Below are 72,089 nucleotides of genomic sequence, written 5' to 3'. Positions count from 1 at the left end.
AGGAACCGCTACTTCAACTGTGTTTGTACTATTGTTGTCACCACTAGCACTAGTTTCACATGTTGAATCCTTACCACTTCCCATGGATAATGTCAAAGATTGCAAGTTACTGTTACCACCCTTTTCTTGATACTCATTAGTGCAAGTTGTTATCATTTGGTTTTGCATTGGCATGAGACTATTGCTATTTGTGAACAGATAGTTATCTGAATCATTTGACTGAATTTCATTATGTGCAGCAAGATCTGAGTGATTTTCAGACTTGCATACACCGAGAAAATCCGCAACCTTTGGTACTTCATTGTTGCCATGTGTGTTCATCAGATTCCAATCTGTTCATTCAATCCAAATACCACCACACAAACATAGTTTATTTTATTATTAAAAAAGACATGAAACACAAACATAGGTTTAACTTTAAGTGTGAGGAATAAGAATACTATACCATGATTTTGAAAAGGGTTTTCCATGTTTTCATTGACTAATCCAAGAGGAAAGTGATGATATTGAGTTGCTTGAAGATCATTTGCAGGTAAGGAAGAATTAGAAGGTGAGAGAGGGAAAGAAAGCCAATTGTTGTTCATTGAATTTTTTTTTCTTAAATTACTTTACTATAAAAATCAAAGAGTACCTGCATAAAAATGAAAAATGAGATGAAGGTATAGTGTAAGAAATTTGTTTAGATGAATGAATGAATATAATGGACATAGAGAGAAACAGTATATAGGTTTACCAAAGTTACAGATGAAGTTTGAAGGTTGTAATGAGTCAAGAGAGACAAAGAGAAGAAGGTACTATAAGTATCTTAATACTATGACTCATTGAAACAATTTTCAACACTAATTGAAAATAAATATATAAATAAAATATCTAGTACTTATTTATAATAGAATATTATTTGGGACACGAGTGTGTTATTAAACAATTAGTATTGACTGAAATTCAAATCCTTCTTCTGTGTTGGGACAGACATAGTGCAAATATACAATCCCATGCTAGCTTTTTTGTTTGTCTCTCTCTACCACTTGGTTTATTTATTGGAACTCTCTACCTCGTTTTGGGAAAAATATGACACCTGAAAGCCCGGCATTCTCACACACTACAATCTACGTAAAGTTACAATCCCTTCTTCTCTCTCTATTCAACTTTAAATAATAGTAAATGAAAATGTTCAAGAAATAATGAAACAAGATAAAGAAAAATGAACTGAAATGGAATTGAGATGAAGTGTAAGAAAGATGATAAATTTAACAAACACAAGACACAATATGTTGAATAACGAGTCATGCATGTGTTAACGATGCATGAATACCGTCACGAAATAAAATCCGACATATTTAAAATTAAAAGGACTGAAAGAAAGAGTGAAAATTACTTCTGTTTTAATATTATATTGAATAAAATAAATTTTACTAACGTGATTCAATCGAACAGTAATTAAAAAATAATATTAAAAATTTCATAGGGTTAAGTTTGTTGACCATATACTTGGTTTCCTCACCATCAAAGACTCAAAAGACTACACTTGCGAACTTGAATATTATAATAAAATAATTAGTTTGATTGAAATAGAATGAATAAGGATTAAGTGAATAAAAAGGTAAATATTCCAACTTATGAGAGCTACATAGAATGGAGAAATTGAAAATTATATTTTTTTAATACGGAAATAAGTAAAGAAAAAGTTACAAAAATAGTATCTTGTAAGCATCTCAGTTGCAAAATAGGGATAGGGAACAAAATAGGTTAATAGCTAGCCAAAGCTTGGATCTCGTAACACCACGAAAGTGCATCTTCCCTCGCACGCCCACACCTATCGTGAACAAGTTTTTTTTCATATTAAAAAAAACTAACTTATAGATTGAATGGGAGATTTGTTGAGTTATGTCATAAAATATTTAATAATGTATCTATGATTCTTCAAATCTATAATATTAAAATCACACCTGAAACCAAATTTAATATGAAACTGAAATAGATTATTATCATTTGAAAAAGGCATTTAAGTGTAATTTAAAAATAACAAGCGCGCCAATGAGTGGTTTACATTTAGAAGCATTGAACTAATCCAGTATGAATAATGCAGCAGACTAAACTACTGCGTAACAACTTTATAACCAACTTGTAACAAACTATTTGAAAATACCTGTGATGAGTTGGCGCCAAGTTCCACGTCTGTTTCTGTTTCCGATTTCAACTTCGAAATTTTCTACCTCAAAATCCAGCTAGAACGAACGATACTACCAACATCCAAATCCAGAAACAAGAAGAGTAATTGGAAAGAAAATCAAAATGTGAAGAAGAAGAAGTAGTAAAGTGAATGAAGAATCTATTTTTTTTTTGGGAAAATGTGAAGAATAATAATTAAATATAGTGTGGCGAATGGAAGAAGAAGAATTAAGGCACCGGCCATATACAGTCAACAGAAATTAAATCTGGCTGTCACGCCGTTTCAGGTTCTGAGGCTAAATTCATTGTCAGGGGAATGTGACTGACACGTGTCAGTTTCTACTCGTTCTCTTTGTCTTCTGCCTTTTACTTTCAAATATTTTCCACCCAAACGGACCAATTCTCTTCTTTGCATGCCTCTGCTATAAAATCAACCAATGGATAAACATACACCTCTTTGACCACTATCACCTCACCACTCCATCCAATATTATCCATCCACATCAAAGTTTTCCTTCATGTCATTAATTTCGTTTTCACTCAAATAAACAAGGGAATATTAGTAGAACCATGGACTACGTACGATCCAGTTTCAGGTAATTATTTATATATAAAAATATATATTCATTTATTCAATTTCGTAGGATACATAAAAAAATTAATATAAAAAAAGAAATTCTTTATGTCTTCGATAGAGAGTAAATTAATAAATTTGAGACCTACCTTCGACCGAATTATGTCAAATTGTCACTCAATGAATATGTACTAGAGAGGCATTGAAATTTTAATTTTGTAGCATCGAAGTAGATTGTACCGCCGCATCAAGAACTTACATCAATAATTTTATTCTACTTGTAAGAGTCGATTTTTGATTCTTACGAATTTCTACAATCAGATCTCCTCTGATTCAAACCTCGATCGCTTTCACATATACGCTAAAAGGGAAGTAGTTTTGAATTTTATTATTGAAGATTCTTCAAATTCCTCCAAGTCAATATAATCTCCAGTCTTTGTCATAGATACAATCAATAGATATCCATTCAAGTAGGAATAATCTTCAACGCAAGGATCTTTTAAATCAATGTTTATAAGTGAGAAGCAACGATAGACCAATTATAAGGTTCCAAAATCAGGAGAAGGCATATAAGACTCTAAATGCGAAACTTTCGTTGATCATTACCATTATCATTGCTAATTACTATGTATAATGGATTCTCGTAGATGGCAGAAGTTCCTACAACCTGATATACCATCTTCACAAAGTTGGGCTTAAGAAAGCAAGATTTGAGACCGTGTGAAGGACAGAGCCTCTTAGCATTCAATGATTCCTCCACTCGTCTATGGGGATAGATATACTTACAATTTTCATTGGGAAAAGGAAGCAGCAAGAGACCCGTGAGTGTTTATTTCCTTGTAATCCCATGTGAAAGCGTCTACAATGACATTCTCGATCGATCGTTCCTAGTGACTCTTGATGTTGTGGTCTCCGTTATACCCCTAAAGGTGAAGTACCACAATGATTCTTATAGACCAGTTGTAGTCAAAGCTGACCTGTGTGGAGCATGACAAATACATGAAGTAAAAATGAGGAATCCCCTACCAATGACCATCATCCCTAAAGAAAAAAGTAGGGAAGCTTGTTGGGTGCCAGATGGAGTTGATCTCGATGTTTACAAAGACGATTCCTTATAGAGAAAAGAACTAGGTCCCTCTGTTGGAACTAAGGTGAAAGCCTTAAGGCCAGTCCTGAAGTGAGAGTTAGATGTCATCTAACTGGACCATAATCCAATAAGATCGATGAAGATAGGAGTCAACCTACGTGACAAAATCAAGATGGGACTAATTGAGTGTTTAAGGGCCAATGTTGATCTCTTTGTCGTCTCTCTCCTATTGTGGTGTGTCACCATTTGAAATTTGATTTTGGTTGTAACACCCGAGGCCGAAGAAGGCGAGGGGTGGTTGCACCACATGTAATACTCGAGGCCGAATATGACAAGGAGTGGTCGCCACATCAGAATGAGAGGGATCCTGAGGCCGTACAGGTATGGGACTGCATGGTTGAAGGAAAACATATAAGGATTTATGGGTACTACCTATACCAACAAGATGCATCTTCTTTTCGGTAGCCCGTTCCATAAGAACTCCACAGTTAAGCGTGTTTGACTTGGAGCAATTCTAGGATGAGTGACCTTTTGGGAAGTTTCTCAAAAACCGTGTGAGTGAGGACAAATCATGCTGAAAAAACCCATGTTAGTTTGTGGGGTCAGTCGATCATCCCGAAAGCAGTTTGGGGCATTACATTGGCACCCAATATGTGTCCTAGAGAAGAAGGTGGAAGTCTCTTAAAAAGGTCAAAACAACCACAAAGATTATCCATCTACTAGTATAATTTGATTCCATTTAGCTTGAAGAATGTGGGGTAACGTATCAGAGGATGATTGTAAGTTCTCTGTTTTTAGGATTGGCTTAATTTTTGTAAAACAAATAATAGTACCGATAATGTAATGTTTAAAAAGAACATGTACAACAAGAAGTCTCATTGGTATGCTAGAACATGTTATGTTGAAGTAATTCAACATCTGGAATAACATGTCACAAGGGATGTTACGACATCATGCCTGAGCTGAAGCGAAGAGTTTTAGTTAAATCTGTATGATTTAATTACTATAAAAGAATGCAGAATATTTAGGGATATTATGCAAATCAAATAAAGGCATATACGCATAATAGGTCTGAAGAATCAATAAGAAGATTTGAGGAATCAATCAGAAGAATCAAGTCAGATTATTTGAAGATTATATAGTTTCTAAATATGGAGATATATTCGGAAACTAAATATTGAAGACCTTGCTTGTAGCAGAAGATACTGCTTATTTGTAATAGCACATATGTTGTGATTGAAGGCCCAAATCTAGTTGGGTATAGGTTATAAATAGAAGTGTTTGTAACCTAGAAAATAAGACAACCGAGAATAGAAAAGATGTAATCATTAGGGTTTGTCGAAGTTGAAGGATAGAAAAACACTTAGAAAGAGGGGGGTTTTAATAAGTGTAGTCTAAAAACTTGAACGATAAAAACAATATGCACAATTATTTTTATCCTGGTTCGTTGTTAACTAAACTACTCCAGTCCACCCCCACGGAGTGATTTACCTCACCTGAGGATTTAATCCACTAATTGCAATAGATTACAATGGTTTTCCACTTAGTCCGCGACTAAGTCTTCTAGAGTATCCTGATCACAACCTGATCACTCCAGGAACAAATGCTTAGACACAAGCTAAGACTTTCTTAGAGTATCCTGACCACCACGTGATCACTCTAATTACAACTGCTTAGACACAAGCTAAGACTTCCTAGAGTATCCTGATCAACACTTGATCACTCTAGTTACTTACAAATTAATGTAATCAATTCTAAGAGTATTACAAATGCTTCTGAAAAGCTATAATCACAACAGTGATATTTCTTTTAACGTTTAAGCTTAATCTCACTAATATATTACAACAGCAATGTAGTGAGCTTTGATGAAGATGAAGTTTCTGAGCTTTGAATTTGAACAACGTTTCAGCAAGTTAATTGTTAGCAAATCGTCAACCTTGCTTCACATCAGAACTTCATATTTATAGGCGTTTGAGAAGATGACCGTTGGGCGCATTTAATGCTTTGCGTATTCCGTACAGCATTGCATTTAATGTTTCACGCTTTTGTCAACTACCTCGAGCCTTGTTCACGCTGTGTCTACTGACGTTGCCTTTAATAGCTTCCAATGTTCCTTTTGTCAGTCAGCGTAGCCTGCCACCTGTACTTTCTTCTGATCTGATGTTTGTGAATATAATATTTGAATATCATCAGAGTCAAACAGCTTGGTGCAAAGCATCTTCTTGTCTTCTGACCTTGAAGTGCTTCTGAGCGTGATACCATGAGAACTTCAGTGCTTCTGCTTCTGATCTCAAGTTCTTCTGATGCTTTCATAGACCCATGTTCTGATTCTGCCTTGACCATCTGCTGATGTCTTGCCAGACCATGTTCTGATGTTGCATGCTGAACCTTCTGAGACAAAGCTTCTGAGCGCTGATTTGTGCATACTCTTTATATATTTCCTGAAAGGGAAATTGCAATGTATTAGAGTACCACATTATCTCACACAAAATTCATATCCTTGTTATCATCAAAACTAGGAATATTGATCAGAACAAATCTTGTTCTAACAATCTCCCCCTTTTTGATGATGACAAAAACATATATAAATGATATGAATTTGCGATCAGAAAGAGCAGACGGCTAAAGACAAATTACACAGCTATAGCATAAGCATGTGAATATGTCTCCCCCTGATATTAACAATCTCCCCCTGAGATGAATAATCTCCCCCTGAAATAAATACTCGAAGAACTTTAATAATAAAAGACTTCCCTGATTATTTCGGTAGAGACGATCACATAAGCTTCTGTCTTCTGATAATTCATAGCTTCTGACTTCTGCTTCTATTGGACAGCTTCAGAACTTGAATTTCTTTAGATCCCTAGAACACTCACAGCTTCTGATTCCTGCTTCCATTTAGGACAGCTTCAGAACTTGAATTTCTTTGATCTTCAGAACATTCACAGCTTCTGATTCCTGCTTCCATTTAGGACAGCTTCAGAACTTGAATTTCTTTGATCTTCAGAACATTCACAGCTTCTGATTCCTGCTTCCATTTAGGACAGCTTCAAAACTTGAATTTCTTTGATCTTCAAAACATTCACAGCTTCTGATTCATGCTTCCATTTAGGACAGCTTCAGAACTTGAGTTTTCTGGATCTTTAGAACATTCACAGCTTTTGATTTCTGCTTCCCTCGGATAGCTTCAGAGCTTTGAATTTCTTCTTACATCACTTCATGCTAGATTGTATCAGAACATTGTTGAATGTACCAGAGCATCTCTACATCCTGAAATGTTACAGAACAAAACTAAACGACAAAAGTCAGCATGAATGAGTTAGAACATAAAATGTGTATCAGAACACAAAATATGTATCAGAGTCATATAAGCCATATAGAATATATCAGATCCAATAGACAATGTATCAGAGCAAATAGACAATGATTTGGATCATATTCTATTATCAGAATTTCTGATCATTCTTCCTTCTTGCTTCTGATTCTGAAGCTTCCTAGCACTCAGCTTGCTTCAAGAATCCAAGAGCTATTTCTGATCATTCTTCCTTCTTGCTTCTTATTCTGAAGCTTCCTAGCACTCAGCTTGCTTCAAGAATCCAAGAGCTATTTCTGATCATTCTTCCTTCTTGCTTCTTATGTTGATCTTGAATCTTTGATTCCTGCAACAACACAACTTAAAAACATAGAACTTTGCAAGTTCTGTTAGTAAATGTGGAGCCTTTTTACTCGGTAACTGATAATATTAATCAGATCATTTATCATATATTTTCTCCCCTTTTTTGTCATAACATCAAAAAGCATAAAAGATTCAGATGTAAAGCAAGAGACAAAAGGAAAGAAACATAAATAACTATTCATTGATTTCAACAAGAAGGATTACAAAAGAGGAATGCAGGAAAACAGATGCAACAAGGAAAGAAAACTACAAAGACCAAAGGACTAAGACCCTAGCCTACGCAAAATCCGCGCCAGAACATCATGAATCCGTCAGTGCTTGTAGCTTGCCTTGCCATGAAAGAGCGAAACTCAGCATTGGCTGCTTCTTGCGCGTCCAAACGAGAAGCCAGCATAGCTTGATTCTGATGAAGAGCTTCCAAGGTCTCCATCAGAGCTAAGGTTTCACCAGAAGAAGAGGCACCAGAATTTCTGCCAAAAGGGACAGCAATCTCAGCAGGGCGATCTTCTGGAAGGTCTTCAGCTTGTGCATCTTCCATCTCCACATCTGAGTCTGACTCAGAAGTAGCCTCAGCATATTCTTGTTCAGGCAGCGCAGAAGTTCCAACTTCCAACGCTTGAAGAATAGCTGCTAGGTTTGTTGGAGGAGTAGGACCAGCAACTTCAGCAGGATAAACCACTACTGGAAAGACCATGTGAGGTGCTTTTTCAGAAGGGTTCATTCTGAACCAGTTAAACAGCCACTGAAAATCTCCAATCAGCACAGGATACCATGGTCTCCACACCACGATGTCTCTGCAGGGATTTTCTTCTTCCAACTCATCTGCAGGTATCCTCTCTTCAAGAACTCTTCTGTTCCTGATGAGATGGTGATAGCTGCTTTCACCAACTTCCAACCGAAGACCACGAACACCAGGTGCTTCAGACATGATCCTTCTCTGAATGTCTGTAGCCCTAACCAGAAAATCCTGACGAAAGGTATCCCAAAGGTTGCATGTAGCATACTCATCCAGATGGTTAAGGTGAGCAGCACCCAGAATCTCCAACCAGCTATTTACATCAGAATGTAAAAGCTCCAGAAATGATTGAGTGGTAGGGGTTGGAGGGTTGACAGTGAACCTGAAGTCGGGAAAAACAACACTATAGGGGTTAGGTGTTCTGGTGGGAAAAGGGTGTGAGAAAGATAAAGAAATATCTGAGGGATGGGTTGAAGGAGAGGAGATGTCAGCTGGTGAAGAAGGTGGTTCCGAAAGGATGAATGAGGAGGAAGAGGTGGTGGAAGAATGTGAAGAGGGTGGTGATTCAGGGATACTATCAAGGGGTTGATACAGACGTCTAGAATAGTTACCAGACATCATGGCTTCAAAGGGATTCACCTTGAGAGGGTCATAGTAGATTTTAACTCTTTTTGGTTTGATTTCTGGTTCATCAGTTGCCTTTCTCTTTTGTTTTCGATCAGTTTCTTGATTTCCAGAGCTTGACGATGGATTCATGATGAAGTTGTAGATATTGAAAACTGCTAGGGTTTATGATATGAATGCAAAGAGAGAGAACGAAAAAGAAATTGAATGCAAAGTGAGAGAAATATAAGAGGGAAAAGAAACGTTTGAAGAGTATAAAAAGAAAACTGAAAAAGAGTAAATGATGGATATCATTTAATGTTACTGAAGGATAGAAAAACACTTAGAAAGGGGGGGTTTGAATAAGTGTAGCTTTAAAAAACTTGACAGATAAAAATAAATTGCACAGTTATTTTTATCCTGGTTCGTTGTTAACTAAACTACTCCAGTCCACCCCCGCAGAGATGATTTACCTCAACTGAGGATTTAATCCACTAATCGCACGGATTACAATGGTTTTCCACTTAGTCAGCAACTAAGTCTTCTAGAGTCTTCTGATCACACACTGATCACTCCAGGAACAACTGCTTAGATACCCTCTAAGACTTTTCTAGAGTATACTGATCCACACGATCACTCTAGTTACAACCTGCTTAGATAACCTCTAAGACTTCCTAGAGTATTCTGATCCACACGATCACTCTAGTTCCTTACAACTTAATGTAATCAATTCTAAGAGTATTACAATTGCTTCTTAAAAGCTATAATCACAAACTGTGATATTTCTCTTAACGTTTAAGCTTAATCTCACTAATATATTACAACAGCAATGTAGTGAGTTTTGATGAAGATGAAGATTCTGAGCTTTGAGTTTGAACAGAGTTTCAGCAAGTTAATAGGCGTTGTTTTGTTCAGGATTGTTAACCTTGCTTCTCATCAGAACTTCATATTTATAGGCGTTGGAGAAGATGACCGTTGAGTGCATTTAATGCTTTGCGTGTTCCGTACAGCATTGCATTTAATGTTATACGCTTTTGTCAACTACCTCGAGCCTTGTTCACGCTGTGTCTACTGACGTAGCCTTTAGTAGCTTTTAACGTTCCTTTTGTCAGTCAGCGTAGCTTGCCACTTGTACTTCCTTCTGATCTGATGTTTGTGAATACAACGTTTGAATATCATCAGAGTCAAACAGCTTGGTGCAAAGCATCTTCTGATCTTCTGACCTTGAAGTGCTTCTGAGCGTGATACCATCAGAACTTCAGTGCTTCTGTTCTCTTGTTCTTCTGATGCTTCCATAGACCCATGTTCTGATTCTGCTTCGACCATCTTCTGATGTCTTGCCAGACCATGTTCTGATGTTGCATGTTGAACCCTTTGAGACAAAGCTTCTGAGCGCTGAATTATGCGTACTCTTTATATATTTCCTGAAAAGGAAATTGCATTGGATTAGAGTACCATATTATCTTAAGCAAAATTCATATTATTGTTATCATCAAAACTAAGATAATTGATCAGAACAAATCTTTTTCTAACAATCTCCCCCTTTTTGATGATGACAAAAACATATATAAATGATATGAATTTGCGATCAGAAAGAACAGACGGCAAAAGACAAATTACACAGCTATAGCATAAGCATATGAATATGTCTCCCCCTGAGATTAACAATCTCCCCCTGAGATAAATAATCTCCCCCTGAAATAAATACTCGAAGAACTTTAATAAAAGACTTCCCTGATTATTTCGGTAGAGACGATCATATAAGCTTCTGTCTTTAGAGAATTCATAGCTTCTGACTTCTGCTTCCATAGGACAGCTTCAGAACTAGAATTTCTTTAGATCCCTAGAACACTCACAGCTTCTGATTCCTGCTTCCATCTAGGACAGCTTCAGAACTTGAATTTCTTTGATCTTCTGAACATTCACAGCTTCTGATTTCTGCTTCCATCTAGGACAGCTTCAGAACTTGAATTTCTTTGATCTTCTGAACATTCACAGCTTCTGATTTCTGCTTCCATTTAGGACAGCTTCAGAACTTGAGTTTTCTGGATCTTTAGAACATTCACAGCTTCTGATTTCTGCTTCCCTCGGATAGCTTCAGAGCTTGAATTTCTACCAACCTCACTTCATGCTAGATTTGTATCAGAACATTGTTGAATGTACCAGAGCATCATCAGAGCATCTCTACATCCTAAAATGTTACAGAACAAAAACTAAACGACAAAAGTCAGCATGAACGAGTCAGAACATAAAATGTATATTAGAACACATGATATGTATCAGAGCCATATAGGCTAAAATAATGTATCAGAGCAAATAGAATTTTGTCAGATCAAATAGACAAATATGGATCAAATTCTATTATCAGTGCTTCTGATTTATTCTTCTTTCTTGCTTCTGATTTCTGAAGCTTGACAGCACTAAGCTTGCTTCAGTTTCCATGAGTTTATTCTTTTTACAGAATAACACTCCTTATGGTTTTGCTTCTGTGTTTGCTTTGAAGATTCTCTTCACTTCTTTATACCTGCAAAACATTTAAACCATATAGAACTTGCAGTTCTTGTTAGTAAATGTGTGGGAGCTTTACCCAGCAACTGATAGATTAATCAAATCATTTATCATTTATCTTCTCCCCCTTTTTGTCATATCATCAAAAAGAATATTTCAAAAGATTCAGATGAATAAAACGACAAATAAAATCACTGGAATGTAAAACAAAGAAACTTTTTATTGATAATCAAACAGAAAGATTACAAGAGAGGATGTTTAACAGGCAGATGTAACAAGGAAAGAAAACTACTAAGACCAAAGTCTAAGACCCTAGCTAAGACAGAATCTGTGCCAGCATGCCATGAAGGAGCAAAAAATATAAGAGGGAAGGAGAAGCGTTTGAAGAATATAAAAAAAAACTGAAAGAGAGTAAATGATGAAAAGCATTTAATGTTACGTGACGTGAGGAGAGATAATAAAAACAAATGAGGTGACTAGCACAGTTACCTATGGTCGGCGTCCCTTCAACTGCACGCGCGCTTATCCATGAACAGTAACGACAGGTTTACCATCCCGAGATAAAACGTTACAGCTGTTTTGCTTTAACAGAGGTTCTGAATCAACTTAGACAATGAAACGTTAGTAATAACCGAATCATAATTTCTAAAAGATTTCAATCAGAACTTCTGATTTAAAAAGAAATCCACATTCATTTCAGAAGATACTCATACGTAAGAACTTCTCATCTTCTCATTCTGGGCATAAATCCATACTGATGTTCTTCAGAATGAACTTAAACCTATCTTCAGCCAGGGGTTTTGTAAAGATATCAGCCCATTGATGGTCTGTATCCACAAAGTTTAAAGATATAACACCCTTCTGAACATAGTCCCTTATGAAATGATGTTTAATCTCAATATGTTTAGCTTTTGAATGAAGAATAGGATTCTTAGATAAACATATAGCAGAAGTATTATCACAGAATATAGGAATGTTACTCTCATATATCTGATAATCTTCTAACTGACTCTTCATCCAGAGCATCTGTGTACTGCAACCAGCAGCAGCGACATATTCTGCTTCTGTTGTTGATAGAGCAATAGTTGCTTGCTTCTTGCTATACCAGGAGATCAAATGACTTCCAAGAAATTGACAACTTCCTGAAGTACTCTTTCTTTCAATTCTGTCTCCAGCATAGTCAGCATCGCAGAATCCTACTAAGTTGTATTCTTTAGATTTTCTGTAAACTAAGCCAACATTAGTAGTACCTTTCAGATACCTTAGAATTCTCTTAACAGCAGTTAAATGAGATTCTCTAGGATCTGATTGGAATCTAGCACACAAACAAACACTGAACAGAATGTCAGGTCTAGAAGCAGTCAAATATAGAAGAGATCCAATCATACCTCTGTATAACTTCTGATCTACCTTCTTACTTACCTCATCCTTACCTAGGATGCATGTTGGATGCATAGGAGTTTTGGCTTCTTTGCAATCTAGAAGATTAAACTTCTTCAGAAGTTCCTTCACATACTTGGTTTGGTGAACATACGTTCCTTCTGATGTTTGATTTATTTGTATTCCAAGGAAATACTTGAGTTCTCCCATCATGCTCATTTCAAACTCAGCCTGCATAGACTTAGCAAACTCCTTTCCAAGTGTAGCATTAGATGTTCCAAAAATAATATCATCTACATATATTTGACAAATTAAAATATCCCTTTTAAAGGTTTTACAAAAGAGAGTAGTGTCCACTTTTCCTCTAGTGAAACCATTATCCAGAAGGAAAGAACTTAAGCGTTCATACCAAGCTCTGGGAGCTTGTTTCAATCCATACAACGATTTCTTTAGTTTAAAAACATGATTAGGAGACATAGAGTCTTCAAAACCAGGAGGTTGATGGACATAAACTTCTTCATCTATATAACCATTTAAGAAGGCACTCTTAACATCCATCTGATAGAGAGTGATGTTATGTTGAGTGGCAAATGAAATTAATAGACGAATAGATTCTAACCTGGCCACTGGTGCAAAGGTTTCTGTATAGTCAATCCCTTCTTGCTGACTATAACCCTGAGCCACCAGTCTGGCTTTGTTCCTTACCACTTCACCTTTCTCACTGAGCTTGTTTCTGAAGACCCATTTTGTACCGATTATATTGAATCCATCTGGTCTAGGAACAAGATCCCAAACATCATTCCTTGTAAACTGATTCAGTTCTTCTTGCATAGCAATTATCCAGTCTGGATCTTCTAGAGCATGATCAACAGAAGTTGGCTCGATCAAAGATACAAGACCTAATTGACAATCTGCATTGTTCTTAAGGAATGCTCTTGTTCTGATTGGATCATCCTTCTTTCCAAGAATGACATCTTCTGAATGACCAGAGATGAGTCTGGATGATCTTCTGACAGATGGTTCTTCAGATATGCTTAGATTCTCCAGAGAAGCTGATACTTGATCTTCAGATTCTTTGCTTCTGAGAAGCTCTGCTTCTGATGCGTTGCTTCTTGGCTCAAGAACTTCTGATATATCAATATCACAATCTGCAAAATTATCAAACTGCTTTGGTTTTTCAGAACCAAGCTTATCATCAAACCTGATATTGATTGATTCTTCTACAATCAATGTTTCAGTATTGTATACTCTGTAGCCTTTTGAGCGTTCAGAATATCCAAGAAGGAAACATTTTTGAGCTTTGGAATCAAACTTACCAAGATGATCTTTAGTGTTCAGAATAAAGCATACACATCCAAAAGGATGGAAATATGAAATGTTGGGCTTTCTATTCTTCCACAATTCATAAGGAGTCTTATTTAGAATAGGTCTGATAGAGATTCTATTCTGAATATAGCATGCAGTGTTTATTGCTTCTGCCCAGAAATGCTTAGCCATATTGGTTTCATTGATCATGGTTCTGGCCATTTCTTGCAGAGTCCTATTCTTTCGTTCTACAACTCCATTTTGCTGTGGAGTTCTAGGACAAGAGAAATCATGGGCAATACCATTTTCTTTGAAGAATTCTTCAAAGGATCTGTTCTCAAATTCACCACCATGATCACTTCTGACCTTTATGATTTTACACTCTTTTTCAGATTGAATCTGAATGCAGAAATCAAAGAACACTGAATGAGACTCATCCTTGTGTTTCAAGAATTTTACCCATGTCCAGCGGCTATAATCATCTACGATGACTAATCCATATTTCTTCCCTCTGACAGATGCTGTTTTGACTGGGCCAAACAGATCAATGTGCAAGAGTTCTAATGGCCTTGAGGTAGAAACAACATTCTTGGACTTGAATGCAGGTTTGGAGAACTTGCCCTTCTAACATGCTTCACAAAGAGCATCTGATTTGAATTTCAGATTAGGGAGTCCTCTGACAAGATCCAGTTTGTTAATCTGAGAAATCTTTCTCAAACTAGCATGACCTAATCTTCTGTGCCAGACCCACTGCTCTTCAGAAACAGACATAAGACAAGTCACCTTCTGACTCATAAGATCTTGCAGATCTGTCTTATAAATGTTGTTCTTCCTCTTGCCTGTAAATAGGATTGAGCCATCCTTCTGATTTACAGCCTTGCAAGACTCTTGATTAAAGATTATATCATAACCATTGTCACTCAATTGACTGATAGATAAGAGGTTATGTGTTAATCCTTCTACAAGAAGTACATTAGAAATGGAAGGAGAGTTACCAGACTTTATAGTTCCAAAGCAAATTATCTTGCCCTTCTGATCTCCTCCAAACTTGACTTCTCCTCCAGACTTAAGCACCAGGTCTTGGAACATAGACCTTCTTCCTGTCATGTGTCGTGAGCATCCAGAGTCCAGGTACCATGACATGTTGTGCTTTGTCCTTTTTGCAGTCAAGGATATCTGCAATAGGAATAATCTTATCCTTAGGTACCCACATCTTTTTGGGTCCTTTCTTGTTAGATTTTCTCAAGTTCTGATTGAACTTGGGTTTAACATTGTAAGCAATAGGAGGAACAGCATGATAATTTTTAATGTGAGTTTCATGATATTTCCTAGGTTGTGTCACATGCTTTTTGGTGTGTGTTATGTGAAAACTTTGAGCATGTGAAGTGTGCCTAATATCATGGGAGTGGCCATACTTGAACTGATCATACAATGGCTTGTATGTGAATTTCATTTCATCAACAGGTTCAAGTTTGTATGGGGTTTCACCCTCAAAACCAATGCCGACTCTTTTGTTTCCAGACACAGCATATATCATAGAAGCTAGCTGACTTCTGCCAATACTTCTAGATAAGAACTTCCTGAAACTTAAATCATATTCTTTCAGAATATGGTTTAGACTAGGAGTGGATTTTTCTGAATCAGAAGGAGATCCAACATTATTGGATAATTTTAAAAGTTTTTCTTTTAATTCAGAATTCTCCAACTCAAGCTTCTTTGTTTCAAATTCAAATAGCTTTTTCAGCTTTTTGTATTTGAGACTGATCTGAGACTTGAGTTCCAGAAGTTCAGTTAGACCGGAAACTAACTCATCTCTAGTAAGTTCAGAAAATACCTCTTCAGAATCTGATTCTGATGTAGATTCTGATTCGTCATCTTCTGTCGCCATCAGCGCACAGTTAGCCTGCTCATCTTCAGAGTCTGAATCATCTTCTGACTCATCCCAGGTTGCCATAAGACCTTTCTTCTTATGAAACTTCTTCTTGGGATTTTCCTTCTGAAGATTTGGACATTCATTCTTGAAGTGTCCAGGCTCATTGCATTCATAGCACATGACCTTCTTCTTGTCAAATCTTCTGTCATCAGAAGATTCTCCACGTTCAAATTTCTTTGAACTTCTGAAGCCTCTGAACTTCCTTTGCTTGGTCTTCCAGAGTTGATTTAGCCTTCTGGAGATCAAAGACAGTTCATCTTCTTCTTCAGATTCTGATTCTTCAGGATCTTCTTCTCTAGCCTGAAAAACGTTAGTGCATTTCTTGATATTGGATTTTAATTCAATAGACTTACCTTTCTTTTGAGGCTCATTTGCGTCCAGCTCTATTTCATGGCTTCTCAAGGCACTGATAAGCTCTTCCAGAGAAACTTCATTCAGATTCTTTGCAATCTTGAATGCAGTCACCATAGGACCCCATCTTCTGGGTAAGCTTCTGATGATCTTCTTTACGTGATCAGCCTTGGTGTATCCCTTGTCAAGAACTCTCAATCCAGCAGTAAGAGTTTGAAATCTTGAAAACATCTTTTCAATGTCTTCATCATCCTCCATCTTGAAGGCTTCATACTTCTGGATTAAAGCTAGAGCTTTAGTCTCCTTGACTTGAGTATTTCCTTCATGAGTCATTTTCAAGGACTCATATATGTCATAGGCCGTTTCCCTGTTAGATATCTTCTCATACTCAGCATGAGAGATAGCATTCAGCAAAACAGTTCTGCATTTATGATGATTCCTGAAAAGCTTTTTCTGATCATCATTCATTTCTTGCCTTGTCAGCTTTACGCCACTGGCATTTACTGGATGTTTGTAACCATCCATCAGAAGATCCCATAGATCACCATCTAGACCAAGAAAGTAACTTTCCAGTTTATCTTTCCAGTATTCAAAGTTTTCACCATCAAATACCGGCGGTCTAGTATAACCATTGTTACCGTTGTATTGCTCAGCAGAGCCAGATGTAGATGCAGGTGTAGACTTTTCACTTTCATCAACCATCTTTTACTGAAGCGTTTTTCTCTTCCTGAATCTTTTCTAAACACGGTTAAGTGCTTGCACCTTAGAACCGGCGCTCTGATGCCAATTGAAGGATAGAAAAACACTTAGAAAGGGGGGGGGTTTGAATAAGTGTAGCTTTAAAAAACTTGACAGATAAAAATAAATTGCACAGTTATTTTTATCCTGGTTCGTTGTTAACTAAACTACTCCAGTCCACCCCCGCAGAGATGATTTACCTCAACTGAGGATTTAATCCACTAATCGCACGGATTACAATGGTTTTCCACTTAGTCAGCAACTAAGTCTTCCAGAGTCTTCTGATCACACACTGATCACTCCAGGAACAACTGCTTAGATACCCTCTAAGACTTTTCTAGAGTATACTGATCCACACGATCACTCTAGTTACAACCTGCTTAGATAACCTCTAAGACTTCCTAGAGTATTCTGATCCACACGATCACTCTAGTTCCTTACAACTTAATGTAATCAATTCTAAGAGTATTACAATTGCTTCTTAAAAGCGATAATCACACACTGTGATATTTCTCTTAACGTTTAAGCTTAATCTCACTAATATATTACAACAGCAATGTAGTGAGCTTTGATGAAGATGAAGATTCTGAGCTTTGAATTTGAACAGAGTTTCAGCAAGTTAATAGGCGTTGTTTTGTTCAGGATCGTTAACCTTGCTTCTCATCAGAACTTCATATTTATAGGCGTTGGAGAAGATGACCGTTGAGTGCATTTAATGCTTTGCGTGTTCCGTACAGCATCGCATTTAATGTTATACGCTTTTGTCAACTACCTCGAGCCTTGTTCACGCTGTGTCTACTGGCGTAGCCTTTAATAGCTTTTAACGTTCCTTTTGTAAGTCAGCGTAGCTTGCCACTTGTACTTCCTTCTGATCTGATGTTTGTGAATACAATGTTTGAATATCATCAGAGTCAAACAGCTTGGTGCAAAGCATCTTCTGATCTTCTGACCTTGAAGTGCTTCTGAGCGTGATACCATCAGAACTTCAGTGCTTCTGTTCTCTTGTTCTTCTGATGCTTCCATAGACCCATGTTCTGATTCTGCTTCGACCATCTTCTGATGTCTTGCCAGACCATGTTCTGATGTTGCATGCTGAACCCTTTGAGACAAAGCTTCTGAGCGCTGAATTATGCGTACTCTTTATATATTTCCTGAAAAGGAAATTGCATTGGATTAGAGTACCATATTATCTTAAGCAAAATTCATATTATTGTTATCATCAAAACTAAGATAATTGATCAGAACAAATCTTGTTCTAACAATCTCCCCCTTTTTGATGATGACAAAAAACATATATAAATGATATGAATTTGCGATCAGAAAGAACAGACGGCAAAAGACAAATTACACAGCTATAGCATAAGCATATGAATATGTCTCCCCCTGAGATTAACAATCTCCCCCTGAGATAAATAATCTCCCCCTGAAATAAATACTCGAAGAACTTTAATAAAAGACTTCCTTGATTATTTCGGTAGAGACGATCACATAAGCTTCTGTCTTTAGAGAATTCATAGCTTCTGACTTCTGCTTCAATTGGACAGCTTCAGAACTAGAATTTCTTTAGATCCCTAGAACACTCACAGCTTCTGATTCCTGCTTCCATCTAGGACAGCTTCAGAACTTGAATTTCTTTGATCTTCTGAACATTCACAGCTTCTGATTTCTGCTTCCATCTAGGACAGCTTCAGAACTTGAATTTCTTTGATCTTCTGAACATTCACAGCTTCTGATTTCTGCTTCCATTTAGGACAGCTTCAGAACTTGAGTTTTCTGGATCTTTAGAACCTTCACAGCTTCTGATTTCTGCTTCCCTCGGATAGCTTCAGAGCTTTGAATTTCTACCAACATCACTTCATGCTAGATTTGTATCAGAACATTGTTGAATGTACCAGAGCATCATCTGAGCATCTCTACATCCTGAAATGTTACAGAACAAAAACTAAACGACAAAAGTCAGCATGAACGAGTCAGAACATAAAATGTATATTAGAACACATGATATGTATCAGAGCCATATAGGCTAAAATAATGTATCAGAGCAAATAGAATTTTGTCAGATCAAATAGACAAATATGGATCAAATTCTATTATCAGTGCTTCTGATTTATTCTTCTTTCTTGCTTCTGATTTCTGAAGCTTGACAGCACTCAGCTTGCTTCAGTTTCCATGGTTTTGCTTCTTGTGTTTGCTTTGAAGATTCTCTTCACTTCTTTATACCTGCAAAACACTTAAACCATATAGAACTTGCAGTTCTTGTTAGTAAATGTGTGGGAGCTTTACCCAGCAACTGATAGATTAATCAAATCATTTATCATTTATCTTCTCCCCCTTTTTGTCATAACATCAAAAAGAATATTTCAAAAGATTCAGATGAATAAAACGACAAATAACATCATTGGAATGTAAAACAAAGAAACTTTTTATTGATAATCAAACAGAAAGATTACAAGAGAGGATGTTTAACAGGCAGATGTAACAAGGAAAGAAAACTACTAAAACCAAAGCCTAAGACCCTAGCTAAGACAGAATCTGTGCCAGCATGCCATGAAGGAGTGAAGCGCATCATTGACTGCTTCTTGGACTTCCAGGCGAGGGGTCAGGGAGACTTGGTTCTGATGCAGATCTTCCACAATCTTTATCAGAGACAACATTCTCAACAGGTGAAGAAGAAGAGATTTCTTTGGAATGGGTTGAGGGAGAGGAGAGGTTAGATGAGGAGGAAGTTGAGTCTTGAAGGAAACAAGATGAGGAAGAAGATGGAGATGATGGAGGGCTTTCACCAGGGGGTTGAAACACACGTCTAGAATAGTTTCCAGATAACATTGCTTTGAATGGATTCACCTTGAGAGGGTCATAGGTGATCTTTATCTTTTTGGGTTTGGAAGGAGATGTTTCAACAGCTTTTCTCTTTTTGTTTTGATCATTTTCATGGTTTCCTGGGCTTGATGAAGAGTTCATGATGGATTTGCAGATAATGAACAGGTAGGGTTTGATATGAATGCAAAAGGATAGAGAAGGAAAACAAAGACAGAGGAGAGATAGCAAAAAATATAAGAGGGAAGGAGAAGCGTTTGAAGAATATTTAAAAGAAAATAAAACGAAACAAATGATGGATAGCATTTAATGTTACGTGACATGAGGAGAGATAATAAAGACAAATGAGGTGACTAGCACAGTTACCTATGGTCGGCGTCCCTTCAACTGCACGCGCGCTTATCCATGAACAGTAACGACAGGTTTACCATCCCGAGATAAAACGTTACAGCTGTTTTGCTTTAAAAGAGGTTCTGAATCAACTTAGACAATGAAACGTTAGTAATAACCGAATCATAATTTCTAAAAGATTTCAATCAGAACTTCTGATATAAAAAGAAATCCACATTCATTTCAGAAGATACTCATACGTAAGAACTTCTCATCTTCTCATTCTGGGCATAAATCCATACTGATGTTCTTCAGAATGAACTTAAACCTATCTTCAGCCAGGGGTTTTGTAAAGATATCAGCCCATTGATGGTTTGTATCCACAAAGTTTAAAGATATAACACCCTTCTGAACATAGTCCCTTATGAAATGATGTTTAATCTCAATATGTTTAGCTTTTGAATGAAGAATAGGATTCTTAGATAAACATATAGCAGAAGTATTATCACAGAATATAGGAATGTTACTCTCAAATATCTGATAATCTTCTAGCTGACTCTTCATCCAGAGCATCTGTGTACTGCAACCAGCAGCAGCGACATATTCTGCTTCTGTTGTTGATAGAGCAATAGTTGCTTGCTTCTTGCTATACCAGGAGATCAAATGACTTCCAAGAAATTGGCAACTTCCCGAAGTACTCTTTCTTTCAATTCTGTCTCCAGCATAGTCAGCATCGCAGAATCCTACTAAGTTGTATTCTTTAGATTTTCTGTAAACTAAGCCAACATTAGTAGTACCTTTCAGATACCTTAGAATTCTCTTAACAGCAGTTAAATGAGATTCTCTAGGATCTGATTGGAATCTAGCACACAAACAAACACTGAACAGAATGTCAGGTCTAGAAGCAGTCAGATATAGAAGAGATCCAATCATACCTCTGTATAACTTCTGATCTACCTTCTTACTTACCTCATCCTTACCTAGGATGCATGTTGGATGCATAGGAGTTTTGGCTTCTTTGCAGTCTAGAAGATTAAACTTCTTCAGAAGTTCCTTCACATACTTGGTTTGGTGAACATACGTTCCTTCTGATGTTTGATTTATTTGTATTCCAAGGAAATACTTGAGTTCTCCCATCATGCTCATTTCAAACTCAGCCTGCATAGACTCAGCAAACTCCTTTCCAAGTGTAGCATTAGATGTTCCAAAAATAATATCATCTACATATATTTGACAAATTAAAATATCCCTTTTAAAGGTTTTACAAAAGAGAGTAGTGTCCACTTTTCCTCTAGTGAAACCATTATCCAGAAGGAAAGAACTTAAGCGTTCATACCAAGCTCTGGGAGCTTGTTTCAATCCATATAACGATTTCTTTAATTTAAAAACATGATTAGGAGACATAGAGTCTTCAAAACCAGGAGGTTGATGGACATAAACTTCTTCATCTATATAACCATTTAAGAAGGCACTCTTAACATCCATTTGATAGAGAGTGATGTTATGTTGAGTGGCAAATGAAATTAATAGACGAATAGATTCTAACCTGGCCACTGGTGCAAAGGTTTCTGTATAGTCAATCCCTTCTTGCTGACTATAACCCTGAGCCACCAGTCTGGCTTTGTTCCTTACCACTTCACCTTTCTCACTGAGCTTGTTTCTGAAGACCCATTTTGTACCGATTATATTGAATCCATCTGGTCTAGGAACAAGATCCCAAACATCATTCCTTGTAAACTGATTCAGTTCTTCTTGCATAGCAATTATCCAGTCTGGATCTTCTAGAGCATGATCAACAGAAGTTGGCTCGATCAAAGATACAAGACCTAATTGACAATCTGCATTGTTCTTAAGGAATGCTCTTGTTCTGATTGGATCATCCTTCTTTCCAAGAATGACATCTTCTGAATGACCAGAGATGAGTCTGGATGATCTTCTGACAGATGGTTCTTCAGATATGCTTAGATTCTCCAGAGAAGCTGATACTTGATCTTCAGATTCTTTGCTTCTGAGAAGCTCTGCTTCTGATGCGTTGCTTCTTGGCTCAAGAACTTCTGATATATCAATATCACAATCTGCAAAATTATCAAACTGCTTTGGTTTTTCAGAACCAAGCTTATCATCAAACCTGATATTGATTGATTCTTCTACAATCAATGTTTCAGTATTGTATACTCTGTAGCCTTTTGAGCGTTCAGAATATCCAAGAAGGAAACATTTTTGAGCTTTGGAATCAAACTTACCAAGATGATCTTTAGTGTTCAGAATAAAGCATACACATCCAAAAGGATGGAAATATGAAATGTTGGGCTTTCTATTCTTCCACAATTCATAAGGAGTCTTATTTAGAATAGGTCTGATAGAGATTCTATTCTGAATATAGCATGCAGTGTTTATTGCTTCTGCCCAGAAATGCTTAGCCATATTGGTTTCATTGATCATGGTTCTGGCCATTTCTTGCAGAGTCCTATTCTTTCGTTCTACAACTCCATTTTGCTGTGGAGTTCTAGGACAAGAGAAATCATGGGCAATACCATTTTCTTTGAAGAATTCTTCAAAGGATCTGTTCTCAAATTCACCACCATGATCACTTCTGACCTTTATGATTTTACACTCTTTTTCAGATTGAATCTGAATGCAGAAATCAAAGAACACTGAATGAGACTCATCCTTGTGTTTCAAGAATTTTACCCATGTCCAGCGGCTATAATCATCTACGATGACTAATCCATATTTCTTCCCTCTGACAGATGCTGTTTTGACTGGGCCAAACAGATCAATGTGCAAGAGTTCTAATGGCCTTGAGGTAGAAACAACATTCTTGGACTTGAATGCAGGTTTGGAGAACTTGCCCTTCTAACATGCTTCACAAAGAGCATCTGATTTGAATTTCAGATTAGGGAGTCCTCTGACAAGATCCAGTTTGTTAATCTGAGAAATCTTTCTCAAACTAGCATGACCTAATCTTCTGTGCCAGACCCACTGCTCTTCAGAAACAGACATAAGACAAGTCACCTTCTGACTCATAAGATCTTGCAGATCTGTCTTATAAATGTTGTTCTTCCTCTTGCCTGTAAATAGGATTGAGCCATCCTTCTGATTTACAGCCTTGCAAGACTCTTGATTAAAGATTATATCATAACCATTGTCACTCAATTGACTGATAGATAAGAGGTTATGTGTTAATCCTTCTACAAGAAGTACATTAGAAATGGAAGGAGAGTTACCAGACTTTATAGTTCCAAAGCAAATTATCTTGCCCTTCTGATCTCCTCCAAACTTGACTTCTCCTCCAGACTTAAGCACCAGGTCTTGGAACATAGACCTTCTTCCTGTCATGTGTCGTGAGCATCCAGAGTCCAGGTACCATGACATGTTGTGCTTTGTCCTTTTTGCAGTCAAGGATATCTGCAATAGGAATAATCTTATCCTTAGGTACCCACATCTTTTTGGGTCCTTTCTTGTTAGATTTTCTCAAGTTCTGATTGAACTTGGGTTTAACATTGTAAGCAATAGGAGGAACAGCATGATAATTTTTAATGTGAGTTTCATGATATTTCCTAGGTTGTGTCACATGCTTTTTGGTGTGTGTTATGTGAAAACTTTGAGCATGTGAAGTGTGCCTAATATCATGGGAGTGGCCATACTTGAACTGATCATACAATGGCTTGTATGTGAATTTCATTTCATCAACAGGTTCAAGTTTGTATGGGGTTTCACCCTCAAAACCAATGCCGACTCTTTTGTTTCCAGACACAGCATATATCATAGAAGCTAGCTGACTTCTGCCAATACTTCTAGATAAGAACTTCCTGAAACTTAAATCATATTCTTTCAGAATATGGTTTAGACTAGGAGTGGATTTTTCTGAATCAGAAGGAGATCCAACATTATTGGATAATTTTAAAAGTTTTTCTTTTAATTCAGAATTCTCCAACTCAAGCTTCTTTGTTTCAAATTCAAATAGCTTTTTCAGCTTTTTGTATTTGAGACTGATCTGAGACTTGAGTTCCAGAAGTTCAGTTAGACCGGAAACTAACTCATCTCTAGTAAGTTCAGAAAATACCTCTTCAGAATCTGATTCTGATGTAGATTTTGATTCGTCATCTTCTGTCGCCATCAGCGCACAGTTAGCCTGCTCATCTTCAGAGTCTGAATCATCTTCTGACTCATCCCAGGTTGCCATAAGACCTTTCTTCTTATGAAACTTCTTCTTGGGATTTTCCTTCTGAAGATTTGGACATTCATTCTTGAAGTGTCCAGGCTCATTGCATTCATAGCACATGACCTTCTTCTTGTCAAATCTTCTGTCATCAGAAGATTTTCCACGTTCAAATTTCTTTGAACTTCTGAAGCCTCTGAACTTCCTTTGCTTGGTCTTCCAGAGTTGATTTAGCCTTCTGGAGATCAAAGACAGTTCATCTTCTTCTTCAGATTCTGATTCTTCAGGATCTTCTTCTCTAGCCTGAAAAGCGTTAGTGCATTTCTTGATATTGGATTTTAATGCAATAGACTTACCTTTCTTTTGAGGCTCATTTGCGTCCAGCTCTATTTCATGGCTTCTCAAGGCACTGATAAGCTCTTCCAGAGAAACTTCATTCAGATTCTTTGCAATCTTGAATGCAGTCACCATAGGACCCCATCTTCTGGGTAAGCTTCTGATGATCTTCTTTACGTGATCAGCCTTGGTGTATCCCTTGTCAAGAACTCTCAATCCAGCAGTAAGAGTTTGAAATCTTGAAAACATCTTTTCAATGTCTTCATCATCCTCCATCTTGAAGGCTTCATACTTCTGGATTAAAGCTAGAGCTTTAGTCTCCTTGACTTGAGTATTTCCTTCATGAGTCATTTTCAAGGACTCATATATGTCATAGGCCGTTTCCCTGTTAGATATCTTCTCATACTCAGCATGAGAGATAGCATTCAGCAAAACAGTTCTGCATTTATGATGATTCCTGAAAAGCTTTTTCTGATCATCATTCATTTCTTGCCTTGTCAGCTTTATGCCACTGGCATTTACTGGATGTTTGTAACCATCCATCAGAAGATCCCATAGATCACCATCTAGACCAAGAAAGTATCTTTCCAGTATTCAAAGTTTTCACCATCAAATACCGGCGGTCTAGTATAACCATTGTTACCGTTGTATTGCTCAGCAGAGCCAGATGTAGATGCAGGTGTAGACTTTTCACTTTCATCAACCATCTTTTACTGAAGCGTTTTTCTCTTCCTGAATCTTTTCTAAACACGGTTAAGTGCTTGCACCTTAGAACCGGCGCTCTGATGCCAATTGAAGGATAGAAAAACACTTAGAAAGGGGGGGGTTTGAATAAGTGTAGCTTTAAAAAACTTGACAGATAAAAATAAATTGCACAGTTATTTTTATCCTGGTTCGTTGTTAACTAAACTACTCCAGTCCACCCCCGCAGAGATGATTTACCTCAACTGAGGATTTAATCCACTAATCGCACGGATTACAATGGTTTTCCACTTAGTCAGCAACTAAGTCTTCCAGAGTCTTCTGATCACACACTGATCACTCCAGGAACAACTGCTTAGATACCCTCTAAGACTTTTCTAGAGTATACTGATCCACACGATCACTCTAGTTACAACCTGCTTAGATAACCTCTAAGACTTCCTAGAGTATTCTGATCCACACGATCACTCTAGTTCCTTACAACTTAATGTAATCAATTCTAAGAGTATTACAATTGCTTCTTAAAAGCGATAATCACACACTGTGATATTTCTCTTAACGTTTAAGCTTAATCTCACTAATATATTACAACAGCAATGTAGTGAGCTTTGATGAAGATGAAGATTCTGAGCTTTGAATTTGAACAGAGTTTCAGCAAGTTAATAGGCGTTGTTTTGTTCAGGATCGTTAACCTTGCTTCTCATCAGAACTTCATATTTATAGGCGTTGGAGAAGATGACCGTTGAGTGCATTTAATGCTTTGCGTGTTCCGTACAGCATCGCATTTAATGTTATACGCTTTTGTCAACTACCTCGAGCCTTGTTCACGCTGTGTCTACTGACGTAGCCTTTAATAGCTTTTAACGTTCCTTTTGTCAGTCAGCGTAGCTTGCCACTTGTACTTCCTTCTGATCTGATGTTTGTGAATACAACGTTTGAATATCATCAGAGTCAAACATCTTGGTGCAAAGCATCTTCTGATCTTCTGACCTTGAAGTGCTTCTGAGCGTGATACCATCAGAACTTCAGTGCTTCTGTTCTCTTGTTCTTCTGATGCTTCCATAGACCCATGTTCTGATTCTGCTTCGACCATCTTCTGATGTCTTGCCAGACCATGTTCTGATGTTGCATGCTGAACCCTTTGAGACAAAGCTTCTGAGCGCTGAATTATGCGTACTCTTTATATATTTCCTGAAAAGGAAATTGCATTGGATTAGAGTACCATATTATCTTAAGCAAAATTCATATTATTGTTATCATCAAAACTAAGATAATTGATCAGAACAAATCTTGTTCTAACAAAATTTAGTCAACATGTTATTAGGGGACTATCAAATGTAAAAGGGGGCAAACTTGAGGGGCCAAAATCAAGCAATTGAAACTTAGGGGGCCAAAATTAAGCAATTAGAAAACTCATGGGACCAAAATCAAGCAATTGAAACATGGGGGACCAAAATCAAGTAATTGAGAAATTTGGGAGGCCAAAACTATATTTAAGTCTTTATAATACTATTAACGATTGAGATTTGGTGTAAGTCTGACAGCTTCTACAAGATAGGTTTTCGTCTACAGAAAACCTATTCAAGGGGAAGGTCATTGTTAACTTGGAGGAGATCTCTTGTATCTTGTGTGGGGATTGACTTGAATTGACCTTTCATTTATTTGTTACATGTAGCTTAGCTTCTAGTGCTCGATATAGAATTTTTAAGTGGTTAAGGATGCAGTTGGCTCTTTCTAGAGATCTTAGGTTTATTTTTGAATTTTATCTCTCTTTAGGTTCTAAGACTAAGTTAAGGGGAGGTTTTTTTCCGATATATTGTGGTGTCGATCATATGGCCAGTGTGTAATGATAAGTTTTTTGTGGTAAGTCAACAAATGTGAAAGAGGTGAAGGATAAGATTATTTTTTGGATTGAAATTGGTTTCTTAAAAGGTCTATAATGAACTCATCATCTTTATATGTTTGACTTCAGAATCCTATCTTGTTTCTAATCTATAGTGGATCAAGAGTTTTGATCTGTTTTAGAGGTGCTTAGTGGTTTTTGGTGTTGCTTTATCTTCTGATCTGTTGATGGTGGATAGCTCTCGCCAGGCCTATATTCGGTGGTGTTTTCTTTGCTGGTGCTTTTGGGGTTTCTGGTGTTTTTTGAGAGCTCCTTGTTCTGATGCTCATATTTTTCTTTTCGATGTTTTGCTTGTTCGTTGTTCGTTGTTTGTTTATTATATTTTTTGTCACTCCTTGCGCCATTTGACTTTGTTGTTATATATTGAAGGGTTTCCCCCTCTTTTTCCTTATTTAATATATATAATATTTTTGTTTGGGTGAGAATATGGACACAAGGAGGTCTAGAAAGGGGTTCAATAGACCCTTTTCCCTTTAAGACAATTTCAAAAACTTTTTAAATTTTATATACGAAATCAGAGATTTTAAAAAGCGTGGGAGCAAAACTAAAAAACAAGAGAGATTGAAAGCATCTCAATAAATTGAACCAAATGAAATAATAGATAATGTTACTAGTACTCGATTGCTTATAATGCAAGTCAATTACAAGACAACCAAAGTCGCTTTCAACAAAACTCTTTCAAAACCCTTTACATAGATGTTCTATCAAGACATAATTAGACTCTTGACATTTCAAAAATATTGATACACGACATACCTAAACTTATACATTATAGGCAAAATCTATATTATATGGCATACAATCAATACAATAATTCACTAATGCTACAACAAAATTAATGAATACTAGAAAATTAAAAGAGATAAAGGAAAAAGAAAAGATACACAAAGATATATAGTGGTTTGACATTCATCCTCGCTTTGCTTACTCCACTCTTCAACGGTGATCAAAACCATTGGAAAATAATCACGAACTTTCACTATTTTGATAAGTTTGATTACAAGCATTTTGGTTACAACGAACTATCAAACGATAATTCCCTCTGTTAATGCAGACACTCAACTGCTAACAAAAACAAGATCTCTAAAATATCTTGATCCAATAACCTTGCTATCCACAATAACCTACTCCAAGTATTCATATGTGGCAATCCATTTGATATCACTGATCTCTTGTTTGAGTGATTGCCATTAGCTAAGCATTGATTGGATAACTCTCAACTTTGTCTGCGAGCAGTCTTTCTTCAACTCCACCAAAGATGGATAACTTTCATCTCCGCTGTACGGACAATTGATGCTTGATCTCGCCAAAATCTTTCTTGGAGTATATTGAAACTCTCTTCTTGAGGGATAACAATATATACCAAATTGCATTCAAGAAATGAAATTTGCACATGTAACAAACATCAAACCTCACACAAAAACATTAGATATCCTAATGTACTACTAATCTCCCTTAATACTCAACCTTTAGAAATGAAGGTACTCAACAATGGAAAAATACTAAGGATGAAGATGATGAACAGTGCCTGAATATCTCACAATGTGTCTAAAAGCAAAGGTGTTAGTCAAGGTTTTAGATGAATGTGGATGAAGAACACACATAAGATTCTCTCAAATTTCTGGTTAAATGGATCTTGGCTTTGAATGTTATTAAGAGCTTGATTAATCATGAACTTCTTAACAAGATTAATCTCATCCCTCTCTCTAATTCACTAAACATAGCAACAAATTGCACAAGAACAAGATGCAACAAAAAGATGATGGATATGGACACACTAAGAAGAGAAGACAAATTCACTCTTTGTCTCTATGAGTTTCACCCATATTTTTCACTCACTTGCTTCTTTCACCAAAGAAACAACTATTTAATTCAAGTTTGAAAATGGGTATTAAAGCTTTGATTGAGATCAAGTAGAAAATTTTATTCTAATCAATTTGAGCAGAACCCAAATATAACTTTATGGAAACAAGTGATTCAAATTAATTTTTACACTTGATTCGGATCACATGAGGTTGTAATTTGAATCATGTCTATTTTGTGATTTGAATCAAATGGTCCAGAGGCAACTCCCAATTTTTGCACAGTTTCTGATTCGAATCATTTTTTACACTTGATTCAAATCAAACAACTAAAAAACCAAATTTAAGAGTCTAACTTGTGATTCAAGTTACGTCTGATGAAATGACAAAGTAGCAGCTAGCTAGGCTAAAAAAATATACTATCAAGGATCAAACTCTTATTAAATTGAGTAAGGAGGGTTCTTGTGATACAATAAGATAATAGTTGAAGTGATTACAATACAAATGAAAAACGAATAGAGTCCAAGTACACAATTATTACATAGAAAATAAATTACAAATACGTAAGTACTAAAACAATTATATTGAAATTGATAAAAAAAATCAAAACAAATAAGCGATACTATACGATACCGTGACTGCACTTTCAATTTTTCCATTAAAAAAATATAACTAGTTTATAATTTGATAATTGAAATTTATGACTATTTGTGTAGGATTATATGATAGTATTATATTTGGGCGGTTTTGACGAAAAAAATCATCCGAACCGCAAGAGAAAAAATCGTGCGGTTTGGTTTGGTTCGGTTGGCTTTTAAAAAAAATCCGAACCAAACCAAACCAAACTAATGCGGTTTGGTTCGGTTCGGTTGGTTCGGTTTTTTATAAATATTTTATTGAACCACACATATACATATAGATGACAACATAACTTTGTATTTAGACATTCATACACTATCAAATAACAACAAAACTCGTCATATTTTGACGACAACTTTCTATTTAATTTGTAAAAATTAAATTAGACAAAAGTGAAATGATAAACATAAAATAATAGTATAAAACAATATAAAAATGATTAGAATGAAAAAAAAATAAAAGAGACGAGAGATTAGAGAAGGTGAAAAAGAAAAAACATAAAAGTTGAGATATTAGAGAAGAAGATGTGCCATAAAAACGAAACTGAAATAAATAATATTTGCATAAAAATGAGAAGGTGAAAAAGAAAGAATATAAGAGAGTAGAGATTATAGAAAAAGAGGGGAGATGTATGTGGCAAAAAAGGCGCGATAATGCTATTAGAGATTTGAGAAGATCGGACTAAACTCATGTGTGTAAGGATGAGAAAATTGTTCCTAATCATAAGGTTAAGGTATTATAGATTTAAGTTTGGGTTGAATGTGAGTTAAGTAAAAGTTATGTTGTAACATAATGCAGTTTGATTCGGTTTGGTTCGGTTTACAAAATACAAACCGCAAACCGAACCGAACCGTGCGGTTTTGTTAAAAGATGACCCAAACTAATCCGAACCGAATACGGTTTTTTGCGGTTTCGGTTTGGTTTGGTTTGGTTTGCAATTTTCTATTGGGTTGGTTTGGTTTTGATCACCCCTAATAATAGTAACTTCATATTCTCATAAATTTATATATTTTTTACTATTATGAATAGTATTATAATTTTGTACCATAGCATGGCTTTGAGCTTCATGGTAGACGGTCATTGATAGTTAGTTTGTGATTTCGAGTGAATTAAAGCTTTTGACACCAAATTAACTGTGCCGAAATTTTATTGTTGTTTTTATTTAATTAGTTTGTTATAAATCTTTAACATTATAAGCATTTTTTCATTATAAATCTTATTTTATTATCAATATTTTTTCTAGTCTATAATTTTTTTTTAACCACCTCCCTATGGGGGTGACCCCCAGCGAAATCCCCCAATTGCCCCTGCTTCGGAGATGCATCTCCGAAGTTATTGTTTTTTTGAATTTTTTTTGACTTCAGAAATACATCTCCGAAAACACCACTTTTTTGGTGTTTTCGGAGATGCATTTCCGAAGTAAAAAAAAATATCAAAACCGTGAATATTTTGGAAGTTCATTTCCGAAAACATTGCTGCATATACAATTTTCCCTCCTTCACTATTTCATCATTTTTTCTCCAAAACTTCTCCAAACCCTCACCAAAACTCAATCAATCTCCATCCATTTTTCGTCTCAAAATCAAGTTTCAAACTGTTGACCACGTTAAAGGGAGCATAGAAAGCTACCATTTGCGGTAAACATCTCTCATTTCATCCCCTATTTCACTACATTGATTCAACAAATTTATGCTGAAACCTGCGATGGTTCGGAAGTTCATTTCTGAAATATATTACCTAACAAATTTCGGAAATAAACTTCCGAAATATGCCCTGGCAGTTAAAAAAAACAGTTTTGGCCAATTTTGCTAATTTTTGCATATGTTAGGTATGGTGCATCCGGACAACATTGTGCAAGACGATGACGTAGTAGTTCCGGAAGTTGTCAACGTTAATAACGATCCGGTTATCGACGTTAAATCTATGATCAATGTGGTTGATGTACGACAATAATTTACAAATGATCGGAGCTTTGGTAGTCGTGAACAATTGCTTGATTGGGTTCGGAACGAAGCTAGTAAACTTGGATTTGGAATTGTTATTTTAAGGTCCGACAATGGAAATAGTAGGCAGAAAGCTTTCGTTGTTTTGAATTGCGAACGGGGTGGGAGTTATGCACAATCAAACCGGATGCTAAAACACGAAGACACGGGATCGAGAAAGTGCGGGTGTCCGTTTAAGTTGCGTGCTACTCGGAGGGTTGATGATTTGTGGCGTTTAAGCGTCATTTATGGAGTTCATAATCATGCCTTGGATGCCAAGTTACACGGGCATCCAATTGCGTGTCGTTTGTCCCGTGACGAGAAGATTATGATTTCGGATTTATCGATAGTTAAAGTGGCGCCTCGCAACATTCTTGCCAATTTGAAATGGAAAAAACCAGATAACGTTTCAAATATCAAGCAAGTTTACAATGAACGACACAATCTCAAAGTTTTGAAAATGGGGCCTCGGTCGGAAATGCAACAGCTTTTGAAACTATTAGGCGATAACAAATATGTGTCAAGCTTCCGAACGTCCGAGGACAAAGTTACGGTGCTTGATATTTTTTGGACTCATCCCGAAAGTATCAAATTATTCAACACATTTCCAAACGTTCTAGTCATGGATTCGATGTACAAGACAAACAAATATAGGCTTCCTCTTCTAGAGATAGTCGGTGTGACCTCGACGGACAAGACTTATTCGGTCGGGTTTGCTTTTTTGGAGTGTGAAAAAGAAGAAAACTTTACATGGGCTTTGGGAATATGCAAGTCTTTGTTAGTTGATCAAAAGGTTTTGCCAAACGTCATTGTCACCGACCGGGACAATGCTTTGATGAATGCGGTCGATACCGTCTTCCCGGCATCTACCGCGTTACTTTGTCGGTATTACATAACTTGCAACGTGAGAAGTAAGTTGAAACCCGCGGTTGGGACAAAAGATAGGCCGGATGAAAACGGTAAAGTTATCAAAGCCGGTGTTGTGGTTGATAGGATAATGGCGGCATGGAGGGAAATTTTAGATGCATACTCCGAAGAGGTGTATACCGAGAAATTGGTACACTTTAGGTCTTTGTGTGGTTCCATTAAGACTTTTTGTCATTACGTCGAATCCACCATTCTTGACAAAGTCCATGAAAAAGTCGTGTGCGCTTGGACAAATCAAGTTAGACATCTTGGTTGCACCACGACTAACCGAGTTGAATCCGCACATGCGGTCTTCAAGAGGTGGTTGGGTGATAGCAAGGGAGATTTGTGTCGGGGATGGGACACCGTGAACCAAATGCTTGAAAATCAACACAATGAAATTCAAACATCGTTCGGTCGGAGCAAGACGGTTATGGAACACCGGTATAAGGGCCAAATTCTATTCTCCCAATTGATTTACAACATATCCCGATCGGGTTTGAATTTTTTGTTTCATGAAGCGAAGCGGTCGGAGACCACGGGGCTGAATAGTTCTTTATGTGGGTGCACCATTAGAAAGACATACGGCCTTCCATGTGCTTGTATACTTTCAAAAAAGAAGAAGTTGAATTCGCCAATACGCATGGATGAGGTAGCCGACCATTGGAAGAAGCTTCGTTTTGATGATTTTGACCCGCCGAAAGAAAATGACTCCAAAATCACCATCTCCGACGAGTTGGAAGTGATAGTGGAGAAGTTTGCTAAAGCGGATGACACAATGAAAATGCACATAAAAGAACAATTGCGAAAAATTGCATTTCCGGAGACCACTGATTTGAAACCGCCATCTCAACCGGTTAAAACGAAAGGTGCACCGAAAAAGTCCAAAATTACACAAGAAGACACATCAACAAAACGATCTCCTTCCTACTTTGAACATGTTGATGCATCATTCCCGGATTCACCGACACCGAAGTCCAAGTGTAGTGGTAACAAAGGAGCCCGTATTTCGAAGCCACCTCGCACACCGCCGATCAAAAAATCACCCATTGTCTACATTGATGAGATGTCACTTTTTATGCACAAATATATCGATAACATCGTTGATGTTGGAGGCGACGACAATTGTGGATATCGGGCCGTTGCGGGTTTGCTCGATAAAGGGGAAAATAATCACACTTTAGTCCGACGGGAACTTATTGCGGAGTTGACTTCGTATCGGGACATCTACGGTTGACTATATAAAAATCAAGAAAAGTTTGCGAAAATTCATGATTCACTTGTTCCATCACATACCGGTATCGCTCCGGTTTCGAAGTGGATGTCATTCCCCGATATGGGTCATCTAATAGCAAGTGCATATGATATGGTGTGTGTCGATTTGACGAGGTTTGGACTAAGTGAGACTTTCTTTCCACTTCATAGTCGACCGCCATTGGACGCGTCGAGCCGCATCATATGCATCGGGTATCTACGATCGCGGCACTTTGTCCAAGTGTTTTTGAAACCGGGGTGTCCTATACCGGCTACTTCTTGTCAATGGACGGCACATCGTTCAAATGAGGCGGAGACTTGGTCGGATCCTTTCGTTTCAAGAATGGCGGAGTTTGAAGAAATGATGAGCCAAGAGCGCGAGCAAAATAGAGAGTGGTCGAAGAACATACCTATTTTGGACTTAGGATCCACCGATTGGTTCGGTGAATTTTAGTTTGTTTCGGATCGTTTTTTGTTTGTAATGACCATTTTTGTATGTATTGTTGTTTATCATGTAAAATCGGACCGATTCAATACATATATAATATAAGTATGTTTTATGTCATCATTGTCTAATTTATGTCTATTTTGAATTTCTTTTGTATTTTTTACACAAAACACTAAGCAATCAACAAAATGCAAAATTTACATCTGTTTCTGCATAATTCGGAAATGAACTTCCGAAATATACTAGTCTGCCTCCAATTTTCGGAAGTTCATTTCCGAAAAGACCACTGAGCAGGATAAAGTTTGTTGGGCCATTTTTGGAAGTACATTTTGGAGATTCACCAAAATTCGAATTAAATTTTTTTTAAAGATTAATACTTACATATTATCTATCAAAAATATCTTTAAATCGGAGAACTCACAATTTTTAAAAGATGAAAGACAACTCCTTATCAATAGAATCAACCTTCCTTAGCTTTTTCAAAATAATAATTTCTAATACATATTGAATATATTTAACTCAATCGATCGAACCAATTATTCTATAATTTAGAAGTTCTATCCGTTAGATTTTTAAAATATTGACCAACATAAGTAGTATGGCGACTTTGGTTGGCCGCCACCGTGTAATGGGCCATGGTTCTTGTCTTCTTTCCCCTTATTATTCACAACTTATTTCTATATATGGTTACATATACGTACGACATTACATGCAAACTATCTTATTAATTTCTCGTACGACATTGGCCATGCATACAGTTAACTTAATTAACCAACCAACAACCCATCTACTCGGGATATGTCTAAAAAATGTTTGGTGTAATGGATATGATCTACTAATCTACTTAAATTGGAAACAAAAACTAATTCAATTCTGACCTCAAGATCATCACTTGAATTGAATCTCTTATGAAACCACTACTACATGATGAATTGAGTGGAATGTGGATTATTAGGCCAATGACAAGGATCCAACATTAGAAACTTGATAGTGAAAATACATATATAGTTGGTATTCAAAACTCGTAAACATGTGGCAAACAACATATAGTTGAACAAGGTAAGAGCTATACAATGTAGTGGAAGGCCACATGTTTAATTAATGGGGGATACAACTTTTAGCATTTGAAATTAAGGAGACTATAACTAGGCTAGGAAGGCCTTTTGATTTTTCAACGTGTGGATGGCGTCTTCCTTAATAGCGTTAACACGTCATATATTATTGTGTGCTTTGTGTGAGGTATTATTGCTTTACATCTACACATGGATATAACAAATACAACTCCACCTTATATAATTGCCATTCATTAGAATTGTCACCCATTATCAAAGAATACAAATAGTTTTCATCCGTCATTTTCTTTTGGTGCAAAATTTGTTATGTGAATTGGATAATGTGGAATCGCCAAAATGGGGACAAATCTAAAAGTTTTTTTTTTTTAAAGTAAGATGTATAGATAAGAGAACTAAAAATTCTTAATCCCGATAACAGAATGCGAGAATAAAGCTAGCTCGACAAAAGAAAATTTACAAATCAATTGCACTTACGATAAATAAAACAAAAGATTTTTGTTAAACGTGTAAAAGGTACAATTGAAGTGAGTAATATCTCCAATGAGAGATCTTCTCCAAACCATGGTCTTAATGCTCCAAACTACATCCAAAAAGTTTCAATTTTCGTTCCGAAAAATGATACAATTCCTTAGCGTCCAAAGATTCCAACAAATCGCCAACCAAATGCAACCCTCCTTACCAACTTTTACCTTCTTATCCTTACAAAAAGAATATCAACCCAAAAAACTATCCTTGAAACTATCTACCAAATCTAAAATTTTAAAGAACATAGGTACTTACATATTATCTAATAAATATGTTTTCACATTGATAATTAGAGTTGAATCAACGACTTGTTTGTTGAATCCAATAGAATGATATTGATTTTGTGAAATATAGTCAAATTAAGTTGTGACTCATATCTTTTAAGAAATCAAACATGAGAAAATTGCCTAATTTTCAAACATAAATCATTATCAATCTTAATAAATAAAAAATGAAGTTCCTCTCTAATACCACTTGATAGAAATTAACTCAGTAGTTATTTCTATATGCATGTTAAATACAACGATTATAATAATTTTTTTGTGCGAAAGTCAAATACACATATATATGAACATGCATATGAGTTTAGGATCTACAACATGTTCATCTATCAAGGATTGAAAACTAGAATTCTGAAATACTTGGATCCGTATCGAAAAGTCTCAAGCAATAGTCCAGAAATAGCCAGAGACACAAAGACGAGTAACAAATACTCGTTGTCTTGTGGCTCTTTCTTAGCCTATACTTCTGATACCTCAGTAATCTTCAGACGAGAAAATGGTTAATTGTTTATCATACTGATGTAATTAAGACCATATCCCATATATAGGTGAAGACACATTAGGGTTCCCATTGTCCCGAAGGTGGTTTCTCATTAAACTATTTCTCCCAAACCTATAAACGTTTGGAAATGCCCGAGTCCAGAAGTTAACTTATGATACCGAAATCATCTTGTACCATGTTGTTTATACGACTTCACTCAAGAAATGACTAAAGTGGTTTGTACGGAAATCAAAATTTGGATACTATTAACTGTGAAATAAATCACAGGTATATCTGTAGGAAATGGTAGACATTGGGTATTTCTGTGCAATAAAAATACATAGAAATTCAGAAGTAAAACTCGTAGGAAATCCTGATCTTCAAAAGTTAACTTTCAGACGCATCCAGTTCCATTTTGAACATTTGATACAATTACCTTTGGAAAATACCGCTGGTTTTTCTGCAGGAAATGTGAAATACTAGAAAAACCTTGTCGTATTTGCTGCAAAACACTCCATGTGAGTCCAGAAGATAATTTTCGGATGTGGAGAAGGGGTATTTTTTGCTTTTTATAGGGTATTGGAGAAATATATGTTGACCAAGTGACTCCAAATATATGAAATAAAGTGAATTGTGATATTGAGAAATTGAAAATATTTTGAAATATTTTATTTAGAAATCAGTTTATATTAGTCCAACAAAGATAAAGTAGCAATGAAGAGAGAATGATGAATTAGAAAAGAAAGAAAATAAATGATAGAAAAATAAAGAGATGGAGTTAGAGGGATTGCATCATAGATTTATACAGTTTCAAACCACTACTTTGATCTACTCATGTCCTTAAGAGTTTCCTCTTAAGAGTTTCACTAAATTATGTATTGAGCTTTTCACAGGTTAAACCCACGAACCTTCTTACAACCAAACAAGAGATTTTGTAGTAACTAACCTCCAAACCAAACAAGAAATTTGACATAGGTTCATCTCTAAGCAAAACATGGCCTTTTAATAGGCTAAGCTCAAGAAAAAAATTAGAGATTTTAACATCGGACAAGCTCGAGAACCAACTAGAGCTTTTAAGACAAGATAAGGTCAATAACCTACAACAAAGTTTTTATCAGGTTTAACTTGTTGCATTTAACTATTTACAAATACAATACACAAGAGAATCACACTCTTGAATGAATCAAATGAAGCATAATACATATCATATAAAACTCTCATAGGGGATTTTCAGTCTTTCAGCATTATGGAAATTCATGTGAAAAAGAAATTTTATAATAAAGTGAGTAGAAGAAGAAGGAGAGAGATTTCAATTTAAAAATTTGGTGTGTTATGAGTTTAGGAGAATTCTCCTTTATATATAAAAATATTTGGCTCAAAAAGAAAATTATTCATATGCCATTTTAATGTGTTAATTGATTAACCCTAGTAAGAAATCTATGAAAACTTTTCAAAATACATCAACCCTAATCTAAAAAAGGAACCTAAATGGCTACATGATTCAATTGATTGAAATTTTTTCTAATCAATTAAGAAGTCATTTGTCTTTCTCTAGTTGATTAAACATTATCCTTAATTGACTAGGCAAGATAAATTTTTTTCCATTTGATTAGAAATATTTCTTAATCAATTTCACACAAGCCTTGATAGGTTTTCAAGAAATTTTTATAAAAAACAAGAGAGTCTTAAAAGCATTTATGTGTGAGTGTGTGTGTGATTTATATATATTTTACATCAATACATTAAACGAACTTTCACACTATCTCTATTTCAAAACTCTAGAGCTTTGTGTGCCTTTTCTTGACTCATCATGGACTTAGCATTTCCTCTAGAACTTGATATTCTATCTGACGAGGCTTGAGATATCTTCTTGATCATATGCCATCATCATAGATTACTGGACAGTTGATACAAAGGAATTCACCAAATTCCATTTGATACAAGGCGTTGTCATAATCAAAACCACTAACATAACGGTTGTAGATAGTTGTACATGCAAGCACATAAATCCACAATATATAAGGTGTATTAACTGACCCATGTCTATAAATGAGTCATCAAACATTCACTCATATTTTGGCTCATGTAAATTAACAAAATAAATAATGAATAAAAAATTATCCAAATAAAAATATAATTAGCCCTATTGATAAATAGCTAATATAATTTTAAAAATATATGTTAACATAATATTAAAGCGTCTCCAATAGCACCCCTAACTTTATGTGGAAAATTAATTGCTTTCTCCGGATGTACAAAATGTCTCTGAGATCATTCCCTCACTTTATGTGTGTCAGACGTCAATGTCTTTGGTAGTGCCTCAACATTCTCGTTGCTATGATAATTTACAAAGAAATAATGTCTTAGAAAACATCGATTTATTTTGCTAATGTATCACAATATAAGCATACAAATGGTGAATGACATAAGCAGAGCATCAGGAATGATTAAGGAACAGAAAATATCCAGGAGGGTGGCCTCCGCTTATTTATTCGTTGCTTTTGACCCTCTTAGTCACTTTTTAGGGAACGAATACCCATCATGTTGAGTTGTCTGGTGAGAGACGTGGCGTTGAGCTCCATGGTAATGTCCCATCACTAATCTTTTTAAAGTGCTTGATATATTCTCTTTGCTCATTCCATATCAGCATTGATGGTGGCCGGTTCCCTTACAGGTTATGGTATTTAAGTTTGAGATGAACTGGTAAGGCGACAACGTCTAGCATGGCCACAAAAGGTCGTCTCAAAATGCAGTTGTATACTCTCCTGCAAGGAACAACATGAAATTGAGAATTTACTACTTGAATGTATTCTCTGCTAGAGACAGAAACTATTAGTTCCTCATATCCATAGGAGTGGGTTATAGTGTTGTTGAATGCTTGGAGGTATGAGCGTTATGTATGCCAGTAATTTGTTTCGGTCCAAGTCCATCTTCTCGAATAGCTTTGAGGACAAAATTCCACAAGAGTTGTCGCCATCAATGAGGATCCAAGACACGTCAAATTTCACAATCCTGGCGATGATCACTAAGAGGATAAACTCATTCGGGATACCTCCAATTTTTTATCTTGGAACCTCATCATAGGGTAGTCGATACTTTTTTTCGAATGTGTTTCCCTCTTTACGCTAGACAGTCATCATTTCTGTAATCTTCTCTTCATGGTCCCTTTGGAAGGGAGAGTCTCTCGATGTTTTCCCCTTGTAATGGCACCAATATAAAGGTGTTTGCCTTTGATAGCCTCTTTGTTATCCTTGCTTGCTCCAAATGTAGTAGCCTTTGTGGGGGATTTACCACTAGGATATTTTTCTCTTTCTCACTTTCCACCTTTCGCGTTTTTTTCCAGTCGGTCTTTCTTTATCAATTCCTCGATGGCATCCTTAAACTAGATGCAATCATCAGTGTTGTGGTTGTGACTTTTATGGAATCGATAATGAAGGTGAACTAGTACACTATGCTTTCTATAAAAATGTTGAACCAGTCAATGCAGTTGAGGCATTGAAGGACTCAAAGTGGATGAAAACAATGAATGAGGAATTGAAGTCCATCGAAGATAAAAACACTTGGTCACTTGTCAAATTGCCTTAAGGCAAGAATGAAATTGATGTAAAGTGGTTATACAAAGTGAAGTTAAATCCCAAAGAGGAACTAACTCGACGCAAAGAAAGACTTGTGGCGAAAGGATTTCTTCATAAAGAAGGAATCGACTTTGATGAAATTTGTGCACCTGTTGCTAGGATCGAAACAATCAGGTTAGTTGTTGGTCTAGCAAACACGAACAACTGGCACATATGTCAAATGGATGTGAAATGTGTATTACTAAATGGCCCATTAGACGAAGAAGTTTATGTTCCACAACTAGTTGGGTATATGAAACATGTTGTAGAAAACAAGGTATAAAGGTTGTGTAAAGCCTTTTATGGACTCAAACAAGCTCCAAGAGCTTGGAATAAGAAGATTATCAGTTTCCTAATTGATAAGGAATTTTTGAAATGCACAACTGAGCATGGAGTATATGTGAGAAGAAGCAAAAGTTAATTGTTTATTCTATGTCTCTATGTCGATGATCTATTGATAACATGTAGCTGCAAGAAAGAGATCGAAGACTTCAAAGGCGATCTTAGTAAGGAATTTGAAATTTCTTATCTAGGCGACATTTCATACTTCCTTGGTATCGAATTTTACAAGAGTAATAGAGGTTTGATGATGCATCAAAGAAGATATGAAAATAGAATATCTCAAAATATTTGTAATGGATGAATGTAACTCGACTTCGATACTTGCTGAACCAAGACTGCAACTGTCAAAAGACTCAGATGAAGATGATTTCGACCCTACTCACTTCAAATAACTTATTTGGTCATTAAGATACCATTGTCACACAAGGTCTGACTTAGCATATAGTGTGGGTATGGTAAGTAGATTCATGCATAAGCCAAATGTATCACATCTAGTGGTGACGAAGAGGATACTAAGGTATCTCAAAGGAACTCTCGACTATGGCATTTTATTTATGTCAATTGATGAAAGAAAAGAATGCAAGTTAGTGGGTTACACCGACTCAAGTTGGTATAGTGGTGTTGATGATAGAAAATCCACAACTGGTTATGTGTTTATGTTAGGTGGTGCACCAGTTGCTTGGAGTTCGAGAAAAGAGTCAGTAGTGGAATTATTGTCGTGTGAAGCAGAGTACATATCTGCTTCTCTTTGTGCACCACAAGCACCATGGATGGTGAATCTGGTCGAAGAGATTATAGAAAAATATCATGGAGTGATTACCATGAAGACCGATAGCATGTCATCTATCAATCTGGCGAAGAATCCAATAGCACATGGACGAAGCAAACACATCGAAATGAATTTCCACTATCTTCGAGAGCAGGTAGCAAAAACAAAGGTGAATTTGGAACACTGCCGAACTGAGAATCAAATTGCAGACATCATGACAAAATGAGTGCAGACCGAAGTGTTCAAGAGAGTAAGAGCTATGATAAATGTAGATAGCTTAGATACAATGAATTAGCTGGTGTGTTGAGATTGTAATTCTTAGTGTCGAAGCAGGTTGCTCGACAGGAGGAAGGTTGTGTCGATTAGCCTAATGTGTGTGTCGATTTGTGTTTGTTGAAATGTCGAAGGAGTAGCCTCAACTGAGATTTCGACATAGGCCTATTTTTGTAGTTAACAAAATTAGGTATTTTAGGCTTTTGTATTTTGGAGCAAACAAGTTCAACTATAAATAGGGAGTAACCCTTATTTTTGTAATATAGTTAATGCAATTGTATAACATAGAATAAAATTTTATAGTTTGTAAGCAGAGAAAAGCTCTGTAGAAATTTTTCTTCTTCTCCTATTTATTTTAAAACCCTTATTCACTTTCTTTTTCAATTTTCTTTCTTCTTCAATTATATTTTCTCTTTTCATTATCATTATCATTGTGTAACGATAATAAATTGCTCAAAGTTTTGAGTTTAATTTCAACAAAATCTATATTACAAAAGTAAAATGAGAAAAAATATAAAATTTCTGAAAATTATGTTGTACGACACGAAGATAGAGGATAGTCTTAAATTTGTTTAAACTAGGTTTTGGTTTTGTCCTTCCATACTTTTCTCTCTTTTTTTCTTTTTTATAAAGTTTTGTTGGAAGTGTAAACCTCTACAAAATTTCAACCAAGCAACATCATTAATTAGCTTAAGAAGACTACCACCGATGCCTCCACTATCCAAAGGGAGACACATTTTATTTCATGCAATAGTGCAAACTTTTTTGGAGAGAATTTCTTCAAGCAAAATGAAGTTTTTGATTTGAATACGAGCCAACCATAAGTATGACAGCTATATAAGACCCAACATAAGTTTTTGATTTGAATATGAGCCCTACATAATTGATTTATTTCTAGAAAAACTGTCCTTTTAATATAAGTTTTCTTCACCCCTATTATTATTTTCTCTTTCATTTTTATATATTTTTAATAAATATAATAACTATTATTATGGGCAACTCGATTACTAAATTCCCAAACATCTTTGGCCAAACAATATATTCCGTAGAATGAGATAGTTGACTATTTATGTTTGTTTATTCTTGAGTACATTGCATGGTGGGTTAATATTATCATTATGATAGGTTTATGCAAGACGAGTCATTGTGTTTATAAGTACTTGAACAACATAATATGCAATCAATTATGACAAACGATTTGTCAGATCATGTTACCTAGCTTTGGGGAAATCCTCAAACAGTAGACAAAAACAACACCAAAAAGTCAAAACAGTGTTTATCATATGTACCTCTAAAAGTAAAATTCCTATATAAGATAGTGACATTATGATTTAGAATTAGGAAGGATGAGATGATAAATTTTAATTATGTTTTATTGATTATTTGATGGTAATTTAATTGCGGTAAGTACATTGGTTGTTTTCTATAACAAATTTAACTATACAAGTTAAGCTCATCTTAAATTCATGACACGCCAAAGAAGAAAGACATAATTACCAAATTTTGAATGTATAACATTTATATGGATTAAAATAAATATAAGTTTCAATAGCAACTAATAATAGAAAAGAGAATAGAAACATAAATCATCACAAAACACAGCCGATTTTGTTAATCCTTTTGCAATTTAAATTGCTGAAATGAGTAAAATGTTAGATATCTAATATTGAAGAGTATGGGCAGCGCGAGGTTTTGGGTGAATTATGTGGTGTTAATGTCTCTTTGATTCTATATGTTTAGCTCATTAACATTTATGGTGCTTCCTAGACACTTCAACAAGCGGTATTAGAGTCTTTGTTAGGCTCGATGGGGCAGCGGAAGTGAGATTCTAGTATGGATCAAGACCAATGATGTGGGTGACTCACGTTTGTAGGGTAGATTGTTGGGACTCAAGTGTAAAGTCTCACATCTAGTGATGTGGGTGACTCACATTTGTGTGGCAGATTGTTAGGACTCAAGTGTATTGGATAAAATCTCACATCGAATAGAAATAGAGGAATTGTTGGGTTTATAAGAGAAATGAATCATTCCCCTAATGCGTAGATATTTTGAATGGAAATGGGGTGTCCATGTCTCTTAGATACTTAATCTTTAGCCAATTGATACTTTTGGCCTTTCTGAAACTCTCCAACATATAATTCTTATTATGGATATATGGTGTGTCTCTCTTTCATGGCCTTTAAGCATTTGACTTATTATTTTTTACTTTCTCATACTTCCCCAAAAAAGTAGTATATCATAGTGCGATATAAATATGTAAAAAATTAAAATTATAAGAGAGATGACCGACCATATCTAATGTCTTAAGGTTAATATGTAGATGTAGTTTTTTTTTCCATTGTGGTCCTAGAGCATTTGACTTGTCATTATCGGCTTCCGAAAACTCAAGAACATGATTCGTTGTCAATCACAACTCAAGAACATAAACATTCTAAAATAGAAGGAAAAATTAGGATTGATGTCAAATGATAGCTAGAAAATAGTATTATGTGAAAATTATTTCTATATATAGATTATCCTCAACTACTCCATAACTCCTAATACGATCACACTCTTCAAACTAAATATTTAATTACATCTCACATCACTCTAATTTAAAACCGAAATATAAAAGAAAAAAAATAGATATGAGATAAAATCATATAAATATATTTAATTTCATAAACATATATGATTTTATTGTCTTACAATTTATCTTCTGTTCTCTTTTGTACTTATTGTTGTACTAACAAAATCATTTTAAATTTTCTTTTTTCATTATTTTAGAAAAGTTTGTCTAATATTGGCTTGCCTTCAGTTTCATATGGAAGTTTCAAGAAAAAGATTCTCAAGTTTATTCCAAATCATCATGACTACAGAACATAAGGTACCCCCGCTCAAATACAAATGATGTAATTAAGATTGTGTATACATGAAAAATCTTGACATCACAATCACAATTGTAGTCTTGATTTTTACTTGACTTAATTGAAGATACAAAACTCTATGTGATCGACAACAAGACTAGAAAAAGAATAAGTAGAATGAAGCATAATGTGTTACAACTTCCTATTCTTTTGGTTCAAGCCTTAGGTGGTCGAATATGAAACTTGAGAGGCAGCATTTTTCAACAATACACCAAACTCTATCACCTAAAACGAATCCATAAATTGAAGATAGAAAGAAAGAAAAAAAACTTTCCCCTTTAAGTGATCTTTTTATAGATATTAGCATTATTAGTACCTCTCCATGTGACAAAAAATAAACAAATTAGGGGGACATGCGGATTGCCCTAAAGATTTTTCTTACTGTGAGATGATATGGTGAGAGAATCTGTGCTTAAAGGACATAAAAACAAGGTTCTTAAAGGTAGCACATGATGTTAGGGACCAAATGATGCATGTGATGGTGTTCAAAGTTTCATTTCACTACTAGTGTCATCCAAACCATCAACACAAAAATAAGTTAATGTATGGATGCCCAAACTCCACGATTAGCCATTGTCTTCCCCTCTTCAAGAATTTTTTTTACACCCAACTTCATCTCTAAACACCTTATATTAATGTCACATCAACACAACTAGGATATCTACTCACTTTCATGATATAATAATATCTTGCATAAGAATATTTTTTCTAATCCATATTGATTTGATCCTTTAGCTCCCCCAAAACCTAAGAGCATCCTAAACTTAAATCATTTGAATTGGCCACGAGACTTTTCAAGTTCATTGCGCCAATTTAAATAGGTGTCAACTGACTCGAGTACATGTGAATCATCGCACTCAAAGCTATTTGCCCTCTCCTCTTAGTTAGATTTAAACTCTAAACCCTAATTCATATACCTTAAAATTTCGATTCAACTAGTTGGTATAACTAAGTGTTTTGTGAGAATCGATTTTTAATCGTTTCACTCTCAAATATGTTACCGAATGTGTCGCGCTTATTGAATGATGTGAGAATCCTTTAATAAAGAAAAGATAGTAGGGTCAATGGTTAAAATTTACAATGTGTTGATAACATGATGATGGACTGACTAGAGAGAAGTGGCAAATGGCATCACATGGGTGAGATACACTATACATGAGGAAGTCAGTCATGTTATACAGTTTAGGGGTCCCTCCAATTCCATGCCTCCTTTTTGATAGTTACCAAGCATTGGTACTAAAAACCGTACTACACAACTTGTTTTTAGGTTTTGTATTGAGGGAGAGAGTATACGTGCAACAATTTGTTTTCAATTCCCTTCATTGATTTATTACTACATTAAGAAGCCATGCACTTTTTATCTCATCCCTCACTCACTCTTAACCCTCAACACTTCCCATGAGCTTGCAAGATTCCATGCCCACCCATGTTGCTCTAGCTGACATACATTACATATGCTTGTAGGGAATACATCATCCTATCTCATCTCAATAATGATTGAAGTTTTTCTTTTGAGATTGGAAACTTAAAAACTAGGATTCTTAATGTTGCAATCGAAAATAGATTCTAAAAGAATATGGTGCGGTCGACGGTCTACGATCGACTTCATAATAACACGGCAACTTAGAAGATTCAACTTAAAAGACTATCTTCTTTGATATAACTTTGAAAAAAAACTTGGTAACGAATCTCAAACATTGATTTGGTTTAATAACTTAGAGGATAATTTGGTTTATTTTCCTAATGAAAACAAATAATGAGTGATATTATCAATGTGTAGTAGGTATTGGTTGTAATAGAGACTTAGAGACTCACATGAGCCTAATAGTATACTAAGATTGAAAGGGTATTCTACCTTAAGTATTGCCAACATAGCAAAATCCTATCATTAGAATGAAATGGGACTACATCACTCTTTATATAATACATTGATTTGGACATGGGAAAAGAAAAAAATATCAGACAAGGACCATAACAAAATATGATAATCAACATATATAGTTTAATTAAGGTTTTGGGTCCACCTTTGTGTTGGTATAGTATACCCCATTACTAGCTTTTTCTCCTTCCTTTTTCCTTGTACATTTTTTAAAAAGTTTGTTCTATGGATTAGAATTAGTTGTACTCCTTTACTTCACATGTTCATTTTACACTTTTTAAGAAAAAATAATAGTATTCATAAAAAGATGTTGGCAAACAACTAATCGTGTTATCAACCGTTTAAGACTATATTAGCTGACATTCTCAATATTTTTAGTTTAGATGAAAAATATTTGTATTTTTTCATTTAGATGTATTTTATCTTAACTGTTTATGTTTTGAGTCTTCAGATAAACGTAACCCTGATAATATAAAATTTAGTTAAGAAATAAATAAAGTTTTATCGAGGATTGTTCTAATAGAAAACACAAAAATACATCAAATAAAAAGAACAAAACTCAAAAGAGAGAGGGGGAGAGAGAGAAAGAGACTAGCAACATGAAGAAGTGGGCATAGATAAAAGGACAATGTCCAAATATAACTAAAAACTATAATAACTAACTTCTATTAGGACAATGAGAAATAAGCACCAATCACAAGTGGTGAAATCCTAAAAGAAAAATGAAGCATGAGTGAGAGAGATAGATAATAGTAGTAAAATACAAACAAATTATATTCAAAGACATAGAGAAATAGTAGTTGAAATCTCAAAGTAGCCATCCCCAAAAAAATCTCTATTCCCACTTTCTTTGCATCTTCTTGGCCTTCCAAACTTTGTCACACCCATTTCATCTTCAACCTTCTCAACACACTCTTCTTCATCACACACTTCATGTTCCTTTTCACTTCCACCCTCTTTTCCTTCTTGATCTTCTTGATCTTCAACTTCATCATCTTCTTCTTCTTCATAATCTTCATCATCACCATCATAATCATAAACAGTCTCAACTAGACTCAACCTAAGCCTACCATCACAACGTTCTGCATGAAAATAAGGACTAACAGAAGGAGAAGCCATAGCTTCTAATATCAACCTACCGCCTTCGCGGTGAGGCCTAACATGAACACCACCAAAATCAGTTATTGAAGTGAGTGGTGGAGGAAAATTACTAGCTCTATTCACTCTTCTAGACACACAATTGTTCATGTTACTACCTCTATTGTTGTTGTTGTTGGTAACATTGTTTCTTGTGTCACAAGAAAGCAATGAAAGATCATCACTACTTTCACCAGCATTGCTACCGGTTTCGCTACCGAGGCTTTCGGTGCACATTTCTAAGCTTTTCTCACTTAGCATTGAAGCAGAACGTTTCACAGTTGGGTGAACATAAACTTTGTTGTTACCATTTTCAGTTTTAGTGAGATTCTGAAGGAAACTCCAGCTAGAGTTTGTGTCATTTTTGTCACATTCATTGTTGATGATGATGATAGGTTTCTCTTGGTCTAAAGAAGGTGAAATGTTTGATCCTGGTGGAGCCAATTTGAGAGTAAGTACACGTGGCTCCATCACACCTTGTTCAAGACAAGATTGAAACCCTTGACACAAAGAAGAAGACATTTTGTCTTATTCAAAATCCAAAAGGAAAAATGTTTTGAAAAAAACAGAGGAAAAACAGGGGAAGTGAAAACAGAGTATTTGTTTTCTAGGTTTGGTTATTGGTTTTGTTTGGTGTTTGAGATGAGGTTGAAGATTAGGTTTGTTGGGGTGAGAGAGAAAAAGAAGAGGTTAGAGAAAAGAGGAATGGAGATGAATGAGGAGTGAAATGGGTGGGTCTAATATATAGTTGGGGAAATGGTGTGAAGCTACTAACCTTTGTAACTTTAATGTCTAGTGGGGAGAGGGTCCCTATTCCCTAACAATAGGAGGAAATTGGTGGTAAAAAATAGCATAACCTTTTTCTTATTTTCTCTATGTTTGGTACCATTTCAAACTTTGTTTTTAATTATTAATTTTAGTTTTGGTTATAGGTTACTCCAAATCATTTTTTAAATGGTTTATAAAAAATTTGTACATGGTGACAAAACGAATACGGTCTGGATATGTACATATTTTCTATAGGACGGATCAAAAATATTTTGACTTAAATCCTTTTACATGTTTTTTTTTGTTTTGTTTCATATTTTTCAGATTTTTGCAGACGCAGACATTAATAAAAATTTATGCAATTTTAATCTTTAATAACATAAAGCTCACAGACTCCATCTTTATCATTTTTAGACCAGACTCCATCTTTATCTTTTTTAGAGCAGAACAAGATTTTAGATCTTTAATTATGTCTGTCACATCCTTATTTAATGCACTCCATCTTTATTTTTTTTTAGAGTAGAACAAGATTTTAGATTCTCAATTATGTCCGTCACATTCTTACTTAATGCGGTTTAAACGAGATTTCCATGTACGTGCTCCACATCTAACTTTATACATGTAAAACTAAATTATTTATTTTTACTAAAAGTCACTTCAAATATATTAACAACACAATCTTTAAAAATATTTTTTATATGAAAATAATGTATTAATAGCTTTTTATCATTATAGCATGGTAGTAGTAAAATATTAAAAAGCTTGGGTTGTTATTAATTTATTTGGTTTATGAATATAAGAAAAGTTTATCTACTATCTACTTCTATCTACTCTACTATCTATTCATTAATAATAGATTGACCAAATTGCCTAAATTACCCTTTCACCAAAATTTATTTGCACTAATAAAAGGTCATTTTTGTAACTAACAAATTAAGTATTCACTCTTTCAACTTTATTGAATGGATGCACCAAGTGTTAGCTTTTCATTGGTCCGAATTTAAATATGACTTTCATCATTCATGACTTACATGTGATGTCATCATTCATGCAATAAAGTTGTAGGGAAAATGTTATTTAATTCGGACCAATGAAAAGCTAACACTTGGTGCATCCATTCAATAAAGTTGAAAGAGTGAATACTTAATTTGTTAGTTACAAAAATGACCTTTTATTAGTGCAAATAAATTTTGGTGAAAGGGTAATTTAGGCAATTTGGTCAATCTATTATTAATGAATAGAAGTCATGGATGATGGAAGTCATATTTAAATTTCTTTTACATTTCATTTTCCCACACTTTCTTACTTTCATTTTAATTTTTCTTAATTTATTTATTATCACAAAAAATATTAATAATCTATTTTTAAATTTTAATCTTACTAAAAATTTCAAATTTCTTTCGCATTTCATTTTTCCATACTTTCATTTTAATTTTTCAACATTTATCTATTATCGCCAAAAATATTAATAATCGATCATTTAATTATTATTCCCAAAAATATTTAATTATTTCACGGGCCACTATCAACTCAATATTTAATTTTTTTTAATCGATCATTACACATTTTCTCTATCTTAATTAAAATTTCAAATTTCTCTCACATTTTTTCACACTTTCTTACTTTCATTTTAATTTTTTTCTCTATTTATTTATTTATTATCTCACGGGTCACTATCAACATAATGTCTATTTTATTTTAATCAATCATTGTCTTTATTTGAGAGATAATATTTTTATTTTTATTTTTTTTCTCCATCTCACGATTTTTTATCATTATTTAATACAATTAATCTACTATCTATTCATTAATAATAGATTGACCAAATTGCCTAAATTACCCTTTCACCAAAATTTATTTGCACTAAATTTTCCATCTCACGATTTTTTATCATTATTTAATACAATTAAATTTCCATGATTATTGTTTATTTTATATTTGTTTTTAAATATATTTTATATCGCATCAAATTATTTTTTTATTTCACGGGTCATTATCAAAATAGTAGCTATTTTATTTTAATCAACAATTACTATTAATTGAGAGATAATTTTTATTTTTAAATGTTAATATTTCATTTTTATTATCTCCATCTTATTGTATTTTTTATATGATTATTTAATATAATTGAATTTATATGATCACTTTTCATTTATAATTAAACCATAGTGATCTATATCATTTTCTTTTAATTGTTGTTGGACCGTCAATTATTAAATTACCTGACCCAATTTTGCTATTGTGTTCTTAACCTATCTTAAACATTTTTTTGTGGATCATTGTTTTCTATATAATTATTGTTAAATTTACAATTAAGTAAATTATTTCATATTTTTCATTTATATTTAAAATTTTACATTTGCATTTGTTAAAATTTTATTTTTTTCTCCAACTCACATGTTCTTTTTTATATGGTTCTTTATTACACACAAAATTAGCACATGAATACGAAAATAATGTTTAATCTTAAGGGTCACTTTCAATACAATGCCTATTTTATTTTAAACAATAATGACTTTTATTTGAAAACTAAAGTATTTATTTTCAAATTTCAAAACGATTCCTATGGATATTCGGTTTTCAAAGAATTGGGAGTATAACAGAGCAATCAATAAAACTCAAACTCTATTCAAGTAAAACAATTCCTTTTAATTATGCATATGGCTTATAATTCCTTTTATTTATATTATTCATATCATTACAAAAATACTACACCAGAAAAAAAATCACCTGTGCGGAAGCACGGGTCTCTGACTAGTTACTAGTAGAAAGTTGAATTGGACATCTAATTCCTAGGTGGCAATGTCAGAGTAATAGAATTTGAGGGATTTCCGTACATATGCTCTGTTAAAGTTCATTGCAGCATCAGCATGGCTTAGTTTAATTCACGCGGATTGGTTAATTTAATTATTCTAAATAATCAACAATGCAAATGAAGAAGCATATAAAAAAACACACAAAGAAGTAGAAAAATAAATAAAAAAACACAGATGAATACAAAGAAATATTTTACATTTTTTACAACTATTAATTTATTTTTGTTTTTCATATTTATTAACAATGTAAATAAAGAAGAAAAAAAGCACATGAATAAATAGAAAAACAAAACAAAATATTCAAATGAATATCTATTTTATATTAATTAACAATTATCTTTATTTGTGATATAACATTCTTATTTTCAAATATCAAAATTTTTCTTTTTTCTCACGGGTCACTATAAACAAAATATCTATTTTATTATAATTAATAATTGTCTTATTTAAACCAGTTGAATTTATATTATTATTGATCTTACAATTAATCCATTTTAAATTTATATATATATATATATATATATATATATATATATATATATATATATATATATATATAATACAATCTATATGATATTAAATAAATTTGTATAGAATTTTGTATACAATCTATATTATCATTGTGTCATTACGCCGGCTATTTTGTATAGAATTTTCAAGTGGTTGTGTAGACTAGTGCCTATTTCTCAATTGATCTTAAAGTTGTTTAAGCTGGTTTAGGGATTAGGTATCGGTAAGAGGGAATTTTTAGGTCTAGTTTTGATATGACATGCAGTCGTTTGGACTATTTAAAACTTGAGTAACAAATTAGTTTTTTGTCGGAAAAGTTCATCGCTTAATCATTGGGTGAATAAAATTATTTTCCTCTATCTCTTAATCATTGGGAGAAAGCCTCGCTACAGTGCTTGGATTTATTGGGTTTTGTTCGATGACAGTTGGCCTCTTTGGTCTTGTTAGTGCTCTCTTCAATCTTCACTCAGCTTACTCTTTCGAGAGTGTCTCTATTAAGAAGATCCTAAAGTCCTACATTGGTTGGAGATAGAGCATTGAAAGAGTATATATAGAGGGACACTTCTCACCTCACCAATAGATTTTGTAAGGATGAGTTAGGTCAAACTCTAATAGTCTCTTCTTGGAGGTTGATAGGAATTTTTAGAATGTTGATTCTTTTGTTTTGACTTTATTCTTTTGTAATTGAAAAAATAGGTTTGGTTTGCCTCTTTACAAATTTAGATATTTTTGAGTGGGTTTTGGCCTTGTCCTTCACCTTTTTGTGTATCAATCTTTTTTTGAAATATATTATCTTTTATCAAAAAAAATAAATTGGTTGAGTTGTGTTGTATATTTCTTGATATTTTAGTTTCTTTATTATTACTTATGTCTCTTGAATAATCTTGATGCACTTTGTATGTAGCTTTCTTATATAGTCTATTTATCATTAAAAAAGTCAATTTAATTGATTAATTAAAATTATTTTTTATGCTATAAAAAATTTTCCGTGCATCTTGAGTCTTTATATTTTAACATGTTTAAAATTATTTTCTTGAAAAAATATCAATGTTTATGTTATAATTTATCTTTAGTAATTAATAAACTATAATTAAATATAAATTATTTAGACAATTCAAATTTAAATTCCAACTAAAATAATGTTTCACCATTTTTTATTTATTTATCAGTTAAATTCTGCTTTTTATTGAAAAAAGTTTAGAAGAGTTGGACTCTACCAAAAAAATATTTACATCCGAAGCATAAATTGAATTTTCGATCATCTTGTAAAATGAATCAATTTTTTATTAAATCTTCATTGATAATAAGATAATATAGTTTTATTTCAAAAAAAAAACTTGTTTTAAGACTTTGACAATGTTGTATAGGCATTGCTATTATAATTGAAACTACATAAGCCATAATTCTCCAGTTTTTTTATTACAGTACAAATAATGACTTATCTTGATAAATCTAAACAAATCAATTTGCTGCCACAAAAAAAAATCCAAGTTGTGAAAAAAGAAGCAGACACACTGACACAGTCTTCCTTTGTTTGTCAACTAAACTTCTTTTTATTGTATCCATAGATTTGCCATTGGCATTACAGTACATTACAATTACTATATTTCTAATTTTTTTTTATTCAATAATGAAATTTAAAACCTACTCTTGAAATTAACATGGGGCCAACTTGGTATATATTTCTGGTCAGAGAAAAAGAAAGAATCATTTTCATCATCACTTTTTATCTGACCATTCAAATGGCCAAATCTCTCCACAATCCAAAAGTGTACGAAAAATGTTCATATTATTTTTTAGTCATAAATCATAATTCAATTAGTTGAATTAGATTTTAAAAAATTACAAACCGTTAAAAAAAACCATCGGTTCGATCGGCCAATTCGATTCGGTTTTCAAACTTTTGTCATGAAATATGTAATAGATTAATAATATTGTCATGGTACATACCATACACGGTTTTTTTTTCCTCTTTAAAGTTAGCAAATGCAAGTGTATAAGAATCTGAAGATTCAGAAAAGTGGTGAAAAAAATGAGCTAAAATAATGGTGAAATGCATCATCAGCATACACACATTAGAGCATATGGGATAGTAAAAAGTTGTCAAGTTGTGCAGGCTATTGTATTGTACATGAAGTCATATGCACAAAAAGGATCAAATGTTAATTGTGTGGCAGTGACTCTTACACCATGCAATATATAGCAAACAACTTGCTCATTGCCTTATCCATAATCACTTAAAAGGATTGGAACTTATAGTGAGTGGCACTCAATCAAACATTCAAACTAACGGTTTTTTTTCGAAATAATAACTATTCATTCTAGCCAGATTTTACAATTAATTATCATTCTCTCGCTATCTTATCATTCATGTGAGTTATATCTCGATTTGATAGCACAAATACAAAAAAAAAAATATTTGTTTTTTTAATGCTACATTTTTATTTAAGTTTGCCTCCACAACAAAAAACATTATGGGTCCGTCTAGAGTGTCACGTTAACATTAATATTATAATATTAGTATTATTTTATCCAGAGTTGTTTCAAATTTTTTAGAAATCATGTGTGGATTAGTTATAATTTAATTTTGGTAAAATAAATAGAAATTTTTTATTTAGTAACGATTTAACTTAAAAAATAATTTATGAGATCATATTTAATTATATTTTAATCATAAAAAATTTAAGACCTTTTGTGCTGTAGTCTACTTGCATGCTTTAAGAGATGGCTCTGGTTTTATCAATTATAAATGGTACCCTTAACGTTTCAAAACACACATTTGTTTTAGACAATGATGACTTATATTGAACAGCAATAATACAGTACTAAACATAGTTTTGTGGCAAATTAAAATAGTCTATAAAAGAATCTCATTCCAATAAAAAGAACTTATATATATTGTATAAATGCTAAAACCATCATGAAGGCTACAAGAGAGTGTGGCTTAGAATATTTACTGATTTTGGTACACCACACTCACATTCTTTTCCTATATAGTACTAATTGCTTATGTAACAACTAATTTATTCTATAAATTAACGCTGGAAAATTAAAAGTAGAATATGAGAACGGAAATAAAGGAAGGGGACAAGAATATATTCATCTTACACACTTTTCATAAGCAAGGTCAATGTCCTAAACATATATAGATTAAAATTCTCTTTAATCTTCAATGTATTATGTATATTAATATACTCTTACTTCTTTGAGGTTGTTCTAAATTGGCCAATGAATGAAAAAACCTTATAGAAAAATGTACATAGACTCCATTTATACCTAAATGCTAGCTACCTAGTTATAGACTCATTATATATACTTAAGCATATATTTGTAACTTTTTATATATAATTGTTTAGAGGAAGAAAATTACAATGGATTCTCTTGCATGATAAGTTTATAAAATGCACTATTTCTTAATAAGTTGAGTTTTGTGTTTTGACCGTGATACCTTTTTTTTTTATTCCTATGGTTTTGCATGCTCCACGTAAAGAAATGAAAATTATTAAATTCTAAAATAGGACTAGCTCTCATTTTTTTTCTCGTAAACATGACACGTAATAATGAAATACTAATTAAAAATAATTAAGATGAATTGATTCCATTTAAGCTTTATGGACGGTGTAGAGATATAGTAATTAATTTTTTATTTTGATGTTTGACTTTAATCTTTGTCAAAGCTGTGAACTTAATTATAACTATTAGACTTTAATTAAAATAAAAAACATCATCATCAACAAAATGTGTGTTTGTGGCATCATGACATTGCACAAGCTTTGTCTTTTTAAAATCTTTGATTGATACTTTACATACGTAATTCAAGAGTTTTGTTGCCTCCACTTGTATATAACCCATACAATTGTTAGTGGGGAATTTTTAATTCAAATTTAATATCAGAGACAGAGATGGCATCAACAAAGTGACTAAGTTTTGCAAATCATATACTCCAAAAATTTAAGGTCACGAGTTAGATGTCGTAATCAGAATTTAGAAGTTGCAAACTGTGATAAGCTGTAATAAAGTAGTCTCAAAGCATTCTTTTGCAAACGTAAGACTTTTTTTTTTTTTTAAAGCAAGAGGATATATTAAATAACCAAGATCCAAGAATACATCCCACCAAAGGGCCGGAAAAGAAAATTACAAACCGATTCGAACCTAGCTTAAGTAAAACAATAGGTTATTGTTAAACTCAAAAAAGTTATAATTGGAATGAGTAATTTTCCCTATGTATGACCACCTCCAAATGAGAGCTTTACAATTCCAAACGATATCCCTCGAATTCCATGGTCCGTTGTTAAAGACAATGTCGTTCCTACTAAGCCAAAGACTCCACAATAACACTAACCAAACGGCACCAACTTTCCCCTTTTTGACTTTCTTCGTACGACAAAAGGAACTCCAATACAAAAAACTCTCTTTTAAGTCTATGCCTAACAAGAAAGGTAAACCAATCCAATCGGCAATTTCCTTCCACACAATCTCGGCGTTCCGACAAAGAAGGAAAGAGTGAAGGATAGATTCTTCGCTATTGCCGCAAAACACACAATCAAGATTCGAAGAATTAGAAAGAATACCTTTGCGGTGAAGAGGGTCCTTTGTTGGAATTTTGTTGAGGAAGCATCTTCAACCAAAAGACTTTACTTTCATGGGGACTTCGACCTTCCAAATATCTTTAAAGGCCGAGTCGAACCGATTAACAGGCCCATACGGAACACAGGAGCTGCAAAGAAAAATGTAACAAGAGGCAACAGTGAAAACTCCGTCCGAAACCACCTTCCAAACCGCAACATCCATTTTATCGAGATCCAAAACAGCCGCGGACAGAGCTACTGCAAGGCTCCGAATCTGCTGGCTCCTAAGCATGGTACCGCTGCAAACCGGCTGGGCAGTAGCAGAACCAACTTGAACAGAGGCTGCTGCACCAAACTGAGCATTGAGGGAGTATGCGGCTGTTTCTGTTTGGTTGCTGGCAGCGCTAAAAACAGTGGGAGAGTCAATTACATCATTCTGTCCATGAAGAGAATTGTTACCATGACCCGAGGGAATGCCAAAGTCTCCCCATAACCAGTCCCCATTACTCCATCCTCCCATGGCTCCAACCGAAACATCTTTCAAAAAGGAGCAATTGAAAAGATCCTCGAACCGGTCCTTTAAAAGGCCGCCCTCCAACCAATGTGATTTCCAAAAGGAAATGGAGTGCCCGTTTCCAACCTGAAAAAGAAAGTGGTTAGTAAAAAAAATTTCCGGAAGATCTTTCCCGAGAGATATTAAGTCCGCCCACCACACCGATGATTCTCTTCTCTTCTTAGTATTCGGATTGCCCCTACTCAAAGTAAGCCTCACATCCCCATACCGCGCTTTGAGCATACTATACCATAAATCTTTCGATGCTCCATACATCCTCCAATGCCACTTCAAAAGAAGAGCTTTATTGAATAACTCTAACCGTCTAAATCCAGACCTCCTTTCTCCATCGAAAGACACAAATCGTTCCAATTCACCCAATGCACCTTCCTCTTATCATCTACCCCTCCCCAAAGAAAGTTACTTTGCAATCTATTTAACTCCGCTATCACCTTCTTCGGAGCTTTGTAGAAAGAAAGAGTAAAAATTGCCAAGCTACTTAAAATAGATTTTATGAGGGTTATTCTCCCGCCGAAACTAAGCCACCGACCTTTCCATGAACTCAATTTCCTCCTCACGTTGTCCAAGAGCGGATTCCAAGTAGAAATCCTTCTTGGATTTGAACCAACAAGAATTCCTAGAAATTTAAACTCCTTCTCCTCCGTCCTACAGTTGAGGAAATTAGTGGCGACTCCCATGAAGTGGGAGTTAATATTGACTCCAATCAGTTTGCTTTTATGGTAATTGATTCTAAGACCCGAGACCAATTCGAAGCTCTTCAACACCGCCTTGATAGCCCAAATGTGATTCCAACTTCCATCTCCAATTAATAAAGTATCATCGGCAAATTGGAGAATGTCAATGAAACACTTGCCATTCACATTAAAACCCACAAAATCACCATTAACTACCGCTCTATCAACCAAGGCCTTTAACCCCTCCGCCACTATAACAAAAAGGAAAGGAGAAATAGGATCTCCTTGACGAAGACCCCTTTCCGCCATGAATTCCTTCGTAGGGCTACCGTTCACTAACACCGACATTTTGCTAGAGAAAATAAGCGCTTCCATCCATTTCATCCATAAACCTCCAAACCCCATCCTTTTCATCATATATCGAAGAAATTTCCAACTAACCTTGTCATAAACTTTTTCGAAATCGACCTTGAAAAGAAGGCACTCTTTTCCTTCCTTGCTAGCAAAATCTACCAACTCATTTGCAATTAACACTCCATCCATCATTTGTCTCCCCGGAACAAATGCACTTTGACAATTAGAAATGATGTGAGGAAGGACCTTCTTAATCCTACACGCTAAGACTTTAGAAACAATTTTGTAGATGCTTCCCACAAGGCAAATTGGCCGGTAATCGTCTAGGTCTAAAGGATTGTTTCTCCTAGGTATAAGAGCAAGGAAAGAAGATGTTATGCATTTGGACAAAACCGCTCCGGATAAAAAAATTTTAAAGCAAGCTAAGAAATCGTCTTTAACAAAAGACCAACATTTCTTGACAAAAAGAAGCGAAAAACCATCCGGTCCCATACTTTTAGATCCATCACAACTCCAAACCGCCTCCTTTATTTCCTCAATCGTAAACGGGGCCTCTAAAGAATGTGATTGATCCATGCTCAAAGATTTGAAATCAACTCCATCCAAAAGGGGTCTTTCAAAGCAATCTTCCTTATACTTACTTTCAAAATGATTCTTCACCCTATCTTTCACCTCATTAACCGAATAAACAAGCCCATCATTAGAATCTACCAAGCAAATACGATTCAACCTTCTTCTTTCCTTCACCGAATTATGAAAGTATCTACTATTAACATCCCCATCATTTAGCCACTTCACCCTACTTTTTTGTATCAACATGTTCTCCTTGAGTTTAAGATTGAACCATATGTTTTTAGACGCCTTGACCTTATTGAGATGCACTTGTTCCTCCCACAAATCCCTATCATCCCCCATGTTTAACACCTTCACATTCTCCTCCACCTCCAAATCTATTCTCCCGAAAATATATTTTTCCCACCACCTCAACCTTTCTTTAATTAAACGAAATTTCTCCTTCAAAACATAATCACCCCTGCCTTGAACAATCATTCCCTCCCACTCCTTCTTAACAAAATCAAAGAAGTTTTTGTGACTAAACCATTCATTGTTGAACTTGAATGGTTTTGGTCCCCAATCCTCCTTGTCTACCATCAACCAAACCGGACAATGATCGGAAATATCTCTCATTCCTATCCATTGTCCCACCACCCCCCAAGACATGATGACCTTGTTAGAAATAAGAAATCTATCTATTCTACTCTTCACTTTACCATCTCCACTAAACTTAAAATGAATAATTTGTTATATCTCTTTAAATATAGAATTCTTTTGTATATTTTACAAAAACTTAAAAAAAATGAAAGTGCGTAAATTATTTTGTATCATCGAATTTGTTTTGATAATTTCAATATTTATTATTATGTCAAATATATATATATATATATATATATATATATATATATATATATATATATATATATATAAAATAAAGTTTATACAAAACTAAAAAGTAAACGGACAACAAATTGTGTCAATAGGTTTTTTTTTTATGGCAAAATCATTCTTCTTAAAATTTATATATATGTTGACTTAGAAAGCACAAAATTGCTATACATGAGTTTTTTACCTACGGTAAAAAATTCACTATCTCTCTTGCTAGGAAACTAAAAGTTTCAAAGATGATGTGAAAGTATGTTGATTGGAATAACACATTTTCTCGTATTTGACCATTTTATTTGAAGCAACTTTGAGGGTCATTTGTCTCACAGTAAAACTTCAAATTCTCTAGTCCTATTAGTGACGAAACCCTAATCAAGTCCGCACATACATGTTTTTCTCTTACCCAACCGTACAACATAATATTTGTTGTCATAAGTGTCGATCTCTACTCATGTGAGACAATTAAGAAATTTACAAGGGTCTCTTTCTTTACAGATACATTAGTCCACCGAAATATACCAAATAGAACATCTCTAACAAAGTTATGTTGGTATTTGAAGTCTGGGAGCTCCTTACAATGAATCGCGTGTTCTTCTAATGTATCTAAACACATGTTGCGACAAATAGAGAAAACTTCATCCATAAAAAATAAGAGAACTATAAGGTGGTATCTAAGGATAATACGATACTCTATCAGTAACATGTGTAGGACTAGCACATCAATAAGAATAACAAAGAGAAAATCTTGAGCATGTGCAACTTACAAACAACCAAAAATTCCTTTTTGTCTGGTGTTCATATTAAACTTTACGTCCATGTCCTGAACATTTTTACTAAAAAGGATACTCGCCAAAATATGTGCTTTATGAGGAATAGTGTCCTTGCTAGTAATAAACCTACTAAGAACAAAATTTTAAATCGCACCACTAAGCCCATCTAAAGAAAGTTCTTTCACTACTAAAAAATTTGCTTTTAGTGATCGAAAAAGCTTTAAAATCGGTCATAAAAATGTTTTGCGGACGATTTTAGTGTTCTTTTTTCGTAAAATAAAATTAAAAATATTGATACCCAAGAATCAAACTCGTGACCTCCGAGTATTATAAAAAGTTCTTACCACTACACCACTTAACATCTATTGTTATATTTTATATTTAAGTATATATACATATAACAAAGAATTAAAACTTTCTAAAAATTATTAAATAAAATTTAGAATACCACTATATAAATTTAATTTAATTATGCAATTTAATTGCACATATAAAAACTCTATAATAAAAGTAAAATTCACTTTTAGACAAATATAAATATAAAAAGGAATTATTTTTTATATAAATATATATTTTATTTGTTAAAATAAAAAGTGAAAATTTTACTAAAAAATAAAAGTTAAAAAAGAATTAAAAATTTTAAAAAATTGGAAGGAAAATAGTAAAATAATATAAAGAATTAAAATTAAAAAATATTAGTGATCGAAATTTCGGTCTTTAATTTTTTTTATATAAATTAAATTGTATGTAAAAACACTTTTCATGACTAAAGTGATGGTCACAAAGTTTTGGTCTCTAAATCGGTGGCTGATTTGTTTTAGTAATCGATTTAGTGACCTTTTAAAATTGACTCATGAATATTAAATTTTGATGGTAATTCGGTCACTACAGTGACCAAAATTTTTCGATCACTAAAAGCAAATTTTTTATTAATGTTTAAAAAGTAGAGTTTGTATCATATATCTCAGTCTCTTTAAATATATGATCATGTAACATTCTAGATTAGCGACAAAAGCGTATGAGAAACTTTTGTTGTCGAGTACAAACTCAATCTCCCAACTCTAATATATAAAAAAGTCACCCTCTATCGAAGGTCGACGAAGAAAGGACTTCCAACAATCATAATGTCTTTAACCGTTGTTCACAACTCTTTATAAAAATAAATAGTTGTCTTCCTCCATATATTAGGTTGACACGTTCTTAGACAAAAAACAATTCAACGATATTCATATCAAAATAGAAGAAGCTCACTCTAAAAATCCATATAATATTAATTGAAATTTTTTATAATTTGATAATGTGAATTTTTGTTTTTTTTTTTCTAAATTATTGCTAAAATATAGGCTAATTGATCAAAAAATTCCGATACATCCCTATATTTTATAGAAATTTAAAAATAAAATAAAATAGACAGTCCTACAATACAAACCAAATCTTTTCATAAGACTTGCTAGTGTTAATTTTGTTTTTTTTAAATAATTATAAATAAAATAAATAAAGTATGGAATTTATAAATTAAAAAATGACGTGTCCTTAGATCACATATGAAAATCTAAAAAAAAATCAATGATACCCTATAATATATATTAAATTTATAAAAGAAAGGGATATTATATATTTTATATTTTTTTAGGTTTAATTACAATTTTAGTCCCCTATTTTATTTTTTCTTATTTTGATCCCTCTAATTAAAAAACTACTATTTAAGTTTTTTTTTAATTTTTTGTGCTATTTTCGTCCATATATTTTACATTTTTCTGTAAAATTAGTTCCTAATTTTATCAATTTTACAAATAAAAACTTAAAAGATAGACCAAAATCGTAATTTTAAAAATGAGGAGACCAAAATTAAAAAAATAAAATAAAATAAAATAAAATGATTGCAATTAAGTTTTTTTTTTAAATAACTTTTGAAAAATAATTTACTGAATTTTTTAAAAAAAAATTAATACACATCTACATTATATAACGGCTCTTTAAAATTTTGGCACAAAACTATAAAAATTTGCAAAATTTATAGTTATGCTGAGTATTAATGTAAACTTGGTTTTATGCGGAAGATTTACTGCAAAATTTATAAATCTTCAAGAAAAAGAAAACATAAAATCGTTAACCAAATCACAAGATGTTGATGAACTTAGAAATAAATGAAGATAAATTATTTTGAGAATTTCTTCACCCACCTCCTAACCTTCTTGCTCACCCCTGGTGAATTTAAAACACTACCCCTTGTTTCGGAAGTTCATTTTCGAAAAGGTATTTTTTTTTTTTAAAAAGGTGTTTTCGGAAATGAACTTCCGAAAACGTGTTTTTTTTAATATAAAATATTGATTTCGGAGATGCATCTCCGAAATAAAGTTACATTTTCAGAAAATGTGGTGCTTCGGAAGTTCATCTCCGAACTCACCCCCCTTGGAGGAATTCGGAAATGCACTTCCGAAAAAAGGTCTGGACAGAAGAAAAATAACAAACAAGAACGATTCGCTTTATTTAATCGGATGAAGACGATGGAGGAGACGCTGCAACAGGTTAGAAAGTCCTGATCCTCTAGAAATCCATACCACATTGTAACTTACCAACATAATAAACAACAACAAAAAACTTATGAGCAAACTATACTTACATCATAGTGGTGTAGATCCTTATCAGCCACTCGCAACTGAAAATGATTAGCACGAACTTGAATTTTCCTTCCCAATTTTCCTTCTGAGACGACGGAGCCGACTCTAGAGTAGCCTTCTGTTTAACTTCGGCAGTCAGGCTCTCGATGGAGATCAGAGTCGAACTCAAGGAAGCAACCGGCGCTGCGACAGATGGAACAAACGGCGCTGAAATAGATGGACGAACAATCGGAGCTGCAACAACAGACGGAGGAGAGGTAACCGGGGCCGGAGCATATGACGGAGGAAGTGGATGTCCGGAGGAAGAAGGATTGGAGGTACGTCCACCGCGAGAGCCACGGCCACCACCACCACGGCCTGATCCTGCAGCATTGATGGATGATTGTTGAGAATGTGCAGGAGATGGTTGACTCCGGCGATTTTCGAGATGATTTCCTCCACCGCGGCGAGACATTGTGATGAAAGCAGTAACAAGAGATAGAAAACGTTAAAGCAAAGAAGAAGACTTAGGATCGAAAATGATTTGGGATATTTTGAAAGAAAAATGGGTGAGAAGCTTTTAAATAGGAAAGTGTTTTAGAAGTTAACCGTTTGAGAGTGGTGGGGAGAAGGAAAAGGGAACTTCGAAATTTCAAAAGGTTTTTTATTCTTTTAAATAGGGCGTGGCTGTGGAGCTTCCCAATTTTTGTTACGTAGGCTTTTAAGTAGGAAAGTGTTACCACGTTTCTTAGAAGGTAACCGTCTTAGAAGGCTTACGTAGGCACATGTGTCCACATTTCTTACCTGATTGTAAAAAATAAATGAATTTTGATGCATTTCGGAAATGCATTTCCGAAACATAAAAAAAAATTTTAAAAAAAAACTTCGGAGATGAATCTCCGAAGCAAAGATAAGTTGGGAATTTCGCTGAGGGTGACCCCCATAGGGAGGTGGGTAAAGAAATTTTCATTATTTTTCTTTTTTTACAAATCGATAAATAAATTATTGTTTACTATTGCATACACATAATGAATCATATGTGTGCTAAGTATTATCAGTTGATTTTTTTCAATAATTTTTTGATCATTTTCTCTCAATAATTAATATTTACTTATCATATAGTATCTAAGAGTACAATTTAGAGAAAGAAATTTCATTCACTGCATTTTTTTACACTAAGGGCTAATATTTGAAAATTTTACTTTATCCTCCTACAATTATACTCATATCCCTACACATAAAAATTAGGATCGAAATATCCTCGTATAAATAGTACATATTTTAAATTTTTTTCATTTTTTCCTCACATTAAAAAAAAAGCAAAACACATAAAAAATTAGAACTGAAATATCCTCGTATAAATAGTACATATTTTAAATTTTTTTCATTTTTTCCTCACATTAAAAAAAAAGCAAAACACCTAAAAATATATAAACCAGAACACTTTCTTAAAGTGTTCCGGTTTAAAAAAAAATACACCGGAACACTTGAAAAAAGAATTTCGATAGTCAAAATTTTCAAGTTATACCGGAACACTTAGTTAAAGTGTTTCGTTAATTTTAAAGTTGAATAAAGTGGGAGTTAAGGTGCAAACCGGAACACTTATTTAAAGTGTTCCGGTGATTTATTTTAAAAAAAAATATCAAGACTTTAGACAACACTTTAAAAGCGTTGCCTAAAGTTGCAAAAGCGTTGCCTATGGTGTCACCAGCGTACACTTTTTCACAATAGGCAAATTTTTTTATTTGTCATTTACTTTAGGCAACGGTTTTTATCGTTGTGTAAAATCTAGAAATAAGTGTTCCAGCATGTAATTTCAAGCGCCACCTTGAAAACTACCGGAATTTTTTTTGTAAGTGTTCCGGTATGTTTTTTTTAAATTGAAAGACTTTAAAAAAGTGTTCCGGTTTATATATTTTTGGATGTTTCGAAGTTTTTTTTGAAATGTGAAGAAAAAATAAAAAAATTTAAAATATATAGGATATTTCGGTCTAATTTTTTTTCATGTATGGTACAGGTATAATTGTAGGGTATAAAATAAAATTGTTCTAATATTTAGGATTGAGCCAACTACAAGCCCAGACCTTAATAAATTATGTTAAGGGCTTTTATGAGGAAAATTTTACTTTATACCCATACAATTATACCAATACCCCTACACGAAAAAAATTTGGACCAAAATACCCTCTTATAAATAATACATATTTTAAAAAATTTCACTTTTTTCGCACATTAAAAAAATATTTCAAAACATTCAAAAATATATAAACCGGAACACTTTTTCAAAGTCTTCCGGTTTAAAAAAAACATACCGGAACACTTGGAAAAAGAGTTCCGGTAGTTGTTTAAAATGATGGTTGTAGCTACATTCCGGAACACTTATTTAAAGTGTTCCGGTGGTTAAATTTTTTAAAAAAAAAATTCTGGTCTTTAGGCAACGGTTATAAAGTGTTGCATAAAGCTATTTACCAACAGAGAGAAAATGTTGCCTAAAGTGATTTTTAAATCTTGACGTTACACTTTTTAAAAACTATACTTTAGGCAACGGTTTTACTTATTTTCCATTCATTTTAGGAAACGGTTTTAAACCGGTGCGAAAAAGTCTAGAATTATTTTAAAAAAATAAACCACCGGAACACTTTAAATAAGTGTTCCGGTATGCAACTTCAAACAACTTGAAAACTACCGGAACTCTTTTTCTAAGTGTTCCGGTGTGTTTTTTTCTAAACCGGAAGACTTTGGAAAAGTGTTCCGGTTTATATATTTTTGGTTGTTTCAAAAAATTTTCTGAAATGTGAGGAAAAAGTGAAAAATTTTAAAATATGTATTATTTATACAAGGGTATTTCGGTCCAAATTTTTTTCATGTAGGGGTATAAGTATAAATGTAGGGGTACAAAGTAAAATTTTCTTTTATGAGATGTTAGAGGTGGAAAAGGAGGTGGCTGGCTGGGAGGATTCAATCCGGCACCTCTCAATTAAACCTGATACTTCCATAATTTTTAAATATTAATAGTGTTTATTTTATAATTTTAAAAAAATCACTTTCAAAATGTCAAGTAAAAATTAAATATATGATGGAATTATGAAAGTTTCAAAAGTCAAAAGATTAAGGATTTGTTGAACATTTTTTGTTAAAAAAAAAAAAATAGATAGATATTCATTTATTTGGAAATTTTAATAAGCTGATACAACGGATTTTGTGACCCCTACCCCCTAAAAAAATTGTCTTTTGTATTTGTTGTTAAACTGGTCACCATGAGTGGTAAAGATTCCACCGACACTTTTGTATGATCAGAATTACACTAACCCTTTTGTATGGTCCATAATGATTTAAAACTTATATAAAAATATTTCATTGTTAACAAATTCATTTCAAAAATGAATCATTATTAGTATATCGCATTTGTTTACTTCAATGACATGAGGCCTCCTATTGATTTAGGATCACAGAGGACATCTTTCTAGTAGATCTAAAATTAAATTGGGGAACATCTTACACTACATTGAAAATCAAAGAATGATTAAGATCAAGTATCTTTCACCCACAATTGATAATGAAAGAAAGACTATGTTATGTAAGTTTGAGTTGAAGACAGGTGCAAGTGTAAGAGATGTGTGGAGTATAATGAAACATCATAAACCATATGTTGATAATGAAATGTCATTTAGATTTAAGTTAAATTGATGTCATGTTAGTTCCATGTAAAGTTATGTTCATGTTATTTTAAGTTCATGCCAAGTTCATGTAATTGTTAATTTGTAATTCCTTGTGTCGAGGCAGGTTGTTACTCGAACACAAGGTGTGTCGAAGTGTGTAACAGTTTGTTACACATAAGTTTGTTTTAAATTTAGATAGATTTGATTTAGATTTAAAATAGATTAGATTTGATTTAGTTCCAAAATAGGTATTTTGGGCTTTTATAGTTTTGGGCTTTGGCTTAGGGAGAAGGCTAACCTAAATCTATAAATAGGGAGTAACCCTCATTATTTGTAATCAAGTCAATAACCTGTATTCACATAAGTTGCAGTTGCAAGTGAATAACAGAATTTCCACAGTTTGTGGGCAGAGAGAAACTCTGCAGAAAATACTTTCTTCTTCTCTTTTAATTTCCGCAAACCCTAATCCTACATTTGTTCTTATTTTTCTTCATTGTCATCTTTAACGATAAGGAATTACTCAAAGGTTTGAGAGTCTAATTCCAACATCTGGTATCTAGAGCTCCGGTTAATCGATTCAAGGCAAGAAGAATGGCGATGGCAATGAATCATCCGAATGGGCATTTTCCAGCAACACTACCAATTCTGAAAGGAGATAACTATGAGAATTGGTGCAAGCAGATGAAGGTTGTATTCTGTTGTCAAGATCATTGGGATCTTATAAAATAAGGGATAGAACCGCTTGCAGAAGGTGCGAAGGAGGAAGAAAAGGTTGCACATAAAGAATTGAAGAAGAAAGATTATAAAGCTCTCTTTATAATCCATCAATGTCTGAGTCCAGATAATTTTGAAAAAGTTAGTGATATAGAATCTTCAAAAGAAGCTTGGGAGATTCTTGAAAATTATTTTGGAGGTGTAGAAAAGGTGAAAGAGGTGAGGTTACAAACTCACAAAAGAACGTTTGAACTACTTCAGATGGAAGATAGCGAAAGCATAACTAATTTCTTCATTAGAGTTACGAAACTAGTGAATCAAATCAAGATATATGGAGAAGTGTTAACAACAAAAGTTGTTGTTTCGAAGATATTGAGGTCTTTGGCCCCTAAGTTCGATCACATCGTGGTAGCCATAGAAGAGTCGAAGGACTTGTCGAAGTTGACAAAAGAAGAGCTTCAAGGGATGCTTGAATCTCATGAACAAAGAATGGATGAAAGAGCTGCAGGCAAGTCGAAGAACGATGTGGCTCTGCAGGCTCAGTCAGCAGACGAAAAGAAAGGCAAAGGAAGCTGGACTGGAAATAAAGGTAGAGGTGGCTACAACAATTCGACTGGTCGAAATCAGCAAGAAGGAAATTGGTCGAATCAGAGAAAACCCTCATATCAAGGCAACCAAAGAGGTGGTGCTGCAGGTAGAGGAAGAGGTGGTGGTCGAAAGCCTGACAAGAGTCACATTCAATGTTTCAACTGTCAGAAGTATGGTCACTATTCGACAGCTTGTCCAGAAAAGAATAAAAGTCAAGAAAGTGATGCAAAGCTTGCAAAACAAGAAGAAGAAGAGATGTTGTTGATGGTCACAACAAAAGATGAAGATAAATTCAAGGACCAATGGTACTTGGATTCAGGATGCTCATCACATATGTCTGGAAGAAAAGATTGGTTTGTCAACATAAAACCCTCAATGAAGAACATGGTGAAATTTGCAAATGACAATACTCTAGCAGCTGAAGATATTGGTGATGTAATGATTACGAGGAAAGATGGAAAGAGGTCAGTAATTTCCAATGTGTTGTACATACCAGGCATGAAGAGCAACTTACTCAGCATTGGGCAGTTGGTCGAAAATAACTACAAGGTTTCGATCGAAGACAAGATGATGAGAGTTGTCGACGCAAGTGGGAGGTTAATCTTGAAGGCTCCTATGTCACAGAATAGAACCTTGAAGATCAAACTCAATGTGATGGAGCACGAGTGCCTTGCAACTGCAGCTAGCAGAGATGAATGGATATGGCACTATCGACTAGGCCATCTCAACTTCAATGACATCAGAGACTTGAAAATAAAGAATATGGTTTCAGGACTGCCAGAAATCGACATTCCAAACGAGGTATGTGAGGAATGTGTGCAGGCGAAGCAGCACAAGAATAGCTTCAGCAAGGATGCAGGAAGCAAGTCGAAGGCAATCCTTGATGTCATATACTCTGATGTATGTGGACCAATCCAGGTGGATTCGAATGGAGGTAACAAATACTTTGTTACATTCATAGATGATTTCAGTCGAAAACTATGGACTTACCTGATCAAGAAGAAAAGTGAAGTGATCGAGGTATTTGTCAAGTTCAAATCTATGGTCGAAAGACAAAGTGGTCGAAAGCTCAAGGTTTTGAGAACTGATGGTGGTGGAGAATATGTGTCGAAAGACTTCGACATGTTATGTGAGAAATAAGGGATTATGCATGAGGTGGTGCCACCCTACACTCCACTGCAGAAAGGAAGAATCGAATCATCATGAATATGGTGAGAAGTATGTTGAAAGGCAAGCATTTACCTAAAGAATTTTGGGGAGAAGCAGTGTCGACTGCAACATACATTCTAAACAGATGTCCGACGAAGAAGCTAGAAGGAATTACTCCAGAAGAATGTTGGTCTGGTGTGAAGCCTAGCTTGAGTCATCTGAAGGTATTTGGATCTATAGCACATAGACATGTGCTAGATCAGTTAAGAACAAAACTTGATGACAAGTCGAGTTAAATGATTCTTATAGGATATCATTCGACTGGAGGATACAAGTTGTTCGACCCAGTGAACAAGCAAGTAGTGATCAGCAGGGACGTGATCATAAATGAGCTTAAATAATGGGATTGGACTGAAAATGTCAAGAAGGATTCAGTGAGAATTCTTTATGACGAACCAGCTACTGAAGTCGAAAGAGAAGAAGTTCGACAAGAAGAAGTCAGAGGTGATGCAGGCCCAGGCAAACCTCAGAGAACAAGACACATGCCTGCAAGGTTGCAAGAATGTGTGATTACATCAGATGATGTAGTCAATGATGAAGGTGAGCTGGTACATTATGCTTTCTATGCAGATGTCGAACCTGTTAATGCAACTGAGGCATTGAAGGATTCGAAGTGGGTGAAAGCTATGAATGAAGAATTGAAGTCCATCGAAGACAACAATACTTGGTCACTTGTCGAATTGCCTCAAGGCAAGAAGGCAATTGATGTGAAGTGGGTATACAAGGTGAAGTGTAATCCCAAAGGTGAAGTGACTCGACACAAGGCAAAGCTTGTGGCAAAAGGATTTCTTCAGAAGGAAGGCATTGACTTTGATGAGGTCTTTGCACCTATTGCCAGGATCGAAACAATCAGGTTGGTTGTTAGCATGGCGAACATGAACAATTGGCACATGTGTCAGATGGACGTTAAATGTGCATTCCTGAATGGACCCTTAGACGAAGAAGTTTATGTTGCACAACCAGTTGGGTTTGTGAAACATGGCGAAGATAGAAAAGTGTACAGACTGCATAAAGCTCTGTATGGACTGAAGCAAGCTCCAAGAGCTGGGAATAAGAAGATCGACAGTTTCCTAAGGGAGAAAGAATTTGTGAAGTGCACAGCTGAACATGGGGTATATGTAAGAAAAAGCAAGAGTGAATTGCTTATACTATGTCTCTATGTCGATGACTTGTTGATAACAGGTAGCTGCAAGAAAGAAATCGAAGGCTTTAAAGGTGATCTCAGCAAGGAATTCGAAATGTCGGATTTGGGCGAAATTTCATACTTCCTTGGCATCGAATTCTACAAGAGTAGTAGAGGCTTGATGATGCATCAAAGAAGATATGCAAGTGAAATTCTCAAGAGATTTGAGATGGAAGAATGCAATTCGACTTCGACACCTGCTGAAACAAGATTACAACTGTCGAAGAACCCAGATGAAGAGGATGTCGACCCAACCCAATACAGAAGACTTATTGGGTCATTGAGATACCTTTATCACACAAGGCCTGACTTAGCATACAGTGTAGGTATGATAAGTAGATTCATGCAGAAGCCAAAGGTATCGCACCTAGCAGCGACGAAGAGGATACTGAGGTATCTGAAAGGAACTCTCGACTATGGCATTCTGTTTCCTGCAGCTGATAAGGGAAAAGAATGCAAATTAATGGGTTACACCGACTCGAGTTGGTGTAGTGATGCTGAGGATCAAAAATCCACAGCAGGATATGTGTTTATGCTAGGTGGTGCACCAGTTTCTTGGAGTTCGAGAAAGGAACCAGTAGTGGCACTATCATCGTGCGAAGCAGAGTACATAGCTGCTTCTCTTTGTGCATGTCAAGCAACATGGATGGTGAACTTGGTCGAAGAGATAACAGGTAATGATCATGGAGCAATTACCATGAAGATCGATAACATGTCAGCTATCAATCTGGCGAAGAACCCGATAGCACATGGTCGAAGCAAGCACATCGAAATGAGGTTCCATTATCTTCGAGAGCAGGTAGCTAAAGGGAAGATAAATTTGGAACACTGCAGAACTGAGAATCAGATTGCAGATATCATGATGAAGGGAGTGTTGGTCGAAATATTCAGAAGACTAAGAGCTATGATGAATGTGGATAGCTTAGACACAATGAATTAAGTGGTGTGTTAATTTGTAATTCCTTGTGTCGAGGCAGGTTGTTACTCGAACACAAGGTGTGTCGAATTGTGTAACAGTTTGTTACACATAAGTTTGTTTTAAATTTAGATAGATTTGATTTAGATTTAAAATAGATTAGATTTGATTTAGTTCCAAAATAGGTATTTTGGGCTTTTATAGTTTTGGGCTTTGGCTTAGGGAGAAGGCTAACCTAAATCTATAAATAGGGAGTAACCCTCATTATTTGTAATCAAGTCAATAACATGTATTCACAGAAGTTGTAGTTGCAAGTGAATAACAGAATTTCCACAGTTTGTGGGCAGAGAGAAACTCTGCAGAAAATACTTTCTTCTTCTCTTTTAATTTCCGCAAACCCTAATCCTACTTTTGTTATTATTTTCTTCATTGTCATCTTTAACGATAAGGAATTACTCAAAGGTTTGAGAGTCTAATTCCAACAGTAATTTCAAGTTCATATCAAGTTCATATTGTTATATAATGATATGTCAAGTTTAGTTAAAGTTACAATACATAAATAATTCGCTTCATCCAAATAACATAAAATAGTTACGAGAAATATGGGTTATTTGTGATGTTATAGCATAAACCTCATCATATGGGTTTACTGAACCCATGAGATGCAAGTTAATAAACACCAATCCCCGGCAATGCAGCGGCAAGCAACAAAATTTTTGGAAGTATTTATCCGAGAAATTATCGTCTCCACAGGGACTAGTGCATTAAATGTTCAACAGTTTCCATAGTTATGAGTTTGGTTTTGAATGAATTTAAATATGAAAACGGAAAAGTAAATATTAACACACAAAAAAAAATTAATTTTTCAGAAAGAAGAGACTTATCAAGCATGGTATATAATCTACTTCTCACAAACTTAAACTTATCGACCAGTTACACTCAACCTACAATACTCGTCAATGTCATCCGACATTGCTCACACCCTAAGTCATTTCTAACCCAAAGTAGAGAGAACTACTATATCATCTCGGCGACGATCTCTCAGCACACCTCAACGACACAACATACATCCATATCAATTGTATCGACGATCTCTCAACTGATACAACCAACACTAAAGCATTG

General features: G+C 34.5%; 2 protein-coding genes across 2 annotated transcripts in view; both read right to left on the bottom strand.

The window, feature by feature from the left end:
• Positions 1 to 620, bottom strand: part of LOC131621611 (AP2-like ethylene-responsive transcription factor PLT2) — a 2,904-nt gene extending 2,284 nt beyond the window's left edge. The window contains exons 1-2 of the mRNA XM_058892648.1: positions 446 to 620; positions 1 to 332 (exon numbers count right to left, since the gene is read on the bottom strand). The exon at positions 1 to 332 is cut by the window's left edge and continues 56 nt beyond it. Coding sequence (XP_058748631.1) covers positions 1 to 332; positions 446 to 584 — 471 coding nt within the window. The 5' untranslated portion in view covers positions 585 to 620. The remainder of the gene's footprint in view (positions 333 to 445) is intronic.
• Positions 621 to 47,063: 46,443 nt separating this feature from the next.
• Positions 47,064 to 48,319, bottom strand: LOC131621610 (protein FANTASTIC FOUR 1-like). The gene has a single exon (XM_058892647.1). It carries the CDS (start codon positions 48,141 to 48,143, stop codon positions 47,262 to 47,264), a length of 882 nt encoding a protein of 293 aa, XP_058748630.1. The 5' UTR covers positions 48,144 to 48,319; the 3' UTR covers positions 47,064 to 47,261.
• Positions 48,320 to 72,089: the final 23,770 nt, after the last annotated feature.

The sequence above is a fragment of the Vicia villosa genome, unplaced genomic scaffold, assembly GCF_029867415.1.
Source record: "Vicia villosa cultivar HV-30 ecotype Madison, WI unplaced genomic scaffold, Vvil1.0 ctg.000010F_1_1, whole genome shotgun sequence".
Taxonomy (NCBI): Eukaryota; Viridiplantae; Streptophyta; class Magnoliopsida; order Fabales; family Fabaceae; genus Vicia; species Vicia villosa.
Note: the sequence above shows the minus strand (reverse complement) of the source record. Positions and strands in the feature narration are given on the sequence as shown.

Excerpts from the sequence above, each read along its gene's own strand:
- LOC131621610 (XM_058892647.1), bottom strand. The coding sequence starts at position 48,143 with ATGTCTTCTTCTTTGTGTCAAGGGTTTCAATCTTGTCTTGAACAAGGT.